The sequence below is a fragment of the Scyliorhinus canicula genome, chromosome 2 (genome assembly GCF_902713615.1).
Source record: "Scyliorhinus canicula chromosome 2, sScyCan1.1, whole genome shotgun sequence".
Classification (NCBI taxonomy): domain Eukaryota; kingdom Metazoa; phylum Chordata; class Chondrichthyes; order Carcharhiniformes; family Scyliorhinidae; genus Scyliorhinus; species Scyliorhinus canicula.
In genome coordinates this window covers 9108886-9180974 of record NC_052147.1, presented here as the reverse complement: position 1 = coordinate 9180974, position 72089 = coordinate 9108886, and the positions used below count along the sequence as shown (strand labels likewise).

The 72089-nt window shown below is 45.6% G+C and overlaps 2 protein-coding genes across 2 annotated transcripts in view; one reads left to right on the top strand and one right to left on the bottom strand.

Moving 5' to 3' along the window:
• The window catches only part of nrde2 (NRDE-2, necessary for RNA interference, domain containing), a 72632-nt gene extending 71550 nt beyond the window's left edge, over window positions 1-1082 (bottom strand). The window contains 1 exon segment of the mRNA XM_038773437.1: window positions 976-1082. Within this exon segment, the coding sequence (XP_038629365.1) occupies window positions 976-1048 (73 nt within the window). The 5' untranslated portion in view covers window positions 1049-1082.
• Window positions 1083-28622: 27540 nt separating this feature from the next.
• LOC119950735 (calmodulin-1) lies at window positions 28623-51152 on the top strand. Its single transcript, XM_038773424.1, has 6 exons — window positions 28623-28822; window positions 32536-32566; window positions 35105-35248; window positions 44562-44668; window positions 46076-46211; window positions 49892-51152. The coding sequence occupies exons 1-6, from the start codon at window positions 28820-28822 to the stop codon at window positions 49918-49920; spliced, it is 450 nt and encodes a 149-aa protein (XP_038629352.1). The 5' UTR covers window positions 28623-28819; the 3' UTR covers window positions 49921-51152.
• The last annotated feature ends 20937 nt before the right edge of the window (window positions 51153-72089 follow it).

Sequence of the window (72089 nt, the reverse complement as noted above, 5' to 3'; positions counted from 1 at the left end):
AGTGCGGCACTCCCTCAGTGCTGACCCTCTGACAGTGCGGCACTCCCTCAGTACTGACCCTCTGACAGTGTAGCACTCCCTCAGTACTGACCCTCTCACAGTGCGGCACTCCCTCAGTACTGACCCTCTCACAGTGCGGCGCTCCCTCAGTACTGACCCTCTGACAGTGCAGCACTCCCTCAGTACTGACCCTCTGACAGTGCAGCACTCCCTCAGTACTGACCCTCTGACAGTGAGGCACTCCCTCAGTACTGACCCTCTGACAGTGCGGCACTCCCTCAGTACTGACCCTCTGACAGTGCAGCGCTCCCTCAGTACTGACCCTCTGACAGTGCAGCACTCCCTCAGTACTGACCCTCTGACAGTGCGGCGCTCCCTCAGTACTGACCCTCTCACAGTGCGGCACTCCCTCAGTACTGACCCTCTGACAGTGCAGCACTCCCTCAGTACTGACCCTCTGACAGTGCAGCACTCCCTCAGTACTGACCCTCTGACAGTGCGGCACTCCCTCAGTACTGACCCTCTGACAGTGCGGCACTCCCTCAGTACTGACCCTCTCACAGTGCGGCGCTCCCTCAGTACTGACCCTCTGACAGTGCAGCACTCCCTCAGTACTGACCCTCTGACAGTGCAGCACTCCCTCAGTACTGACCCTCTGACAGTGCGGCACTCCCTCAGCACTGACCCTCTGACAGTGCGACACTCCCTCAGTACTGACCCTCTGACAGTGCGACACTCCCACAGTACTGACCCACTGACAGTGCAGCACTCCCTCAGTACTGACCCTCTGACAGTGCGGCACTCCCTCAGTACTGCAATGTCAGTCTGGATTGTTTGCTCAAACCAGGATCAGAGGGGGGGGGAAATCCCATCAAATTTCAGGGGGGGCAGTTTTTATTTTAAACGCACGAATCCTGGCTCAGCAAACAGGAAGCCGTGTCCCGGATTATCCAGCGTTTCATTCCAAGTATTTACCTTTAGATCTGCTTCCACAGAGAACGTTTCCCTCCGCAAAGGCCGGGAATAAGGAGCCTGAACCCGGCTCCATCCTGAGTAGGCCCGACGCTGTTCGTTGCGTCTCCGGAAGATGACGTCAGAGGTGACCGCCGGGGTGCATTGTGGGAGCTGTAGTTCTTTGAAGGGGCGGGGCCGCTTTGAAACACAGGCTGGAGCGCGGCTCCGGGGACTACAGCCGGGCGCGCTGCTGGCTCTCCTTGCTCAATGTGCTCCGAGTGTATTGAGATTGAACATTGCAAAATTCTGCAACAACATAACACGTTCAGTGTCAACTGATTCTTTAAAAAAACCTGGCATGACATTTTCTGCAGACATCAGGCACGATACATTCAATTCTCATGTGAGCAGAATGTTAAAAACATTTAGCAAACTATTTTAGACAAAGTTTTATTACATTTTTTAAGTTTTATTCATAGAATTTACAGTGCAGAAGGAGGCCATTCAGCCCATCAAGTCTGCACCAGCTCTTTGAAAGAGCACCCTACCCAAGCCCACACCTCCACCCTATCCCCATAACCCAGTTACCCTATCCCCATAACCCAGTTACCCCACCCAACACTAAGGGCAATTTTGGACACTAAGTAATTTGCATTGGCCAATCCACCTAACCTGCACATCTTTGGACTGTGGGAGGAATCCGGAGCACCCGGAGGAAACCCACGCACACACACACACAGGGAGAACGTGCAGACTCCACACAGACAGTGACACAAGCTGGGAATTGAAACTGGGGCCCTGGAGCTATGAAGCAATTGTGCTCACCACTATGCTACCGTGCTGCCCTATTTCAGAGGGAAAGGAGGGAATTAAAAGTATTGCATTCAGAAAGTACCTCTCACTGCCAACCAATACCAACCATTTAAGTACCATTGCAAAAAAAAACAGAAAATGGTGGGAAAACGCAGCAGGCCTGACAGCAGAGAGAAAACAGTGTTAATGTACTTCGTCGAAATGTGCTGTCATTTGAGCACAGCAAATGAACATAAGACGCACTGAGATAATGACCATATAATCATTTTTGTGATAATTGGGGTTTAAATAGACACCAGGAATATTTCCTGTGCTTTCTTTACAATAGTGCCATGCGATCTTTTATATGTACCAGAGAGAGCAGAAAGGATCTTGGTTTAGCAGTAATAGGACAGTGCTTTTTGGGCTCAAGCATAGGAGTGGAACTTTAATCCTAACCATCTGGTTCAGTGATAAGAGTGGGACCAACTGAGCCATGGCTGACACACCATTTAATATTGATCAAGAGGGCGTGATTTATTGGCTTCATTGCGCCCAAGGGACGCTTGGATTAACAAATTCTCGTGAGATTTCGCGATATGGATCTCCCCCTCGCTGGGCATGATTCAGAGTCACTTATGTAAATGAGCCATTAGGCTTATTTAAATATGTCGACACCGTATTTTCCCGAGGCCTGGGAACTAACGGCCTCACCTGGGAGACCTCGCTATGGCGCTCTTTCGCACTGGTCCGCACAAACGTGGACCAGGCGTAACGACACCGAGAGGGGTCTCCCAGACGTTTGGAGGCCCCCAGGGTGGTAGGGCTCTGGACAGGGGTCCAAGTTGGGCGTGACGAGGCCATTAAATCACGCCCTCTTGGTCAATATTAAATGGTGTGTCAGCCATGGCTCAGTTGATACTGTGGTGAATCATAATAGCATAATTCACACTGTTATCACACATGTTGTACCGTGCCTCTGTAAGCTCGGCACACGAGCAGTTGCGCGGCTCTGCCCCTAGGGGGAGGTGTACTGGGAATGTACAGAAGTTTGTACTGGGCTCCACCCTTGGCTCCGCCCATGACTCCTCCACCCCCCCCCCCTCCCCACCCCACTGGTTGTATACAGCTTGGCAGTCGGAGCCTGCCTGCCAGTTCATCTAGAGTTCATCTCATCACAGGCAGGCTCTGTTGTAAGACGATTAAAACCACTGTTCATTTCTAACCACGTGTCGCGTGAATTGATGGTCTCATCAGGTACCACTCTTATCACGGAACCAGATGGTTAGGATTAAAGTTCCACTCCTATGCTTGAGCCCAAAAAGCACTGTCCTATTGCTGCTAAACCAAGATCCTTTCTGCTCTCTCTGGTACATATAAAAGATCGCATGGCACTATTGTAAAGAAAGCACAGGAAATATTCCTGGTGTCTGTTTATACCCCAATTATCACAAAAACGATTATCTGGTAATAATAATAATTGCTTATTGTCACAAGTAGGCTTCAATTAAGTTATTGTGAAAAGCCCCTAGTCGCCATATTCCGGTACCCTGGCACTCCTGCTGAGCTCGACAGTGGAGGAAATGAGGTAAGTGCGGCCTCGATGGCATGTTCCCCACCGAGGGCAAAGAAAACACAGAGTCCCGTTTGATAGCGGGGTAATTCTCGGCGCTGCAGTCACTGAGAAACACCCAAAATGTACCCAAAATGGAACTCTTTTTTTTTTGCATTAAATCTCACCCACAGTTTCTCTGGGTGATACACATGTGGAAATAAACTCAGGTATTATTCACCTCTTCCTCAGTTCACGTATTCTAAACCTACATTACATCAATACTTCAGCACTTCTTAACATTGTCAATTATTTCACAGCACTTCACAGGAGCTGAATCAGCCAAAGAAGGGGCCACCAGGACAGGGGACAAAAGGTTTGGTCAAAGACATAGATTTTAAGAAGCATCTTAGAGGAGAGATAGGCATAGAGGTGGAGAGACCTAGGGGGGGAATTCAGGAATCATACAGTTGAAAGATCAGGGTGTGGGAAGTCAAAGATACACAGTGCTACAGTTGTAGGCATGCAGAGATCTCGGAGAGATGTTAGACTGGATGAAGTTATGAAGACAGGGAAGAGCAAAGCAATGGAGGGATTGGAGCACAAAGTTTAGAATTTTAACTTTGAGGATCTGATAAACTGGGAGCCGATGTCAGGGAGCTCAGACGCACACAGGAGAGAAAAGGAAGCAGATACAATGCAATAACATTTTTTTAAAATAATTTTTCCAGTCATTGCCATAAACAGAAAATCCACAGCTGCTCATTTAGCAGGTAAAAGGGAAATTAAGTTGACTTAATCAGTGGAACCGTGCCACATTGGTTCCTTTAAGAGCATTTAGAAGGTTCTTCAGGGAAACACTGCTGCGTGGGGAACTGTGGTGTCCCAAATTCCCATATGGCATGATGCCCCTGGGTGAGTTCCTTTATTAAAGATGACATTGTAAGGAGGAAGAACCCATTTTAAAGGACTGATCAAGACAAGGGAGAGGAAGTTAATTCATTCATAGGAAGTGAGCGTCATTGGCAACTTAATGCCCATTCCTAATTGCCCTTCGGAGGTGATGAGCTGCATTCTTCAACTGTGGCAATCCATGTGGTGTAGGGGGCAGCCACAGTGACCCAGCGACAGTGAAGGAATGGCAATATGTGGTGCGATCTACCTCTCGGAACCAGGGCCCGATCCTGGGAAAGGCTTCCATTGGGATGGCAGCACAGTTTTGTGAAGGGGAGGTCGTGTCTCACTAACTTGATGGAGTTTTACGAGAAGGTCACAAAGATGATTGATGCAGGTAGGGTAGTGGATATTGTCTATATGGACTTCAGTAAGACCTTTGACAAGGTCCCTCATGGCAAACTGGTACAAAAGGTGAAGACACACAGGATCAGAGGTGAGCTGGCAAGGTGGATACAGAATTGGCTGGATCATAGAAGGCAGAGAGTAGCAATAGAAGGGTGCTTTTCTGATTGGAGGGCTGTGACTAGTGGTGTTCCGCATAGATCAGTCCTGGGACCTTTGCTGTTCGTAGTATATATAAATGATTTGTAGGAAAATGTAACTGGTCTGATTAGTAAGTTTGCGGATGACACAAAGGTTGGTGGAATTGCGGATAGTGATGAGGACTGTTAGAGGATACAGCAGGATTTAGATCATTTGGAGACTTGGGCGGAGAGATGGCAGATGGAGTTTAATCTGGACAAATGTGAGGTAATACATTTTGGAAGGTCTAATACAGGTAGGGAATATACAGTGAATGGTAGAAACCCTCAAGAGTATTGACAGTCAGAGAGATCTAGGTGTACAGGTCCACACGTCACTAAAAGGGGCAACACAGGTGGAGAAGGTAGTCAAGAAGGCATATGGCATGCTTGACTTCATTGGCCGGAGCATTGAGTGTAAAAATTGGCAAGTCATGTTGCAGCTGTATAGAACCTTAATTCGGCCACACTTGGCGTATAGTGTTCAATTCTGGTCACCACACTAGGCTTTAGAGAGGGTGTAGAAGAGCTTTACCAGGATGTTGCCTGGTATGGAGGGCATTAGCTATGAAGAGTGGTTGAATAAACTCGGTTTGTTCTCACTGGAACGACGGAGGTTGAGGGGCGACCTGATAGAGGTCTACAAAATTATGAGGGGCATAGACAGAGTGCACAGTCAGAGACTTTTTCCCAGGGTAGAGGGGTCAATTACTAGGGGGCATAGGTTTAAGGTGCGAGCGGCAAGGTTTAGAAGAGATGTATGAGGGCAAGTTTTTTACACAGAGGGTAGTGGGTGCCTGGAACTCACTGCTGGAGGAGGTGGTGGAAGCAGGGACGATAGTGGCGTTTAAGGGGCATCTTGACAAATACATGAATAGGATGGGAATAGAGGGATACGGACCCCGGAAGTGCAGAAGATTTTAGTTTAGACGGCAGCATGGTTGGCGCAGGCTTGGAGGGCCGAAGGGCCTGTTCCTGTGCTGTACTTTGCTTTGTTCTTTGTTCTTGAGATTCCTGATGGTTGTTACGCCTCACGAGATCTTTTTCAAAAATGTTTTTAACTAAGAAGCAATTTAACGTGGTTAAATCCACCTGCACATCTTTGGGTTGTGGGGGTGAGACCCACACAGACAGAGGGAGAATGTGCAAACTCCACAAGCACAGTGACCTGGGGCTGGGATCGAACCCGGGTCCTCAGCGCCCTGAGGCAGCAGTACTAACCACTGCACCATCATGCCACCCTGCACCTCGCGAGATCTAACCCGATCTTGCAAGACATCACGAACGTAGGCGTGCTCACGCCGGATCTAACAGCCACCCAGCATCCATAAGCTTTGGCATAGAGACCCCAGCCGGAGGCCAATCAGGGGTGGGCCCCACAAATGGTGGCCAGGCGGAACGATACCGGTGAGGTCTCCCAGGTGATTGGAGGCCCCAGCTAGTCAGCCTCCAGGCAGGGTGGCACCCTGGCACTTCTGGTGCCAACCTAGCACCTTGGCACTGCCAGGGTACCGGTGTGGCACTGCTAGGCTAGCAGGTGCCAGCCTGGCATTCTTCCTACACCGTGATTGGGCTTGGGGTGTCCTGCCCATGTCAGGTGGGGTGCGGCAAGGCTAGAGGACCCACTTATAGGTGAGTTGGGGCATTGATGGGACCTGGGGGTTGGGTTGGGAGGTCAAGAGATCGGGGCGCCATTAAAAATGGCAACCCATCGCTTCTGGGCCTATTGGCTAAGATGAACGTGAGATCAGGTGTAATGCCTAGATCTGGAATGTCTCTCTTGTGGGGACCATGAATTGGATTCAATTTGAATTGATTTTTGGAGCAGGCAAGGAGCTGGATTAGGGGTTTGAACCCTGTCCACACTCTGAGCTCTGGCTTTGTAACTCTGATAAAGTAATAAAAAAATGTTGTTAAACGGCATAGCAATCTCTTCCTGCAAGGAGGGGCTCTGCTCATTGGAGCCCCTCAGGGCAGAAAATGATGCTGAGTGCCTCAGGGGGACGTTCCCCATGGGGCACTAGAAACAAACAGAGTGCTGTTCGGCAGCGAGATCGTTCCCGGCGCTTGTTGCTTGATCCCACCCAGAACAGACTATTGTTTTTTATTTACATCGCGCCCATAGTTCAAAGTCAGGATGGTGCATGGTTTGGAGGGGAACTTGAAGGTGGTGAAGTTCCCATGCATAAGTTGCCATTGGCCGGAGCGGCACAGTGGTCCAGGTTAGCACTGCTGCCACAGCGCTGAGGACCCGGGTTCGATCCCAGCCCTGGCTCACTCTCCGTTTGGAGTTTGCACATTCTCCCCGTGTCTGCGTGGGTCTCACCCCCACAACCCAAAGATGTGCAGGGTAGGTGGATTGGCCACGCTAAATTGCCTCTTACTTGGAAAAAAATAATTGGGCATCCTAAATTTATAAAACAAAGTTGGCCTTGTCCTTCTAGGTGATTGAGGTTGTGGGTTTGGAAGGTGCTGCATTGGAGTTTTGGTGACTTGCAATTAATTTTGCATATGCGCCATTGATGGAGGGTGTGAATGTTTTAGGTGCTGATCAAGCGGGCTGCTTTGTTCAGGATGGTGGCAAGGACAGAGTACCACAGTCTCTCACTCGGCTAAATCGCTGGCTTATAAAGCAGACCAAGCAGGCCAGCAGCACGGTTCGATTACCGTACCAGCCTCCCTGGACAGGCGCCGGAATGTGGCGACTAGGGGCTTTTCACAGTAACTTCATTGAAGCCTACTTGTGACAATAAGTGATTTTCATTTCAGCCGCTGTCTGGCCCACTTTGAATTTTTTAGTTTTTAATGATTTCCAGCGCTTTATCTTTTACAAGTTTCCTGTTTATTCCTGGTGAAAATAGGGCTTATTTTATTCAGCAGCGAAGGCTTGTAATGTAGGGAATCAAAATTTAGCAAATGCACAAAATACTCAGCGGTAATGGTAGCGGCTGGAGGGTTAACATTTCAGGTAATGACTTCTGATCATATTCTGGTTTTAGTTCAAGTTTTCAATATATGTGATATTTTGCTGTTGTGTCAGTGTAGATCAAATAGAGTTCACACACTGTAGTAATCCACGGGAGGCAGGAGTTCCGTCACCACACCAATATTTATTTACAATAACGATATTACAGGAGCAGCTACAAACAGTGCTGCTAGCAGTCCAGTCAACTTAAGACTGGCTCACAAAGCCTACACAGGTGCTTATATGGGCCCCCTCAATGAGCTATCATTGAGGGAGCTCATACTCCAATTGGCCAACCAATAAAGCCAATTGGAGTTCATTACACTTTTGGAATAAATTCCAGCAGGTTGTTACAATCTGAAATGCACTGCCTGGAAGGATGTTGAAAGTAGATTCAGTAACATTTTTAAAAAGGGAATTGATTAAATATCTGAAGAGGAAAAAGTTGCAGGTCTATGGAAAAAGAGCAGAGGGAGCGCGGCTAATTGTGAGCTCTTTGAAAGAGCTAGCATGAGTGTGATGGGCCAAATGGCCTCCTTCTGTGCTGTGCAACCCTAGTGTTCGACTGTTTAGGATTACAGCTTTTTAGATCATCAAGAGCTGCACTGTTGAAACAGGAAATCACACAACCAACACTAAGTGTGCAGTAACACAGACTATTAACTGTAAGTCCCTTGGTCATAACTGTTGCTGTGTAACCATTCTGTAAGTGCTCAAAGATTACTTTTTGTTTTTAACGTTCAGAGCACTTGCTTGACAGATTGCAGAGAATGACAGAATTTTTATATAAAGACAGGAGTATGAAAAATGATCCAATAACAATCCACACTCTACAGACTGGATCAGAGTCAAAATTGATCAAACAAGTGAGAAATTGGGTATGTTTTCTGCAATGCCTTTCCATCAGATTGATACCACACAAACTATGCTCCTCCCCTCACTGTCATAGACGATTCTCAGAAACTTGAAAAATAAAGATTGAATTTCCCTTTCTATCGTGAATTTCACAAGCTCAGGATTTCCCAAAAATGCAGCAAGTTAAGTGCTTCTAAATTGTAGTCACTGTTGTAAAGGTGGAACCCTTTAGAAAGGTTTTCTAATATTCCCTCCTGAAAATGGATAGTCAACTTGGTTCTACACAGGCCAGCACCAAACCGTTGCCTCACTTGAAATGAACATTCTTCACGTGTGAGCAGACAGTTAGCCTTGGCAGTCCTTCGGAATCAAGGGCAAGAAGGAACTGAAGGCCCTGTTGCTAAGTTTGCAGATGATACCTGTAGGGGGACATTGTAGTAACATGTATTGAGGAATCAAGGGGGCTGCAGAAGGATTTGGACAAGCTAGGAGAGTGGGCAATGAAATGGCAAATGAAATACAATGTGGAAAAGTGCGAGGTTATGCACTTTGGAAGGAAATGAAATGAAATGAAAATCGCTTATTGTCACAAGTAGGCTTCAAATGATGTGACTGTGAAAAGCCCCTAGTCGCCACATTCCGGTGCCTGTTCGGGGAGGCTGGTTTGGGAATTGAACCATGCTGCTGGTCTGCTTTCAAAGCCAGCGATTTAGCCCTGTGCTAAACCAACCCCTTCCTGAATGCCTTCCTGAATGAGCTTTCTTCATTTGGGTTGGTCACAAGACAGGGGGCTCCCATGAGTTGGAAGGAGGAATTTAGGCATAGACTATTTCCTAAATGGGAAAATGCTTAGGAAATCACACGCTCAAAGGGACTTGGGAGTCCTTGTTCACGATTCTCTTAAGGTTACTGTGCAGCTTCAGTCGGCAGTTAAGAAGGCAAATGCAATGTTAGCATTCATGTCAAGAGGGCTAGAATACAAGACCAGGGATGTTTTTCTGAGGTTGTATAAGGCTCTGGTCAGACCGCATTTGGAGTATTGTGAGCCATTTTGAACCCCGTATCTTAGGAAGGATGTGCTGGCCTTGGAAAGGGGCCAGAGGAGGTTTACAAGAATGAACCCTGGAATGAAGAACTTGCCGTATGAGGAACGTTTGAGGACTCTGAGTCTGTACTCGTTGGAGTTTAGAAGGATGAGGGGGGAATCTTATTGAAACTTACAAGATGCTGCGAGGCCTGGATTGAGTGGACATGGAGAGTATGTTTCCACTTGTAGGAAAAACTAGAAGCAGAGGACACAGTCTCAGACTAAAGGGACAATCCTTTAAACCAGATGAGGAGGAATTTTGTCAGCCAGAGGGTGGTGAATCTGTGGAACTCTTTGCCGCAGAAGGCTGTGAAGGCCAAATCACTGAGTGTCTTTAAGACAGAGATAGATAGGTTCCTGATTAATAAGGGTATCAGGTGTTATGAGGAGAAGGCAGGAGAATGGGGATGAGAAAGTATCAGCCATGATTGAATGGTGGAGCAGACTCGATGGGCCGAGTGGCCTAATTCTGCTGCTATGTCCTATGGTTTTATGGCAACTTGCTTCCACTCTGGTTTGATGGGTTCTGAGATGGCTGCTAAGTCCAGTGTGCATCTACGGACTTTGTTACCTGTGAGGCAGGTGGTGCCTGAAGAGACAGGCAGATGAGGTGATTGGAGGTTGGAGGACGCGCCAATTCTGCCTCTACATGCTCCTGATGAAGTCTCCCATGTGTTACATGCTTTCCTGAATGAGCCTTCTTCATTTGGGTTGGTCACAAGACAGGGGGCTCCCATGAGTTGGTGAGGTTGGGTGATCTCTTAAGGGATGCTTTGAGGACATCGCCAAAGCGGTTCTGTGGTCCTCCGGGGTGACTCCTACCATATTCTGAGTTCCTAGCAGAACAGTTACTTTGAGAATTTGATGTCAAGCATACAAACAACATGTCCTTCCAAGCGGAGCTGATTTTAAGCCGTTAATGCCTTGATGCTGGCAGACTGGCTTGGGAGTCTTGAGACAACTTTCTTATTATTAAATTTGGAAGGTCTGGCAAGGTATTTGCTGATAGTACTTCTCCAGTGCTTTGAAGTGCCTGCTGTAGATTAACCAAGTCTCTAAAGCATTTGGGACTGCAGACCAGATGATTGTAGAGAGCATCACAGCCAAGTGTGAACCTATCCTCATTGACATCCCTACTTACTTTAAAGAGTCAATCATGGATGAGTGTGTAAAATATTCCATAACCTTGTGTAAAGAAGAACAAAATCTCCTCACATATCTAATACAGCTTATCTGGACATTATCATATCAATATTTATGGCAGCTTGCTGTGAGCAAATTGACTGTTTCCTACATTACAAGAATGATTACATTTCAAAAGCTTTAAAGTGCTTGGGAAACCCCTGAGGTGATGGCATAGTGGTATTGTCACTGGATCAGTAATCCAGCAACCCAGGGCAGCACGTTAGCACAATGGTTAGAACAGTTGCTTCACAGCCCCATTTCCCAAGTTCTATTCCCGGCTTGGGCCACTGTCTGTGCGGAGTCTGCGTGTTCTCCCAGTGTCTGCGTGGGTTTCCTCCGGGTGCTCCGGTTTCCTCCAACAGACCAAAGATGTGCAGATTAGGTGGATTGGCCATACTAAATTGCCCTTAGTGTTAAAAAAAATGTTGGATGGGGTTACGGGGAGGGTGGGGTAGGGGTGTGGGCTTGGGTAGGGTCCTCTTTCTAAGAGTCGGTGCAGACTCGATGGGCCTAATGGCCTCCTTCTGCACTGTAAATTCTATGAAATTTGAGTACAAAAAATTCAATAAAAATGTGCAATTAAGGGCGGCACGGTGGCACAGTGGTTAGCACTGTGCCTCATGGCGTCAAGGACCCAGGTTTGATCCCGGCCCTGGGTCACTGTCCGTGTGAAGTTTGCACATTCTCCCCGTGTCTGCGTGGGTCTCACCCCCACAACCCAAAGATGTGCAAGGTAGGTGGATTGGCCACGTTAAATTGCCCTTTAATTGGAAAAAAAAGAATTGGGTACTCTAAAAGTATTTTAAAAATTAAATTAAATTAAAAATATGCAATTTTAAAAATGACTATTTTTGTAAAAATCAAACTTGTTCATTAATGCCCTTTGGGGCAATAAATCTGCCGTCTTTACCTGGCATGGCCTACATGTAAGTCCAAGCCCATAGCAATGCGGTTGATGGCCTTGCAAGCCACTCAGTTCAAAGGTCATTGGGGCCGGGCAATAAATGCCGGGTCCAGCCAGCGATGCGCCACATCTCATGAATGAATTTTTAAAAATCCTGAGCAATGTTTTCTCTCAGCCGTGCAGGATCACACTGCAATCAAAACATATTGTGCAGGGAACAAATATACAACCAATGTTTCCTTTAAGATGCGTGCAAGCACAGCCATGCATTAATCCTAAAGGGACCATGCAGTGCTGCAGGTCACATGCAGTAAAGAGAAATGCGAGGAAGTATTTGTCCTGAGGTCACTACATAAATGCAAGTTCTCTCTTCCTTCAGCTCACCGCATGTCCACCCACGTGCTCGACCGAGCAGGAACCCTGGGTAATTTATTATTGGCCACGTACTGCACTGTTGACATAATTTTGTTGCCAATAAAAAACTTTAAAGAGCTAATTAACCCAGAAGGATATTCAATTCAATTAGAAGGTCTGTCGCACAGCTAATCCGCAGGTCATTATTTTCAATCTGACCCAGTCTATATGCCTGTCTATTTTCATTAAATGTCATTTATTCCTATACACATTCAGAAGCATTCTACCAGGAAGAGATGGAGTCATTCACCATGCATTGATGTTTAAAGGAAAGAAAATCTTTTTACGCTGTTTTCTTCTCATTTGAGATGGTCAGCAAGATCCAACATTGCCCCATAAGAACTAACGCACTAGGAGATGTACGAGGCCTATTTCTTTTTTATTCTTTCACAGGGTGTGAGCAGGCGAGGCCAGCATTTGTTGGTCATCGTATTTAGGAACATAGAACATGAAATGAAAAAATGAAATGAAATGAAAATCGCTTATTGTCACAAGTCAGCTTCAAATGAAGTTACTGTGAAAAGCCCCTAGTCGCCACATTCCGGCGCCTGTTCGGGGAGGCTGGTACGGGAATTGAACCGTGCTGCTGTCCTGCCTTGGTCTGCTTTAAAAGCCAACGATTTAGCCCAGTGTGCTAAACCAGCCCCTGCAGCACCAGCACCATACAGTGCAGTGCAGAAGGATGCCATTCAGCCCATCAAGTCTGCACCAACCCACTTAAGCCCTCACTTCCACCCTATCCCTGTAACCCAATAACCCCTCCTAACATTTTTGGTCACTAAGGGCAATTTATCATGGCCAATCCAGCTAACCTGCACGTTTTTTGGACCGTGGGAGGAAACCGGAGCACTCGGAGGAAACCCACGCAGACAAGGGGAGAACGTGCAGACTCCGCACAGACAGTGCCCCAGCAGGGAATCGAACCTGGGACAGTGCTATCCACTTGTGCTACCGTGCTGCCCAGGAACATAGGAATTAGGAGCAGAAGGCAATTCAGCCCTTTGAGTCTGCTCCACCATTCAATCAGATCATGGCTGATTACTTCCTGGTCTCAAAACCACCTCCCCACCTGTTCCCCGTAACCCTTTAATCAATTTTTAAATCAGAAATATATCTACCTCGTCCTTGAAACCATTTAATGACTCAGATGCCCTTTGCCCTTGAGAAGGTGGTGTTTGCACATTCTTCCCTTGTCTGTGTGGGTTTCCTCCAGGTGCTCCAGTTTCCTCCCATAGTCCAAAGATGAGCAGGTTAGGTGGATTGGCCGTGCTAAATTGTCCCTAGGTGGGGTTACAGGGATAGGGTGAGGGATGGGGCCTGGTGCGGTGCTCTTTCGGAGGGTTGGTGCAGACTCGATGGGCTGAATGGCCTCGTTCTGTACTGTAGGGATTCTATGATTCTAAGGTGGTGGTGGTGAGCTGCCTTCTTGAACTTCTACGGTCCATGTGGCGTAGGTACACCCATAGTGCTGTTAGGGAGAGAGTTCCAGGTCTTTGACTCAGTGAAAGTGAAGGAACGACTTGGAGTGACCCACCTACCTCAACCTTCCATGAAGGGTAGTGCCGGACACAGTCTGTGTCTTCCCCTTGTTCAGAGTTTAGCAATGTCTCCATTTTAAAATTCCCCTCCTTTTCTTTAGATCAGTTTGTAGCCATATGGGATGGCCACTTGCAACCAGAAACAGGGAAGGTCGCAAAGCATAGCGGGAAAAATGGACAATGCGAGATTCAGGCAGGCTTAGAGCCTGGAAATGTATATTTGCGAGTGAGGACAGTATCGAAACCCCCAACCGATTAGCATTTTGATGGCCCATCTCCGCCAAAGGACTGATATTTGAGCGACCGGTACAGTCCCAGACATTTCGGCGCCACTCCCTGTACTCGGGAAGCGTAAACAACAGGGTCAATGACCACTTGGGACACGCCCAGCCATCCAGGCACCCGCCCCTTTATTGGTTCGAATCGAACATAGTGATCAGGAATTACCCAATTAGTGGGGTCCAAACTGAAGGACCGCCCAAAAGAGCGCGAAAACCCCCAAGCATAAGAAGAGAGTCCACCATGCGTTCGGCCTCTCTTGGACCTGGCGCCCCGGCAACGTCTACCTCCAATTGCAGCAGCACCAGAAGCAAGGTCAAGTTCAACGCCCGCTACCAGACGGATGAGCCCAGCTGAGCAGCAGTTACTTCTCCAGACTCGATAGATCCAGAATCGAACAACAGCCACTGTTCCTCTGACCTAAGCCGGGTGCCTGACGTTAAGTACAGGTTGTCATAGTTGATAGGTGTAGTTTAATTAGTAGTGTTTATGTTGCATGATAATTGTGTGTGTAAATAAAGTACCCTTGATCTTGAACTAACTAACTGGTGTTTAGCTCATTGATCGATAGCCGGTTGAACCTTGTGGTGGCATCATTCGATACCTGGCGACTCTGAGCAATATAATATTGATATCCAAAGGAAGGAGGGCAACCTCACTGACTGCCATATTTAGAGTAGGTAACAAAGGCAAGACGTTTCATGGTTTCAACCCTTCCTGTCTCTGTAACATCTTCCCACCTGAGAACTCAGCACTTCCTCAAAAGCCTGGAATTCTCTCTGTATCTCTTGGACCAGGCATCCTAATATTCTCTTATGTTGGTTGTCAGCTGAAGGCTGAGCTGGCACATTGGAGGCGATGACAAATGCCAACGTCTATGTTTGCCTTCGTCGAGAAGAGACTCCCAAGATACGGAAAATGTCCACAATTTGACAAAGAGTTGTGAAGTTCTTCCCAATGCCCAGTCAATATTTATCTCCTAACTAAATCAGATTATCTGGTTATTATTGTTCTGGGACCTTGCTGTAATATAAGAATGCATGTTTTACTTTCCTTCTCCAATGACTGGGTAGTAGTTTGGTGATGAACGGATGGTCATCAGACTCTCCCCCACCAGGTACTCTTTTCCCAATTCTCAATTTCCCAATTCCAGGGAGGGACAAAGAAAATACTTCAAAGACACTCTGAAAGTTTCCTTCAAATGCGGCAGCACTGACATTTATGACTGGGTGGAGCTTGCTAACAATTGTTCAAAATGGCGACAGGTCGTCCATTAATCTGCATCACGGCAACCCCCCCCCCCCTCTCCCCCCGGCCGGGTCGGAGAATCACCCGGTGGGAGGCGCGAATCCCGCCCCGCCGCCCCGATTCTCCGGTGACGTTTTTCGGGCGGCAGCAGGATTCCCACCACGCCGGTCGGGGGTCATTGGCAGCGCCCCCCCCCCCCCCGGCGATTCTCTGGGCCCCAATGGGCCGAGCGGCCATCCAGAACCTGTAGGGCTCCGCCATATTGCCCGGGGGCTGACGCGGAGAAGAGAACCCTCCACGTATGCGCGGAAATATGCCTGCCGATCTACGCATGCACGGAAATACGCCGGCCGGTCCGCACATGTGTGAGATCACGCCGGCCGTTCCGCACATGCGTGAACTCGCGCCGTCCCTTCGGCGCCGACTGGAGCGGCGCCAACCCCTCCGCCGTCCACCTAGCCCCCGAAAGTTCGGAGAATTCCTTACTTTCGGGAGCTGTTGACGCAGGTTTTCCCACCGGCGTGGGGGGATAATCCCGGCCAAGGAAGCAAATCCTGTATTCCAGATCCCACCACCTCACAGGACATCCTGCCCCATGTATCAAACGATCTGCGGTTCGTCAATCAGCCCGTTCAGCGACACGAAGACCCATGGCAGAAATTCACAACCCTGAGTTGACGTCGCCTTCAAATCAAGTGAAAGCCATGTTAACAGTCATCTGACCTAATGTAATTTGTTTTATAATATTCCTGGGAAGAATCTCGGGGTATTTTATTATATTAAAGGCGCTATATAAATAGGAGTTGATTTTGTTGTTGCTTTAGGGCCAAGAGGCATGATTGCTCTGCACTCTGTGAACAATTACTGATTACACTGAGATTGGAGTTGAATGGTTATAAAGTAAGCACAAGGATCAGCAGGCATCCTTGGTTTCATTGTCTTGTTCAGTGAAGGGCAACTAGGCTAGTGAGTGGGCCGCATGAGTGGCCCTCCTTCACCTCAGTGAGTCACAAGATTGAAATCGAGCTTGCTCACTGACCATGACCCCACGAATAAGATTAAATACATGTAAAACATGTTGAATATTTAATAACATATTTAATAACGGTGTTTAAGGAGGGGAAAATGCCTCAGTTCTCTTGCAGCTTTTTAATGTTATTTGAATCTCATAAAACCCAAGTGGCAACCCTGAATTAAGATGGCAACTTGAAGGTGCCAGCCTTAGGTCAGCCTCATCTCCCAGTCTCAAGTGTGTGAGTTTGAGTGCCACTCTTGAGATGTGAGTGCATTACACAGGCCGGTACTGAGGAAGCACTGAGCTCTCAGTCATGCCCTCTTCCAGCTGGCATATTAAACATGTCTACCCTCTCAGATAATATAAAAGTCCTCACAGCCACTATTTGGAAGAAGAGGAAGGGATGCTTCAGTTTCCTCCCACAGTCCAAAGATGTGCAGGTTAGATGGATTGGCCATGGTAGTGTCCAAAACAAAAATGTTAAGTGGGGCTGCTGGGTTACGGGGATGAGGTGGGCTTAAGTGGGGTGCTCTTTCCAAGGGCCGCTGCAGACTCAATGGGCCGAATGGCCTCCTTCAGCACTGTAAATTCTATGGTTCTATGATTATCGGTTGAAGATTGCATTGTTGTCTGTGGGGTCTTGCTGAATCCAAACCGGCTGCTGGGGTTACATGCTACTTTACAACAGTGAGTTTAAAAAAAAATGATTCTTCTATGAGATGTGGGTATTGCTGGCGAGGCCAGAGCTATTTCCTAGTACATTTCAAAAAGTGAGTGAAGGAACCATCAATTCACCAGACACATGTTTCCGATATGAATCTAGGCTTTAATCGACTTACTTCAGAGCCAGCCTGTTCCCCTTTGATGAACTTTTAGTGAACTCAGGCTGACTCTGAACAAGGGTATTTATACAGCTGCACTAGGGGGAGGAGTCATGGGCGGAGACAAAGGTGGAGCCCAGTACAAGTTCCTGAGTACTCCCAGAGCTACTCCCCCTAGTGGTAGGATAGCACTACTGCGCTTACAAAGACAGTGTGAATTATCATATATACATATATATTACATTCACCACAGTGAGTTTAAAGCGCTGGTGGATTTCCTGAAGTTGTGAAAGATGCAAAGGCTGTCTGTGAGAATTGTTTGTGTTTTGCAGGCGGTTATATCGTTGGAAGTCTTTCTTTGTAACCCATGGGCACGATTCTCCGCTGCCCACGACGAGTCGGAGAATAGTGGGAGGGCCTTCCCGACAATTTTCCCGGCCTCCCGCTATTCTCCCACCCACCCTCCGGCTGCCCCCGACACGAATCGCTGCTCGCCGTTTTTTACGGCGAACAACGATTCTCCGCAGGCCGAATACCGCGGAGTTTACGGCCGTTTTCACGGCCGCGATCACACCTGCTTTCAGCGTTCGTGAACACGGCCGCAAAGTGCCCGTCCCGGACAACCATGGCACCGATTGACACGGCCGCACCACAGCCGTGCCAAGGGTGGCATGGGCCTGCGATCGGTGGGCATCGATCGCGGGCAGCGGGTCCGATACCCGCGCACTATTTCTTCTTCCGCCGCCCCGCAGGATCAGTCCGCGGGGCGGCGGAGGGGCATGACGGGTTTTGACGTGTCTGCGTGATGACGTCATCCGCGCATGCGCGGGTTGGAGCCGTCCAACCCACGCATGCGCGGCTGACGTCATCATGCGCGTCAGCCGGCGTGACGCTTGGCGCGCGGACTTAGCGACGGTCGCTAAGCCCGCGATGCCGTGCTTCACGGGGCCCCGCTGCTAGCCCCGCCCGGGGGGGAGAATCGGGTCCCGGGAGGGGGCGCGGAGGCTGCCGTGAAACACGGCCAGTTTCACGGCAGCCTTTACGACTCGCCGCATTTGCGGAGAATCGCGCCCCATGTTCCTCCACCATCTTCTCACTGCTGTGATATTCAAGAAGTCAAGTAGTCAGTTGGAGCTGTTCCTCTCAAATCACACTGTTGGCTGTAGCTTCAGTGATACCATCAGGGGGCAGAGCTCAGCTTGCACAGTATCATATTGGTGGCTAAGCATATTTTATGAAAAGATGCGGTTACTTGTCCTCTGAAAGTTCTGTTTTCGTTTGAAGTCTATACACATCAATTGGCATCTGGCACGTCACTATACAGATCATAACTAACTAATATAGAAACATTTTTATTTATACAATCCTATCACACAGTTCATGAAACACTTATGAATGAAGGTGGGGGGCAGCACGGTGGCCTAGTGGTTAGCCCTGCAGCCTCACAGCGCCGAGGTCCCAGGTTCGATCCCGGCTCTGGGTCACTGTCCGTGTGGAGTTTGCACATTCTCCCCGTGTTTGCGTGGGTTTCGCCCCCACAACCCAAAGATGTGCAGTGTAGGCGGATTGGTCACGCTAAATTGCCCCTTAACTGGAAAACATTAATTGGGTACACTAAATTTTTTTTTAAATGAATGAAGGTGGGCATAACCTCAAAATGTATCCACCTATACTTCCTCTCATTCGTTAAATCATAGTATTGTGATACAGTTGTGCCTTGAAGCACTGGTGAAAGGAGAGGAGGGGGTTTGTGTCTTTAATATTGTGAGATTTTCACCAGGTTTCCATATTCTGTGAACACAGAGGGCAAGTGTTCTCCAATTATTCCCACAGGCAGATAGATAACAAGACTCTATTACAGCAATCTATCCTTGGTAATTCAGGAGGAGATTCCGAGCTTGGAAGCTAATTTGAGAAGGTTGATGAGGGAAATATCAAATCTTATTATTGACTGATACAAGGAATGATTTCTCCCAGTGGACTGTGTACAGCAGACGGTCTGAAAAAACACAAGAGGTTGTTTAGTCACTAACAAAATGGACAAGGCATTTCTGTCTCTCAGAGTATAGACCAGGGGTGGGCAAACTACGGCCCGCGGGCCGCATCTTTATGCGGCCCACCAAGATCAAGTCATTTTTTAAAAAAAAAAAATTTTTAATTTTTTTTTTAATTTTAAGGTTAATGGGGGGGGCTGTTGGGTTACTGGTATAGGGTGGATACGTTGACTTGAGTAGGGTGACCATTGCTCTGCACAGCATGTGTTTCATGTGAAGTTTCTACTTTAAAATATTAATTAATAAAAATTAATTGCTTTTTTTTTCTTTAAAAACCTTTTATTTTGGCTATTTTAAATATTAATTATTTTACTTAATATACTATGCGGCCCTTTAAAATTGTGAATTTCTGAATGTGGCCCTTGCACGGAAAAGTTTGCCCACCCCTGGTATAGACTCATAGAATATTACAACACAGGAAGAGGCCATTTGGCCCAGAGACTTCACCTGTTCTTTCAAAGAGCAATGCAGTCAGTCCCATGCCCCCACTCTAACCCCATATCCCTGCAATTTTTCATTCTTTCAGTATTTATCTAATTCCATCCCTAACAAACAACAGGTTCTGGTCAACCGTTCTCTCTCATGTTGCCCCTGATTCATTACCCAACTGCCTTAAACGTGTGTCCCTTCAACCAATGGAAATAGTTTCTTCTGAGAGCCTACAAAGTCTTTTGCTGTACAACTGCCTGAAAACATATGAGCAAGATCAGCGTGGGCTACATACGAATTATCATGAACAGAATAAAAGCTTCCGGACCTAACATTATTTTGACAGATTTCAACTCCACCTTACTATATCTCATAATTATTTCTTTTTTTAGATTCCTTCTGAGGTTGTGTACATTTCTTCCTCCTTCCCCCCCCCCATTTCTTTTTCTGGTGATTTATTCCATGACACTTTGCCCTGATATTTTCCCAACCTACTAATGACAGGCAGTTCAAATTTCAGAAGTTCAAACAAGGGGATCATGTCCCCAAACGGCCCAAATGAGCCAGTTTGCTTTTTAATGGAGGTGGGTTTTGTGATGTGCAGGTATCCCGCCCTCAAAGAGTGAGACACTTCATATTGGGCGCTCGTGGTGCAGTTGGGGGCCTGACGAATGAATTCGATGTAGTGGATTTCCCAGGGCTTGGGGAATCCAGCACAGCAAGGGAGGCAGGAAATGTCAGTTCAAGAAGCTAAAGGCCTTTTACAGCACTTCTTGTGGAATGCTCTCTAGCTCACCTCCAGGACTCCAGCCCCTCAAGAGAGCTTTTAGGATACTCACTGTCAATTGCTTGATTGGAAAGATGAAAAATCAACAATGTTAAATTGCCAAGAAAGACTGACTTTGTAATTTGCTTTTCCCTCCCCTCCTATGGTTAGCACTTGTCACTTAACCCTAGCAGCATATTCAGCACCACTTGAACTTTACATCATCATTTACATCATCCCATAGACATTTGAGCTGAAGATTTGCTCAAGTAGCTTTGAAATGTTTATGCTATTAAGACATTTAAATTAATTCTAATGAGCCATTTGGTCAGCCCATATTGTTCTTGATTTTGAGACACTTATTAGAACAAAGAACAAAGGAAATACAGCACAGGAATAGGCCCTTCGGCCCTCCAAGCCTTTACCGGTCATGATACCAACCTTTGCCAAAACCCTCAACACTTCCTTGTGCCTTATCCCTCTATACCCATCCTATCCATGTGTTTATCAAGATGCCTTTTGAACGGCATTAATGTATTTGCTTCCACAACCTCCCCTGGCAACGCGTTCCAGGCACTCACCATCCTCTGCCCCACTTTGCCCCACGAACCTTAAACCTATGTCCCCTGGAGACTGACCCCTCCACCTTGGGAAAGAGTGCCTGCCCATCCACTCTATCCATGCCCCTCATAATCTTTTAGACCTCTATCAGGTCACCTTCAATATCCGTCTTTCTAATGAAAACAGTCCGAGTCTATTCAGCCAGTCCACATAGCTTTTTAAAAATAAATTTAAAGAAGCCAATTATTTTTCTTTTCTAATTAAGGGGCAATTTAGCATGGCCAATCCACCTAACCTGCACATCTTTTGAGTTGTGGGGGTGAAACCCATGCAGACACGGGGAGAATGTGCAAACACCATACTGACAGTGACCCAGGGCCAGGATCGAACCTGGGACCTCGGCGCCGGAGTCCCTGCGCCACAGGCCCCCTTTGCCCCACATAGCTAACACCCTCCAGACCAGGCCACATCCTGGTAAACCTCCTCTGCACCCTCTCCAAGGCCTCCACATGCTTCTGGTAGTGTGGCGACCAGAATTGTGCTCAATATTCCAAGTGCGGCCGTACAAAGGTTCGATACAACTGTAGCATGACTTGCCAGTTTTATACGCGATGCCCCGTCCAATGAAGGCAAGCATTCCGTATGCTTTCTTGACTACATTGACCACTTGTGTTGTCACCTTCAAAGATCTGTGGATATGCACGGCAGATCTCTCTGACTTTTTATATTCCTAAGAGTTTTGCCATTTACAGTATATTTCCCCTCTATGCTAGACCTACCAAAATGCATTATTGAAGACTTTGTGTTGTCTCATTTTAGGCAGGTGACAGATTGTATAATGCAATGCTGTTTCTAGTTATTATAATGGCATCATCTGCTAGGTGAACATGCTGCCAGGGATGTTTTAGTCGCGAATATAATCAATGACGTAAATGCTCAATAATGAAATCATTATATACACTGGCTACTGTCACCCGTCTCTTGCTTTCATTGTTAACTCAATGTGACACTAAAGAAATGAAGATACAAGGGTCAATAATTGTTCCACCTATGTCTTATGTCGTTTAGAAAAGGATTATTTTCTTCTTCCATAGTTTTTTTGCGAGCATGTCTTTAAACTACAAGTTGCTATTGGTTGGAGTTGTTAAGCTGAAGGCCATTCATGGCACTATGCAAGGTTTTCCTGCTTCCAACATTCCTCTGTTACCCAGCACCATTGAAACAGATTAACTGGTCATTAATCTTCTTGTGGCTGTGTTTGCCTTCATAACAAGTCGCTGCACTTCAGAAAGCAATTCACCATGTGAAGTGCTTCAAGATGTTTCAATGACAGGCACTAAAACGGCAAGAATTTCTTTAAAAATGTTATAAACAAATATCTCAAAGAGTAATTTAATAGTAAGGGTAGTGCAGATCTGGGGTATTATTTAGGAATTCTCCAATGTCAAGCGATAGTTATCCTCATTGGCAGCTTTTATTAGTTCTTACTAATAACAATACTGGTATAAGAGTTATATTAGTAATAATATACAGTCATTATAATAATAATGAATAAATAGTCATTATTAATAATTTATTCGCATTGATTTGGGAGTAAATTATTAATATTTAGTCATATGTGGCACGGTGGATGTCCCTGCCTCTGAGACAGACGTATTGGGTCTATGTATTTACATTGAGTATTTATCATATGTCCTATGTTTTTTTTTCATGTATGGAATGGTCTGCGTGGGCTGTGCGCAGAACAATACTTTTCACTGTACCTCGGTACACGTCACAATAAATCTAAAGCTAAACCCCACACCAGGACGTGATGGTCAAGATGTGTTCATGATCTGGCCAAACAGGTTGAGCATCAACTTGTAAATCCTTCCAACACAAGCCAATGGCAGATGGTAAGAGCAGGAGAGGTTCCTGCACAGCCGTGTGATAGAAGGAAAATTGGAACCTCTACTTACACTGTCCACAGCTCCAGATTACAGCATGCATGTAAAAAGTGTTTATTTCCCCAGCTACTCAAACCCCTCGGGAGGGGGTTGGCGATGGTTCAATTGGTTGCACGGCCGGTGTGGAGCAAATTGTGCCAAAAGTGTGGAGTTTGATCCCCATTCCAGCTGGGGTCGATTCAGGACTTGCCTCCTTGCCCTACCTGTGGTGAAGGTTGTGGCACTTGTTGGTCGGACCTGCCTTCAGACAGAGAACTCAAGAAGAAAAATAATATTTAACTGTTGCTATTTAAGATGTAATATTTTAAAATAGATTTAATCCATTCAATTCAAGGTGTTTTCTTCTATTGCTATGGTATTTTGACATGTTGGGCAAGCTTCCAGACGTGTGTCTCCCACCAGTAGTCCTGAAGGTGAAAGACAAGCCTTTTGAAAGCTTAATGACAAGAGAAAGAATAAGTGTCTATATTTGAGTTGCTAATTCCTTGTTGTGAATCATTTTGTTGGCGTAGGTTGTTATATCTCAAGAGGGTTGAAGGAAACAAACATGTCCTGCCTGGCAGCCCATTTGTTACCAAATCATTAATCAACTGTGATTATGGGTCATGATAAAGTCTAGACCTTTGATTAAAGTTGGTGGGAGGTGGCATTAGCGGGATTGCAACAGGGGAGAAAGAAAGTGGGTGAACATTCTCAAAAGTTACGTTTTCTAGAGGCCATGCATATTTCACCTATAAAGTAAAACTGAACAGAAAAAGGTAAAGGCATCCATTATTCATTGTAGTCATAATTGGTCACAGGCACAGGAAGATTGTCAGAAAAACTCAACTGCTTCACTCATGCCTGTAAGGAAAGGGAATCTGCTTCCCGCACCCCCTGATCCGGCCCACATCTGACTCCAGTTCCACACAATATGGTTGACTCTTCATATCCTTCAAAACGGCCCAGCAAGCCAAATCAGTCAAACAAACAATTCCTGTGGCCATGTTTTCAGGGCAACCAGGGTTGGTCAATAAATGTGGGCTTACACCATTGCTTACATCCCTCGAGCAAGTAGAAAAATAGCCTTGTAGGTACTTATGGAAAAACTGTGATGTCATGTAAGAGCGAGTCCTTATCAACAACAAGTTGTGTCGAACATAGCAAGAAACGTCCCAAGGCACTTCACAAGTGGGAGTTGAGAGCATGCACGGAACAGGAATTTGGAGAAGAGTTGGTAAAGTGATCAAAAATGTTATTGCAGAGATCAGTTTTTTGAGCAGTCCCTACCTGGGGTGGAGGAGATGTGGGAAGGTAGTGGGGGTCAGAAGAGGGAACGGGTAGGGCATGATCGTTGAAAACGCTTGCAAATGATAGAAAGACCTTGCATTTTTACAGAGCCTTTCACATCCTCAGGACGTTTCAAGATGCTTTGTAACCAACAAAATACTTTTGAGGTGTAGTCCCTGTTGCTACGTAGGGAAATCAGACAAACCATTTTGCATACAGCAAGCTACTGGGAACAATGTGGAAATGTTCCGATGATCTGGTTTTGGTGATGCTGGTTCAGGGATAAGTGTTAGCTCATTAGAATGGGAGAAAACTTTCCAGCACTTCTTCATGTCGTGGGATCTTTTACGTCTGCCTGAAAGGGAAAACTCAATTCAACATCTCATCGGGAAGAGTGCAACTCCAACTTGCAGCACCCACTTAGGAGAGGCTGGCCGGGGCAGCTCGGTGGCACAGTGGGTTAGCTCTGTTGTTTCACGGCGCCAAGGATCCAGATTCAATCCCGGCTCTGGGTCACTGGGAGTTTGCACATTCTCCCTGTGTCTGCGTGGGTTTCGCCCCCACAATCCAAAAAATGTGCAATCTCGGTGGATTGGCCGCGCTAAATTGCCCCTTAATTGGAAAAAGTGATTGGGTACTCTAAATTTGAAAAAAAAAGGAAGGGCTGGCGGCCCAGATTGCATGCTCACATCTGCAGAGTAATTTCCCCGTCCTCAACAAAGATGCCAATTATAATGTTTCTCCTGGCACCCTGATTAAGACCAATTAACTAATCGGAAGCTGGCGATTGAATGTAGACCCTTCACAATCATAATGTTTGAACTACTTTCTTGTGCAAACTCTGAGACATTGAGAGGACCTTGAATCACAGAACGTGTAACAAATGATTCATTTGTAGTGGATTGGAATCAAGACCCCAAATCAAGTTCAAATTTCAAATTTATCTTTGCCCTACTTCTTGATTTCTGAATTCTTACGGCCGAGTGGTTAAGGCGTTGGACTTGAAATCTAAGGGGGTTTCCCCGCGCACATTCAAGCCCTCCTTGCAGCGACCGTGATTCAAAACATTACGGGCAGCATGGCCGCACAGTGGTTAGCACTGTTGCTTCACAGCTCCAGGGTCTCAGGTTTGATTCCCGGCTTGGGTCACTGTCTGTGCAGAGTCTGCACATTCTCCCCGTGTCTGCATGGGTTTCCTCCGGGTGCTCCAGTTTCCTCCCACAGTTCAAAGATGTGTCGGTTAGGTGGATTGGCCATGCTAAATTGTCCTTAGCATCCAAAAAGGTTTAGGTGAGGTTACTGGGTTACGGGAATGGGGTAGAGGTGTGGGCTTAAGTAGGGTGCTCTTTCCAAGGGATGGTGCAGACTCGATAGGCCGAATGGTCTCCTTCTGCACTGTAAAATCTCCGATTCTTTTTTAAAAAATCTTTTTATTGGCTTTTGTCATATTTATAAACAGTTGTTGTGTATGTACATTACATTTTTCTTGCCCGCACTACTTTACTTTATTTTACAGAGATGAAATTCTATGATTCGATAGTGGATAAGCTGCTTTGCGATATCTAATGTATTATTTTGCTGCAAAGTTGGAACGGAATCGAAGGCCTGTCCCTTTAATAGTACAAAGTCTTGTTGCTGTGATCATCTTGATACCAATTATAGGTTATCTGCGTTCGTGACTGGGTTTTGCAGGCTGACAAATGATTGTAAATTTTCATGTCAGAATAAACTGCTTGAAATTATGGGCTTCCTCTCTCCTTTAATATTTTTTGGTTTGAAGCTGGGCAAGTATAATAATCTTTGTTGTCACAAGTAGGCTTACATTAACACTGCCAAGAAGTTACTGTGAAAAGTCCCCAGTTGCCACGTTCCAGTGCCGGGATTGGGTACACATAGGGAGAAATCAGAATGTCCAAATTATCTAAGAGCACATCTTTCGAGACTTGTGGGAGGAAACCGGAGCACCCGGAGGAAACCCACGCAGACATAAGGAGAATGTGCAGACTCCACACAGACAGTGACCCAAGCCGGGAATCGAACCTGGGACCCTGGAGCTGTGAAGCAAAGGTGCTAATCACTGTGCTACTGTGCCACCCCCTCAAGAAATAGTGTTTTCATTACATACCCAGGAAATCAGTCTTTAAATGTTTTCTACCAGGTAAAGTTTAATCTTTGCTGCATGTACCCGAGGATTGTTGAATCTGCTGCTCAATTCTGCACAAACCAGTCAACTTGCCATAACGATGGTCTCACTGTCAACGTAATCATATAATAGTGATTCTGTATTTCAGATCGTTAAGGTAATAATAATAACTCGCTTTTTCTCACAAGTAGGCTTCAATGAAGTTACCGTGAAAAGTCCCCAGTCACCACATTCTGACACGTGTTCGGGGAGGCCGGTACATGCATTCTGCTATCATATGCCTCAATGAAATAAAGTTATTATGTTGTCTCACTGTGTAAGAGGAAGCTTAAAAAATAACTCAGAAAATCGATGTGAGCACAAACAACATGGAGTTTTTGATTTGTGGGTATTCATAGGCATGCATAGGGTTTCGAGAAACATCAGTATCCGTTGCATTGATTCAGTGCAAGTCAACCAGTTTCAGTGCTTGCAGCTGTGTTTCTACAGTTCCCCGACTACCATCTATACTTCTCATCCAATTATCAGCTGGATCATTACTTTTCAGACCAAATTTACTTTTCAGACTAAATTTTCCCCCAAATTCCATCCCCCTACTCTATCTTCCAGCACCTCCAGCAATTGATGACAGTACAAGACTCATCACTGAAGTTAACTAGTGTTGCATGGCTGTTTCATCCACTGCTATCGCTCCATTTCCTACTTTGTGGAGGTCTTTTGGCTCAGTGTCCTTACATCTGAGTCAGGTCCTCCCGCTTCAAGTCCCACCTCAGGACTTGAAGACGATGGAAGGTGTGTTTGTGGTGTGGCCAAGCAGGTTGATTGTCAGCTTGTAAATCCTTCTAATGTGCCCAGGGCGTCAAGAGCAGGATAGTTTGCAGGTCAGCCAGATCTGTGTGATAGCTGCAGTGCAACAGCCGCCCCCATCTTAAACCACACCGCTCACATGTTGTTGCCATGGGTTGAATGACCAGTGCCCTTCCCACTTTGAGGGACTGCTAGAGATTGAGTTTCTTGAATTGTGCCAAAAAACAAGGCAATTACAGGAAGCTTGTAAAGCTGCAGTATAAATAACACAAGACTAGGCTGATTTATGTTTAGCCTCTTAAACGTGTCAATTTATATGACCAACCTAAATCAGCCTTTGCTTCAACAAAAATATTCATTCACTTTATAACTCCAGAACCCATCTAGACTAAAAAATATTCAATCCCGAAAAGCCAAAAGGTCTTGCAGAAGTACTGGCCTTTCTGCCCCTCCCCCCGCCCGGACAGCCCTTCAGCCCCTCCCCCCCGCCCGGACAGCCCTTCAGCCCCTCCCCCCCGCCCGGACAGCCCTTCCCCCCGCCCAGACAGCCCATCTGCCCCTCCTCCCGCCCGGACAGACCTTCAGCCCCTCCCCCCGCCCGGACAGCCCATCTGCCCCTCCCCCCGCCCGGACAGCCCATCTGCCCCTCCCCCCGCCCGGACAGCCCATCTGCCCCTCCCCCCGCCCGGACAGCCCATCTGCCCCTCCCCCCGCCCGGACAGCCCATCTGCCCCTCCCCCCGCCCGGACAGCCCTTCTGCCCCTCCCCCCGCCCGGACAGCCCATCAGCCCCTCCCCCCCGGACAGCCCTTCTGCCCCTCCCCCCCCGACAGACCCTTCGCCCCCCCCAGACAGCCCCGCCCCTCCCCCCGCTCGGACAGCCCCGCCCCTCCCCCCGCTCGGACAGCCCCGCCCCTCCCCCCGCTCGGACAGCCCCGCCCCACCCCACGGACAGCCCCGCCTCACCCCCCGCCCGGAGAGCCATGCAGCCCCTCCCCCGCTCGGACAGCCCCGCCCGGACAGCCACTCCCTGCCCCGCCCGGACAGCCCCTCCCTTCCCGCGCGGCCCCCATCGCGCGGCAGCCCTGACTTGACGCATTGCAGGTGCGCGGCGGCCAATGGCAGAGCGCGGCTCATCCGCTCCCCCATTGCAGGTACGCGCCAGCCAATGGCGGCGGGCGAGACAAATCCAAAGGCCCCTCCCCTTCTTCCCCTCCCCCCCCCTATCCTTGGCCGCCATTCGCTCACTCACTGAGTGAGAGCGAGACTGATGAGGCGCAGGCGCGTTCCTCCTCCCCTTTCTCACCCCACCCGCCCTGCCCCGCGCCAACTAGGCAACCGAGCCCTCACACCCCCTCCCAACCAAACTGTAACCTGCCGCCCGCGCGATGTAGATCCGGGCTGGCTACACACAATGCATTAAAATAGACTGGCGGTGAGCTTATATATTCCGTGTAGTTGGATGAGGGGGTGTTTGGAAGGGATGAGGGAGGGAGGGAGGGGGGTATGCTGTAAATGAGAGGGGTTTGGCCGCAGACTCTTTACCCCACCCCCTCCCCCCCCCGCGCGCAGTGCGGGCCGGCCGGCTGGCGGAGGGATACACAGTATATAAGTAGTGGGCAGTGGGGCGGCAGCGCGGTAATCGGCGCCAGTGGGATCGCGGCGATTGGAGAAGCTGCTGCCTGAGTCTGCGGTCCGTCAGTGCCTCTCCCAGCCACTACCCACACCGCCTGCCTGCTTCCTCTCAACAAACTCGACATGGTGCGTCTGACCGGCCGGACCGCCTCTCTTCCCCGCGCCTCGGTGCCAGCCTGGCCGCTGGTTGCTTTTCCCCAAAATGCGGTGGTTTGTTAGAGCGCGTGTGTGGCGGAGCAAAAGGGGAAAACCATCAAAATGGCGGCGGTTGTCATGCGGCGGCAGCCCGCTTAAATATTCCGTCAGCCTGAGGAAGGCATCTCCCTTTCCCTGCCCGGTCTGAGTGCTGGCAGGGAGGGGTGGGTTTGTGTCCGGGGTGCTCGGCGGTTGCTACTGAGGGAGCAGAGAGTGGGATCGCTTCTCGCGGGAGCTCCGTCCTGCCTCCCGGTCCGCGGGGTGGGGGCGGCTGAACCCCTCCTCTCTTCCTCCCCGGGTTACACCCCCTTTACCCCCCACCCTGGGCTACAGACCCCCTTTACCCCCCCCCCCCCGCCCTGGGCTACAGACCCCCTTTACCCCCCACCCTGGGCTACAGACCCCCTTTACCCCCCGCCCTGGGCTACAGACCCCCTTTACCCCCCCCCCCCCCCCCCCCTGGGCTGCAACACCTCCACCCCGGGCTGCAGCCCCCACCCTGCCTGCAGCCTCCTCATTACCCCCCACCCTGGCTACAGCCTCCTCAATACGGGCTACAGCCTCCCCTTTACCCCCACCCTGGCCTGCACCCCTCCTTTACCTCTGCAGCCCCACTATTCTGGGGGTGATGAAGCTGCATCTTCATCACCCAACCCTGGCGAGGGGCTGTGGCGGCATCTCTTCCCTCGTCTGTGCAGAGCTACCTGGTGGGATGGAGGGGAAGCTGCTAGGAGAGGATACTGCATTAAACTCTCTTTGCCTTAATCCCCCCCCCCCCCCCCCCAATACCACTACTTATTTAAGATTAAAGTAGGTTCAGTCAACCTCTTTGGGGGGGGGGGGGGTGCTTTTATTACCTCCGCCTCTGTTTTCTGCAGACATCTCTGTCTGAACTGCAGAATCGTTAACTGTATGGTTGCCTACCAAAAGGCTGGAGCGACCTTGTTTTCTTGGGCTGGATTTTGTTCTTTCGTATTATGTTTTGTAGGAGACAGTTGTGTTTTAATTCAAAGGTTGTGGCTAAAAGTGCATGAGGGTGTTGAATTTCTTTTTGCTTGTTGAGCCTGCAAGGGGTCCATCTGGTTCGATCCTAATTGTTTGATATTGGAGCTCCTTGCATTTTGTTTTGTGGTATTGGTCCAATGTGCCAGATGAGGTGAACTAACTTTTTTAAGTATCTTTGCACATAACTGTCTTTTGTGGCAAGTACATTACGTAATTGCAGACTTTTCCGCTTCAAGTGGTGAATCATTGTTTTGCTGCTGGAATGTAGTTGAAGTCTCTTGTCTTTAACCTGTAATTCTCTTGTATATGCTGTACTGTTCGTGTCATGTGTGAGTGACACCTGTGCCAGCATGTAAATTACTAATGTAAAACCATTTTTTTAAAGAGGCCTCCTGGTAATACATTTGCTTTTTGACCTAACAAGCTTGTATTTCACGTGGCTGTGCTTGGATTTTGGGTGTGTTGGTAGAATTGAATGCTGCAAGTGTGACTAAATGTTGCAAATTTAACCTGTTGTGTGTGACCTACTGAAGTGGCTGTTTTCTGTTTAGAAAATTGCAACTATTTACTTGCTGGTTACATAACACACTGGGTATGACTACCAAATTATGTAATTGGCTTTTGTTGTCAGCTGGAGTATCATTTTTAGTGTAAAATGTAAGTGATTGCAGGGTTTGGTGTAAGATGTGTGTGATTGTAGGGTTTGAAGTTTAATTTAATGAACAATTTTTCATGGTCCTGTATTGAAACTATTTGCACATTGAGGTATTGACTTAAAGAGCCATTAAGCTATATATAGTTTTAAGTTAATTAGATAACTTCAATTGTTGTGGGAATTGGTATTAACTGGATCGGAAGTTAATAAAGGTCGCGCATGGCAGTGATTTTTTTTACAGCACAGATAGCAATTCAGCCCACTGTCCCTATATACTTTATTGAGGAAGTAGATGAATCATAGCAGTTTATGAATTCCAAGAATGTGTTCTGTCCCCTTCCTTACAACACATCTTTTTTTCCTGGATGATTGCCAGTGCTTTGCTGTGTGATACACCCAACATTTTCCACCTTTTCCAAGCCAGTTAAAACACACTTTCCCATCTTAATGGGTGGGCCCCAAACCTTACAGAACTTTCACTGTTAATGCTCTGTGCAGACTGGTGAATATTGCTGCCCCCTCCTGGAGAACAAATACAAGAGATTGACTGACTTGTGTCTCGTCATAATAAACCATTTTGTTTAGTTTTTCCCAAATTTAAAAGCCAGTTCTCCTGCCCGACACCCAGCCATGTTTCCTTGAACCTTTTTAATGTCACTATGACCTTGCGTGTCTAATCTGGAAGATGAACTTGAAACTGGTGTACAAAAACCTACTTTTCTGCCATCAACTCGGGTATGGCAGAGAAGAGGGCAGCATGGTGGCACAGCGGTTAGCATTGCTGCCTATGGTGCTGAGGACCTGGGAGTTTGCATGTTCTCCCAGTGTCTGCGTGGGTTTCACCCCACAGTCCAAAGATGTGCATGATAGGTGGACTGGCCATGCTAAATTGCCCCTTTAATGGGGGAAAAAATAATTGTTTACTCTATTTTAAAATAAAGTATGGCAGAGAAAATGGGATGCACGTGTTCTGAGAAAGTATTCTTTGGGCACTTCAGCTTGAAAGATTACCGTAATTTTGAGCTGTTTGAAAATGACATGTAGGCACTTTGTAGCTGAATTTTTTTTTGCATTACCTATTTTTGGCTTGTATGAGTTGAATTAGCCCATTGTAGTCTAATGTGGATGGGCACAGGTTCATTCTTGTACATGGCAAAATGGGCCCAATGTAGTTCCAATTTGAAACCCATTTAGATATTTCCACCATGTCACTATTGCACATAGACACCCTCCAGTGGGAACTGAAACATGAAATAGTTGTTTTTGAAACAGTTTTCAGCCACAATGGTACTCTGTCTCTTCTGACCACAAATAGCTCCATGCCACCACTGAACTTTTACAGTGGAATGGATCCTTGTTAACATGTGCAATTGTGGCTCTGTTCATAATCTTCAGACAGAATTTCACGAAGGTGTTTATGGCAGTTTGTCAGCAAATGTGACTAGGGAGGGTGCCATTGCTCAAACACTATACAGATGCTTTAAACACATCAGGAATACCATGTCCCAATCATCTCTCTCTGGCTGTGGTAATTTCAACAAAAACCTCAGTCTTCAGTTATCAAACCTGAATTTGCTGTTTCCTGCAACATCCCCTCCAATCATTAGACCCTAGCAACTCAATGTTCTGTTGTCTTTGCCCTTTGACTTTATCATAGACAGTTCAGATTTACCGTTAAAAATTATGCTGTTTAAAACTTGGGCCTAGAAAATGCGGTCTAACCTGTCACTTTTTTAATACTGGTGCAAATTCTTCCTCTGCCCATTTAAAAAATATTGAGTGAATATTCAAATTCAAGTTTGATTTGAAATTTGTCTGCACTCTTTATTGCTTGTGTTCCTTTTGAAATTGTTGTTTCCAGTGATAGTGAAGTTAAGGAATTGTGGATACATTTCAGACTATTGCTTTCATAAGTCTAGAACTTAAATATGTTTCCCCCTGTCAAAACTCCCAGATGCATTTAATGGTTTAACTTGTCTTGCAGGCTGACCAACTTACTGAAGAGCAGATTGCTGGTAAGTGAGTAAATATTCCCTTACATAAATAGTACTTATTGAATTCGGGCTAGACTAGTACAAATCCAAGAGAGCAAGGTAGATGGCAGGTCGATTAGTGTTCAATTGTGATCTGCTTTTTTGATGCATCTGTGGAGAAGGACTTTCTGAAATTGAGGGGCTAAGCAAGCCCCTGACCCTGAAGAAACGGGTCCATCAGATTTGTCAGCTAACACTAGCCTGTTCCTTCTAAAGATTCAACTTTAATCTTTTGCTGCAGGCTGCTGTGATATGAAATGTATCGGGGAAAGTATGGTCTAATGGTTGAGGCACTATGGAGTCCTCCTATGGTAGTGAATACATTTATGGAAGTAGGCTGAATCTTAATGAATCATATCCTGTTCTTCAGGATCGATTTGCAATGGTGCTGCCAAGTAGTCAGGGTTGTTCCAGAACCAGGGATCACAGTCTCAGGACACTGGGTTGACCATTTAGGACAGATGAAGAGAAATTTCTTCAGACAATGGTCAGCCTGTGGAATTCGTTATCACCGGAAGTAGCTGAGGCCAAAACATTTCAAGCAGCTAGATATAGCACTTGGGCTGAAGGGGATTGAATGATATGGAGGGAAAACAGGATTAGGCTATTGAGTTGAATGAACATAATGAATGGTGGAGCAGGGACAGAGTGCTAAATGGCTTCCTCCTGAACCTTTTTTCTATGTTTATGCTTCTAGGTCATTGCCAAACGAATTACAGGATTTTTTGGGGGGAGGGGGTGGTGTTGTTGCTGCCCCACACTTGCTACATTGATGTATGATGAAAAATATTGAAATTTTTTTTAAAAATTAAGAGTACCCAATTATTATTTTTTTCCAATGAAGGGGCAATTTAGCGTGGCCGATCCACCTACCCTGCACATCTTTGGGTGTGGGGGCGAAACCCACACAAACACAGGGAGAATGTGCAAACTCCACATGGACTGTGACCCAGGGCCAGGATTCGAGCTCAGGTCCTCAGCACCGCAGTCCCAGTTCTATCCACTGTGCCACCGTGCTGCCCTTAAATACTGAACATTATGAAGTGTACATGCAGTTAGTTGTATTTTGCCTGGCAGACCTGTTTAACCAGATGGCAATTTTTGAATAACTAAAATTGTACCAGCAGTAAACATCAGAGCAATTCTAAAAAGGCAGAGACAAGTGGTGAATATTGCCCTAGTATTGAAACCTAGAATAGTGTGAATATTGCCAAGTTTGAAGTCTGGAATAGTGCCAAACAGTCACCTAGTTTCGCTCATGTGGATTTCTTGGGGCAATACTTAGGTTACAAGGTGGAGGAGCTCAAAGCAGAAAATGTGGATTCTGCTTCAGTGCTATCCTGTCCTCTCAGATTGGCAGGGCCTACTTATCTTCCTGAATGGAATTGTTGCAGTTTACCTGTAATTTTTAGATTTATTGTCATGTGTACAGTGAAAAGTGTTGTGTACAGTCCAGGCAGATTGTTCCATACATGAAAATCATAGGACATATGATAAATATGCAATTAAATACATGGACATCGGGTGTAGCATAGAGTATAGTGCTACAACAGTAGAGAAGATGTGTAGAGAGATCGGTTCAGTCCATTCAGGTCTAGTAACAACGGGGAAGAAGCTGTTTATGAATCTTGGTGTGAGAGGAGGAGATCGAAAGTAAAAGCAAACTTGTTTCAGGCACAAAGCAACTTGACATGTCCATTTCTGTAATTTTCTTTTGAATACCCTCGTTCACAAAAAAAGGAATAATTTTGTAATGCTTAAGAATTGCATTTCAGGCTAGCTTTAGCAAAACCGTGAATCCATGATGCGGCTTCAGCAACTGCACCATTTGTGTAGCAAAGTCAGCACTGTTTGGTCCATCGGTGTACTTTTGAATTGAAGTTCATTTAAAGGTGGTTGGAGATTTCACTAAAATAAGCCAGGAATATTCCTACAGCATGAAAATATTGTCCATCTTTCAAATACCAGGTCACCTGCATAAGTTTTTTTTTAAATCCTTGGGCTCTTATGCCAAGTTGATAACTCCTACCAGTAACTACTCTAGCTAGATGGTGTCTTCAGTTGCTAAGAAACAATATACATCAGTTCCACCTGCTTTTGGTTGCAAGCCTGAACATGCTGGCACTGTGACTAACTGCTCTGACCAGTTGATTAGGGCATTGTCACAAATTTATGAGCTAGCCAGTGGGGTAAAACAGGCGTCAGTGAATTTAAGCATTAGTGGGATGTGGCAGGATTACCACAATCTAAATTATTTCACCCTGTAATAGAAACAGAATGTGCTTGCTTTCAATGGCAAATTTTAATCTGCAAACATTTGTCCACGTTTTTACGGTAATTTCCCAGTGACTGTGAAATTAACTGCTGCTGTAATGTCAGGCTGTCGTTTGTTAAATCTGTAGCCTGTTACCATAACACTACTTTGTGCAACTTCAATTTATTTTTAAGTGTATTTTAATTTTAGTGCATAGTTGTTCCAGATTGTGTAACCAGTCCTTTCTCATGTCAACTTTTTTCTAGAATTCAAAGAGGCATTCTCCCTCTTTGATAAAGATGGTGATGGCACCATCACAACGAAAGAGTTGGGAACTGTAATGCGATCTTTGGGACAGAATCCTACTGAAGCAGAGTTGCAGGACATGATCAATGAAGTTGATGCAGATGGTAAGTTTGATGTTTTTCCCCCCACTTTGGCTTCATGAAGGCAACTAGATTGAGTCATTTGGCTCCTCCCCTTTCCCCCTCGCTCCCACCCTCCCTCCATCTCTCTTTCCCCCCCCTCCCCCAAAGAAAACCTGGGTCACAACTGATCACACAAGACTGTTTTGAATGCCAGAGCTAGAATTTGCTGAGTTAATAATTGAAACCTGTTTGAGATGTCGGTGTGATAACACACCGGTTTTTCCAGTGGTGACTTCTTGCTGTGAGTAAATACAATACTGTTTTTTGGAGAAATGGCTTTACACGACCAGGTGGTTTTTGACTATATGCCAAATCATAGTGTAAATCGAATATTGAGAAAAACTTTTCATAGCAAGCTGCGAGGTTTGGATCGTTCATTTAATCTCACTAGGACAATGATTGGGAAGTCTTGAGTATTTGTGGTATTGGAGTAACTGGCTCAATGCATAATTCTCTCGCTGCCGGATAGTTCTAAATATAATTGTTCAGTAAGGCAACGTTGAACATCCTGGAGTTTTACGATGTGGAATGATTAGGCATTCTAAAGCGAGAATGCAGCATTGAGTATTTGTCACTGATGCTGAATGTCAGTTGTTGTGAATAGTGAAGGTGGAAGTTTTTAAAAAAGATTTGGTACTTGTTTTTGTTTATCATCTGATACTTGCAGCTGAGCACAATGTTCTGAACTTCTAGGACTCATGGGACCTTTCTTTCCCACAGTAAACACTATCCCTTTATGTTTTTTTTAGGTAAAAGCCCATCAGAAAATGCTTGCTCGAGAGTTTTTTGTTCATTCTTTGGTGTGAGCATTGTTGGCAAAGCCTATGATGCCCATCCTGAATTGCTCTTGAACTGAGCGGCTTGACCATTTTGGAGGGCAGTTAAGAGTCAACCCTATTATTGGATCTGGAGTCCCATGTAGGCCAGACCAGGATGGCCAACGGATTTCCTTGCCTAGAGGTGATGTAGTGAACCAAAGATTGTTTTTTTTTTACAATAATCAATAGTCTCAAGGTCATAATTATTGAGACTAGCTTTCAATTCCCAGATTTTTTGAACTTGGGAAGGGAATGTAGTGTAACCTGGGCCTCTAGATTCCCAGTCCAGTGACATTACCAACTCTTTCCCAGTCATATTAAGCTGCTAAATTTACAGAATTGCAAAGCTCTGCTCCTAGAAAAGTACTTCACCACAATTCAGTATTTTGGTAAATCACCGCTAAAAATATTGGGAAGGACGAGATGAGGCTGAATTCTGGGATCTCTGATCCTTGCTGGTTAAATGGTTCTCATTCTCTGCAGTGACATACATTGTGACCAACCAGTTGGGTAAGCTGTTAGAACTTCTGATCCTCTGGACTAGCTCATAGGGCTGAGTGGTGTGCAAAAGGGACAATTCAACTATGGGAAGTGATATTAAATAAATTTAGCAGGAGCATCTTTTAAATCCCAAAATGGAATTCATGTTAAGTCTTCTACAATAACTATTATAATACTAACCACAGAGGGTCATTTTGTTAATTATTTTGATTTGGGTGGTGCAGCGGTTAGCACTGCTGTCTCTCGGTGCTGAGCACCTGGGTTCGATCCCAGGTCGCTGTTTATGTGGAGCTTGTGCATTCTCCCCATGCTTGCCTTCCTCCCATGGATTCTGTCTACACCTCCCACTGCCTCAGGTTGGCAGACAGCATTGTCAGAGACTTTTCCTACCCAGGCTTTGCCCTCTTCCAGACCCTTCCATCAGGCAGAATACAAAAGTCTGAAGACCCGCACATCCAGAAATAGGAACAGCTTCTTTCCCACAGCTATTAGTCTCCTCAATGACGCTCCCTTGGACTGGTCTGTTCCCTGTGTGAACACTCTTCACTACGCCCTATGCTGCTCTTGTTTGACCTTTGTTCCGCACTGTAACTAATCACTATTGATTGGTGTGCCATTTGTTAATGTACTCTGTTGATTATTCTTTTGTCTACTGTGTACGTTCCCTTGGCCGCAGAAAAACACTTTTCACTGTATTTTGGTACATGTGACAATAATCAATCAATGTCTGCGTGAGTCTCACCCCCACAATCCAAAGATGTGCAGGGTAGGTGGAATGGCCATGCTAAATTCCCGCCTTAATTGGGGAGGGGGGGAAGAGAATTGGGTACACCCAATTGGCATCTAAAGTTAGTACTTTTTTTTGTAGGAAGAAGCCATTTTTGCAGTTCTAAGTGGATCTTGCAGGTTGATTGACTGTAAAGTGACATTCAACTGTACATTAAAGTGCTCTGATCTGAGTTGCTGATCTTGACCGTGCAGCCTCAGCTTTTGAGTTCTGTGGCGAAGGTAGTGTATTTGATATTGGGTTTGAACTGCTGGGTGTAGTACAACAAATGCATCGTTTAGGGAGTGTTGTGTGAGGAGTTGCCTGAAAATCGCATCCAGTGTACAATAGGAGGCGGGAATGTGACTGTTCTTTCTCTGTGTGTGTGTCTCTCTCTCTCTCTCTCTCTCTCTCTTCCCCTCCCCCCCTGACAATTTGTGCCAAGTAATCAGCAGAGTCTCTCCTCTTCTCCCCCACCCCCCCACAGCATAGAATGCTGCCCTCCAGCACTAGGAATGCATAGCAAATGACTGCCCTTGACATCAAGGCAACATTTCACTCTATCTCATCAAGGAGCCCTAGCTAAACTGGATCAATGGGAATTTGGGGGGGGGGGTTACTCTCTGCTCATTACTTGGCACAAATTGTGGTGGTTGGGAGGTCAATCATCTCTGCTCCAGGACATCACTGCAGGAGTTCCTCAGAGTAGTGTCCTAGGCCCAAACATCTTCAACCTGCTTCATCAATAACCTCCCTTCCATCATAAGGGGAGAATTGGGGATGTTCACACATGACTGCACAATGTTGAGCACCATTCGTGACGACTCAGATAATGGAAGCAGTCCATGTCCAAATGCTGCAAGACCTGGAAAATATCCAAGCTTGGGCTGATAAGCGGCAAGTTACGTTGCTGACCATCTACTATAAGAGAGGACCTAACATTCGATGCATAAGTCATGAATGTAATGGAATACTCCACTTACTTGGATGAGTACAGCTCCAACACTCGAGAAGCTCAACATCATCCAGGACAAAGCAGTCCGTTTGATTGCTCCACCTTCCACAAACAGTCAAACCCTCCACCACCAACTAACAGAGCAGCACGGTAGCATAGTCTTTAGCACAGTTTCTCCAGGGTCCCAGGTTCGATTCCTGGCTTGGGGCACTGTGGAGTCTGCATGCTCTCCTCGTGGGTTTCCTCCCACAGTCCAAAGATGTGCAGGTTACGTGGATTGGCCCTGATAAATTGCCCTCGGTGTCCAAAACGGTTGGGTGGGGTTACAGGGGTAGGGTGCTCTTTCCAAGGGCTGGTGCAGACTCGATGGACGAATGGCCTTCTGTTCTGTCGATTCTACAAAGATGCACTACAGTAACCTGGGAAGGTTCCTTAAACAGCACAATCCAGACCCACTACCACCTAGAAGGTCAAGAGCAGCAGATACCTGGGAACCCCACCAGCTGGAGGCTGCCCTCCAAGTCACTCACCTGACTTGGAAATATATCGCCATTCCTTCACTGCCTGTTGCAAAATCCTGGCATATCCTCCCTAACAGCAAAGTGGGTGTACCTAAACCCTCGGGCTGCAGTGGTTTAAGAAGATGGCTCACCACCTTATGAATTGCACTGGGGATAATGAGTGACACCTACACCCTGTCAATTAATTTTTTTAAATTACCATTTTGATTCTATCTTTGAGTCACCTTGCACCAATACTGTGTTGACTATACCGTTGGTTCATTCCATTTACTGCACTTGCTTGACCATAATACATGGGAGCAAAATTAGGCCAGTCCATCGAATTAAGGGCAGCAGGGTAGCATGGTGGTTAGCATAAATGCTTCACAACTCCAGGGTCCCAGGTTCGATTCCCGGCTGGGTCACTGTCTGTGTGGAGTCTGCACGTCCTCCCCCTGTGTGTGTGGGTTTCCTCCGGGTGCTCCGGTTTCCTCCCACAGTCCAAAGATGTGCGGGTTAGGTGGATTGGCCATGCTAAATTGCCCGTAGTGTCCTAATAAAAAAGTACGGTTAAGTGGGGGTGTGGGGGGTTTTTTGGGTTACGGGTATAGGGTGGAAATGTGGGTTTGAGTAGGGTGATCATGGCTCGGCACAACATTGAGGGCCGAAGGGCCTGTTCTGTGCTGCACTGTTCTATGTTCTATGAATCTTTTCTGCCATTCAATCATCATTGATATGGTTCTCATTCTCCTGCCGTCTCCCCATAACCCCTGATCCCTTTCTTTTTTTTTTATAAATTTAGAGTACCCAATTATTTTTTCCAATTAAGGGGCAATTTAGAGTGGCCAATCTACCTATCTTGCACATCTTTGGGTTGTGGGGGTGAAACCCACGCATACACGGGGAGAATGTGCAAACTCCACACGGACAGTGACCCAGGGCCGGGATTCGAACCCGGGTCCTCAGCGCCGTAGGCAGCAATGCTAACCACTGTGCCACCGTGCTGCCCATGCCACCGTGCTGCCCATCCTGATCCCTTTCTTAATCAAGAACCTATCAATCTGTCTTTTTTTTAAATAAATTTAAGAGCGCCCAATTCATTTTTTCAAATTAAGGGGCCATTTAGTGTGGCCAATCCACCTACCCAGCACATCTTTGGGTTGTGGGATGAACCCCACACAAACACAAGGAGAATGTGCAAACTCCACACGGACGGTGACCCAGAGCCAGGATCGAACCTGAGACTTCGGTGTCGTGATGCAGCAGTGCTATCCACTGCACCGTGCTGCCCGATCTATCTCCGTCTTAAAGACACTCAGTGATTTGGTCTCCACAACCTTCTGCAGCAATAAGTTCCATAGATTCACCACCCTCTGGTGAAGAAATTCCTGCTCATTTCCATTTTAAAGGATTGTCCCTTTAGTCTGAGACTGTGGCCTCCGGTTCTAGTCTATCCTACTAGTGCAAACATCCTCTCCACATCCATTCAAAATAATAAGCTTTTTATCATTGTCACAAGTACGCTTACATTAACACTGTATTGAAGTTACTGTGAAAATCCCCTAGTCGTCATGCCTGTGAAGGTACACTGAGGGGGAATTCAGAATGTCCAAGTCACCTAACATCACATCTTTTGGGGCTTGTGGGAAGAAACCGAAGTACCCGGAGGAAACCCACGCAGGCACAGGGAGAAGGTGACCCAAGCTGGGAATCAAACCTGGGACCCTGGTGCTGTGAAGCAACAGTGCTAACCATTGCGACCGTGCCACCCATTCTATCTAGGCCTCGGTATCATATGTTTCAATAAGATCCCCATATCCGTTACTCTTAACGAGTACTCTTTTTAAAATAAATGTAGAGTACCCAAGGTCAACGCCTCCCCCTAACCCAGTAACCCCACCCAACACTAAGGCCAATTTTGGACACTAAGGGCAACGAGAAACCGGAGCACCCGGAGGAAACCCACGCGCACACAGGGAGGATGTGCAGACTCCGCACAGACAGTGACCCAAGCCGGAATCGAACCTGGGACCCTGGAGCTGTGAAGCCATTGTGCTATCCACAATGCTACCGTGCTGCCCGGTTGTGGGGGTGAAACCCTGCAAGCGGGGGTGGGGGGATATATGCAAACTCCACATGAACAGTGACCCTGGGCCTGGATCCTCAGCGCTGTAGACAGCAGTGCTGTAACCACTGCGCCACCGTGTCGCCTCTTACTGAGTACTGTTGACTAGTACAGACCCGCAGTCCTGAACCGCTCCTCGTATGACTAGCGATTTGTGAACCTCCACTGGACCCTTTCCAAGGCCAGAGCATCCTTCCTTAAACACGGGGCCCAAAACTGCTCTTTGTATTCTAGCCCTAATCATGAATGCTAACATTGCATTTGTCTTTCTGACTGAACCTGCACGTTAACCTTAAGAGAATCTTGAATGTTCAAGCGCAAGTCCCTTTGTGCTTCTGATTTCCGAAGCTTTTTCCATTTAGAAAATGGTCTATGTCTCTGTTCTTCTACCCAAGTGCATAACCTCACGTTTTTCCACATTGTATTCCATCTGCCACTTTGCCCACTCTCCCAGCCAGTCTAAGTCCTTATGTCACCCCCTGCTTTTTCAATACTACCTGTCCCTCTGCATATTTTTGTATCATCTGCAAGCTTAGCAACAGTGCCATCAGTTCCTCCTTCCAGATCGTTGATGTACATTGTGTAAAGCTGTCGTTCCAACACCGACCCCTGAGGCACATGACTAGTCAGCGGCTGCCATCCTGAAAAAGATCCCTTTATCCCCATCTTCTGCCAGTCAGCCAAACCTCCATCCATGCCAGGATCCTATCCTTAACACATAGGCTCTTGACTTATTTAACAGCCTCCTATATGGCACCTTGTCAAAGGCCTTCTGGAAACCTAAATAGATCATGTCCACTGGTTCTCGTTTGTCTAACTTTTGTTACCACCTCAAAGAATTCTAACAAATTTGTAAGACATGACCTCCACTTGACGAAGTCTGCCATTCCAGCCTCCATTCATCAGATCATCCTTCTGTAACCTCCAGTATGACCGTATGATGCTCCCACTAAACAGCTTTCCATCCTAACACCCTGGTCCACTCCTCAGCTCACTCCATTTACTGCGATACCGTTGTATTTATTCATAGGGGGTGCAGCACTTGCTCCTTTTTACCATTCCCTCCATTAGCATCACCTGGGCGAAACAGCAATTTAGTGCACTGGTTCCTATTCACCGTTGCTTTGTGGGTGAATATAGAACAGTTCTAGAGCAAGGGAATCTCCCATTTAAAGATGAGGAATCTCTAATCATATGTTTGGAATTCTCTATCCTAAGGAGTAGTGGGTACTGAGGCCATTGAACATATTATAGGGAGGCTGAGTTAAGTGGTATTCTCTCGCTCTCTCTCTCTGTCTCTTCCTCCTCTCTCTTTCTCCCCCCCCCCCCCCCCAAATTCAGATGAAAGGTCACCAACCGAAAATGTTTTGACGGTTTATCCACAGATGCTGCCTGACCTGAATTTCCAGTGGTTTGTACTTATTTCAGTCTATTTCTAACTTGGCTGAATGAGGGCATTAATAATGACCTTGGATTCTGTTGAATCCCTAGCTAATTGACTAATTGCAGACTTCTGTAATGCTTGAAAGAGAGAAGGTATTAGAATTTATTCCTGCCTCCTGGCAGCAGTGAAAAACGCTTAGCTGACCAACTGTTATGGGAGCCAGATGGTCCAAGGGAATTAAGTGGGTAAATGACACCCCTGAAGCCATCCATGTTCAGGAATTTAGTGACTTCATAACCTGACAAAGATGCAAATTAGTGGTTTTCAGGCTTGTCGTGTTGCTTGTTGGGACCATTTTCTGTCATTGTTTCACATCAGTCGTCGTTCTTTCCTAAGTAATCCAATCACTGGAGTAACGATGAGGGTAGAGCAATATCTGGTACATAGAATGCCTCAATAACAAAGGCCAGTATTGAAAATATAAATGACCGTTGGACCATTAAAAAAAACATGCTGGCTCTTTGAGTCTGGTGCTGATGTTCAGGTGCTGTTTACTGTCTTGTTGGACTGACACTTGGCACAAGTGGAGGCAATGGTTATGATTTCTGCTAAATGCTGTAGTGTAAATTTTCAAATAGGATTTCCCAACATGAGGGAATCCCAAGAGTGCTGAGACAGTTATGTATTTTGACTTGCTAATGCATTATTTCTGTTGTAAACAATGTATTAGTATACAGGATTGGGGCTGTTTCTCTTTGGGTAATCGGTAATTGTCTTGAGCATCTATCGAAATCCTTAGGCTTGTGCTTGTGCATAAATATGAAGACTGTTGACTTGTGTGGTGCATTTTCACCAAAATGTTTGCTTGCAAAGTGAGTCAACAGCAGACGGATTGGTTGAAATAGCAATAGTGCCTGTGCATAGATTTCTGCCAAAACACATGGCTGCAGTCTTGTTTGGTGCCTAGCATGGGCACAACAGGCTGAATATCCTCCTGTGCTGTAACTTCTGTGATTTGTGTGGTCAAGTCGTATCCCAGAGCTCAACTTGGCAGGGAATCAATTCAGAAATTCTCCACTAGGGCAAATCTGGTTTCAATCAGCTTTGGTTCTATTCCCAGGGTGTGCCAAACCACAATGTGGAAGCCTTTTTTTTTGCATATGTTGCTAATGGTGATATACTTTCTGCATTGTGTTCAGCAAAATGTAGGAATATTGTATAGGAAGCTAGGCACTACTGACTTGTTCTTTTTAAATTCTATCTTAAAGCATAATTGAGATAATACACTGGAACCTTTGATTCAAGGCCCCTACCCTGATCCACTAAATAATTATCCCCAAACTTGGCATCGGCAGTCCATGATTAGAAGGTGTATTATTTAATTTCCTGAACTGTGTGGTTGATTCCTGTTGGATTGGTTTGATGTTTTCAGGCCAATGCAGAGCAAAAGCTCAAGCCTTTTGTTTGCAAAAACTGACAAAATATCAGGAAGATGGACAATTAGAACACTCAATACTGCTGGCTCCTCTGTATCATGTAGTTAATTACAAGGTGAAAATTGTGCTGCAAGGTATTATTGAAATGAGAACAATGAAATCTATTATAGAGCATAATTAACTATAAACATGAAGTTTCTCATTAACTTGGTGTCACCATGAGCCTGCTTAGCTGGATAATTTCGGGAAGATCTATTTATGGTTTGATAAGATTGGATCTCCGCTTTAATTGGGTCAGAACCTGTATGGGGTCGCATCCTGATTTAGAAGTTTAAGTTGGCTCTTGAGCAGCTTTTAATTGTAGCTTTGACCAGTATTAACTCACTGCAATTTAGATCTCTCATAGTTGCATGTAAACATTGGCTAAGTTCTTTAGCTGAAGTATACAAAACAAGATTACCAAATTGGGAGATGCGCTTTGCTGCAGTGCGTTTGCTGTCAGGTCTAGCTCTATAAAACTGGGTGCAACAGTAAGTTCTGTTGGACTTTTTGATGCTTTTGTGTTCATTTGTTGTGGAGATTGGTTGGTTGGTTAGCTCAGTTGGCTCGTGTAATGCAGGTTCACTCCCTGTACCAGTTGGGGTAGTTCCTGGAGGCCTGCCTCTTTACACTTGAGCTATATCTAACCAAGTTCTATTTCTTCCACTGAAGAATGTCTATGGCCTTTGAACTATGACTAATTACCATGCTTGTGTTCCTTTTGTCATGTGTCCTAATTGTTCTTTTTCTTGTTGCTTTTCTATTTTCTAGGTAATGGCACTATTGACTTTCCTGAGTTCTTGACCATGATGGCCAGGAAAATGAAGGACACAGATAGTGAAGAGGAAATTCGTGAGGCATTCCGTGTATTTGACAAGGTGGGCATTTTAAATACTGCTAGGTGTCCAAATAACCCTTTTGGTTTGCTTTAGAATCTGTACAGTGTTTCCAGTAGATAAAACTGTGCTACTGCAGAGGGTGTGGCCCCTCTTTGACACTGAGCCTGTTGTGGGAAATCATAGCTCAATACCATTTCAGCTTGCAGATCATTAGTATTAAAGATATTTCAGTGATTTTGAAAGGATGTCTAACTAGATTGTGGATTGCTCTGAGTGTATATTAGTGTGGCAGTACAAGTTACATTTCCTGTTAATACTTCTGCCTAATTCACTTCATTAGCCCTAAGCCAACAAAATCCCTTTTACTTTCCAGTTAAGTTTATTTTTATTTTTTTTATGGGGCCAGCATTTGTTGCCCTTTAACTGAGTAATTTCCAAGTTGCATGCAGACCAGATAAGGAAACAATCAACAAGGTTTCATAGAAATTTAATTCCAATTTCACCATCTGCTGTGGTGGGATTTGAACTCTGGTCCTCCAGAGCATTGCCCTGAATCTCTGTATTACAAATCCAGGGAGGATAATACTAATCTAGAGTCTCCCTGAAGTATTCTGTTTCAGACAGGATCCAATTGGTCTCTAGAGAAAATTACCTAATGTTAATTGCCTTTCCTGTCCATTCATTTGTTCTGGTTCAAAAGAAATCCAATGAAGAAACGGGTGACAGTAATGCCTGTCCCTGCTTACCATGTGATCTTATCTGATTAATAGTAAGATGTGTTTAAGGGAAAGTTATAACAATACCAGAGAGAATGGAATAGTGATGGGGCTGATGAAGTAAGAGTGCAAGGAGACTCTGAAGCATATGCCAGCATCAACCTGTCAGACTGAGTGCTATTCTTTTGCCAAAAGCAGGAGACTTTCATGTTTACAGTGGTGAACAAAATGCTTTTAGGTCAAAGCGAGTATTTCTGGAAGATGGCGGTGCTTGTAAACTCGGGGAGGTGAATTGGCTCCTGGTAATGTTAAATATGTTGCATTGATCAAAATAAGGTTACAGGAATTTAAATGATGTAGTGAATTTTAATGTGCCGATCCCAGAGTGACTGGACTGGATTATGCGCAATCTGTTATCTGATGCTTTTTTACACAAATTCCTTTGAACATCACGAGTATTATCAGTATTGTGTAGTATTTTAACACACTGGGAAGGCTAACATTATCTTCCCTTGTTTCCTGGAGTGGTGATGGGTTGCTTTAACAGGTACAGTCTGTGGCGAAGATACTGTTGGGTAGGGAGCTCCAGGAGATTTGACCCAATGAGTGAATGCGTAGTGGACTCCGAATGGTGTATATTGATAGTTCCTCTGTGCCTGTTGCCATCTCCATTCTAGGGTAGATACTGTTGAAGAAATAAATTACTATTCATTTTCACTTTTGCTCTCAGGATGGTAATGGTTACATCAGTGCGGCAGAGTTGCGTCACGTTATGACAAACCTAGGTGAGAAATTGACAGATGAAGAAGTAGATGAAATGATTAGAGAAGCAGATATTGATGGTGATGGCCAAGTCAACTATGAAGGTACGTTTATTTTCTGCTTTTGTCTCTGGTATAAATGGAAAGTACTTGGGGAGGGGGGTTGCTTTTAGTTGCCACTGGTGCCAAAGCTGTAAGTTGCAAAAGCAGACTTCCAAGTAAGTGAGAAACGTTTTCACACGGTGAGAGGTGAAGGTATGGAATGTGCTGCTTGTGTGGTGGAACTGGATTCAACTGAAATAGTTGAATTGGACTGTTATCTGAAAAGGTAAAAAGGGCATGGTTGTGGGGAGAAGGTGGAAGAATGGAAGTAAGACAATTGCTCATTTGGAGACCACGTACAGATACAGTGGGCTGAATGGCTCTGTGCTAAAAAATTCATTATGATCCAATGAAGAATTATATTTGATATTATAGTCCTGATTCAGCAGAAAATCAAAAGAATCATCCCATAGAAAGAGGAAAAGGGAACTTTTAAAATTTTGTTATGCAAATGAAAACTTGGAGCAACGGTCAGGAATTTAATCCCCCAATGGCCAATCAACCCCTCGCATGAAGCTTGCTTTGTGTGTTGCTATATGAAATCCATGTATCAGTAACATCTTGGCAATATTGTATTTATTCTCAATCTTGCATCCTTGAAGGTGGTGTTCATTCGACTGGCAGTCTTCTGGTAGTTTCCTTGTGACATTCTCATAATTTTTACTCTTTTGTTGCACAGCCATCGCTGATTGTTCTTGAGATGGAAAGTTGGATATTAAGGCCATACAATTATGGGGTGGCTCAACACCATAATTGGGGCAGCGCGGTAGCACAGTGGTTAGCACAGTTACTTCACAGCTCCAGGGTCCCAGGTTTGATTCCCGGCTTGGGTCACTGTCTGTGCGGAGTCTGCACATCCTCCCCGTGTGTGGGTGGGTTTCCTCCCACAGTCCAAAGATGGATTGGCTGTGATAAATTGCCCTTGGTGTCCAAAAAGGTTACGTGGGGTTACGGGGATAGGGTGGAAGAATGGGCTTGAGTGCGGTGCTCTTTCCAAGAGCTGGTGCAGATTCGATGGGTCTGAATGGCCTCCTTCTGCACTGTAGAACCTGGTCCTGTCCACAGGTGCACTTTAAACAAGAATTGGTGAGAGCAGAACACTCGAGCCCAAGATGTGTTGATCCTATAGATTTAACTGCCTATCCTACTACTGCACTGTCTGAGATCATTTGTTTCAGAAGGATTAAATTTGAAACTTTTTTTTTTTGCGAGTGCTCACAGAGATTTAAACTGACCTGTACTGTTGCAATTCACAGTTAAAACCATAGTAGAACTGAACCTTTCCAGTCTTGAGCTTAATAAGCTTAAAGTAGATCCTTTTGTTTGGGTTCTAGTTCATTTAACACATGTTTTGCAGCATCTGTATTGTTAGGTGATTTTCCCCTTCCTCCTGTGCATTAAAACCCCTAGGTAGTCCATTGACCTGTTAACAGCCAGCTACATAGATCACAAGATTCTAGGTTTGCTTTCTGATCGGATGGGGCATTCTCCGTAGAGACTATTGCAAATCATGGGGATGATTATGGGGATAGGGTGGAGTGTTGACCTTGGGTAGGGTGCTCTTTCCAGGAGCCAGTGCAGACCCGATGGGCCGAATGGCCTCCTGCACTAAATTCTATGATAGTATAAATAATTCCCACTTTCCAAGTCTTTCAGCTTTGACAAAGGGTCAACTGGACTCTCAACGTTAGGTCTTTTCTCTCCTTACAGATGCTGCCAGACCTGCTGCGATTTTCCAGCATTTGCTTTGTTTCCAAAGCAATACATGATTGCTCCAAAGGGGTATCTGGCCCATGGCATGGATTCACCAACTTTCAGCTCCTTGCATATCTTTTCTGTTTTGGAGCCTATTTCTTGAGTTAACTGAACTGGAACCTTTCCTGTGCCTGGCTCCCTCTTTGGAGCTCCTTTTTGAACCTCTGCCTGAGACTCCTCTAAATTGGGCTCTGCTACCAGTCACCTGACCTGGGTTTTCAGTTCCTTTATTCACTCGGCCTATCGGTCCAACCCCGTTTGGACATGCACAAGCTCCAAGGCCCATTGGGAGTTGAAATTCCTGACCATTGCTCTAAGCTTCACCTTTCATAACCAGGTTTAAAAGTTCCCTTTTTATATAAAGAAGCCAGTGAGTTTCTTTTCTCTTTCTATGGAATGGTTTTTTGCCCTTCATCTCTAAACTGTTATAAAACCAACCTCCAGATTGTACTGTTGGAGCTAATTAACGTCAATGAAGTCCATGCAGATCACTAAAGGGGTCGGTTTTGTCACCAGGGCTTCCCAAACTGTTGTGGCCTCCCTAGTGGGAGGAGCTCATCACAATTTGAGGTCATGAACTCCCAAGGCTGCAATAGCTGCCATGAAGCTCAGACTGAAAGCTGCAAAGCATGTGAGCTTACCCACTCCTTGGTCAGGTTCTTATTCCATGCCCACCTCGTCTCCCCTTAAGCCACTAGTCTGAGGCATTAAATCCAGGCCACGCTGCTCTGCATGCTGGAATTCCTCCTTGTCAGGGCTGTATGCCTTGTAAGCAGTGGTGTACTGCTAATTCATTGCTCTGATTTGCATTCTGCCCAGCATGATGAAACCAAATACAAGTTTGTCAAATTTGCAAACTAAAATAGGTGCTAGGAAAAACAGGATAAGTTAGATTGTCAAATTTATGACCAGCTGGTTTGTTCCCCATTTGATCTGCTCTGCCGAGTTGGATAATCTCAGTTGTGGAGTTATTTGCCTTTGGAACATTTCTGGCTAGTATCTGAACATTCCTCTCCCCTCTATAGGGGGTTCTGTCACGGGTTTCCTTCTTCCCTTCCATCTTTTTTTAGAATGTTCTGAACACCGCTGATCTCCCAGCGTTCTGAACACCGCTGATCTCCGTTGTCTGGCACAATCTTGTGCTATGAAAATAGAGTTGGAATAGAAGATCTCCCACCAATGTATTCCCCATGGGTGAATTATTGGTGAAATGGTTAATTGAACACATAGTATTCAAGTGGTACATAGTTTATAGAAAGTTAGAAAGTGATTTTATGCAAGTTTGTCTTTTTACATTATGTCTTGCATAGCCATTAGATTGTTTTTCAGCCAGTGAAAATTTTTTTTTGAAGTGCAGTCAGTAGATGTGCCAGCCACAGCAAAGTTATAATGATCAGGTTGGTTTTGTCCTGTCTTTGGGCCAGAATCTCTGGATTAAGTCCATTGTCAGCAATGCTGTCTTAGCTCCTCCTTTGGGTACCAGGCCCTAAGTCTGGATGTGTATTGCTGTCATGTTGCACAATTGCTGAGTAATGGATCTGTGATAAGCTAGTGAGACGTGACAAATGCTGTTATTTCCATCTCCTGCCTTGTCCCATGCTAAATGGCATAGGGAACTGTGCATGTTTTTGTAGTGTTGAAATGCATGGGCTCACTTTAGGAACATTTCTGTCTGAAATGTTAGTCTTCAGCTGTCCCTTTTTTACCAGCAGTGCTTTGATTCAAAACAGTTATGTCCTGGCTCCTATTTGAAAGCAGGTTACTCAACTGTGCCTGTTGATTGAAATGTGGCACTGACGTGGACCTGGTCGTTGTGTTCAGAAGAAACCACCTTTCCTGTGCAAGGAGCTTGTTCTGAACTATTGCTGATATCTAAATTACTGTCTGAAAACAAATCAATTAAATTCTCACCTTGTTTCTCTTCACAGAATTCGTACAGATGATGACTGCAAAATGAAGAATTTTACCTTTCCCCTTCCTAGAAAAAGTTGAAATCTTTTACTTACCTCTTGCAAAATGTTCATTTATTCATTCTGTTTCTGTATAGCAAAAGTTACTGAATGTCAAAAGAAAAAAAAAAAACCTGTCCACAAACTCTGCATGTAAATGATCAGTGGTCCTGTCCCCAAAGATCTTCAAGCCATGCATCAGTAAAACTTGTACTACCTTAAAAACAAAGGCAATTGGACTCTGTGAAGTTCCATGCTAATAAACACACTGTTTGGGCTGGCCAGTTTTTCATGCATGCAGCTTGACAGTTGAGCACAGCCTGGCTCTGTTAATTCCACTTTATGTTCTTCGTGGGAATAGTTTAGTTTTTCCAGTTTGTATATTGTACCAGGATGATCATTCCTGAAAAGTTGGTTAATTTTTGAGTGCTAAGGCAAGAAAAAAAAAAAATCTACGATAGAAGGTTGTAATTGTATGACAGTCCCTGGAGTGGAATTGTTTTCATACTTAATGTGTGCTCACAAAACAATTACCAGGATTGAAGATCTTGATTTTAAAAAAAATTAAAGGATGGCATGTCTGTATAAAACTTAACGTGTCTGCATTGCACTAATAGTGAAACGGATGTCAGGCAATTTACCGTTCACTGAATTTTTAAAAAAAAGTTACCTATGATGAGGGAGTGTCTTGGGCTCTCGTGTTTATCTTCTGTTCTGTACCATAACTTGGATCCGTCAGAGTATATATCTACATAGGACTTCAGCACAATGACGACATGGCTGTTCAGCAAATTACAATTATGTCCATTCCAAGTTGTAAATGCTAGTCTTTTTTTTCCAATAAAAGACCATTAACTTAAGTCTCTTGGGTGCCAAATTTATTTATCCACTATTTATCAGTTATTCACATGATTTGTAAGTGACCTCAAATTGTTTTCTGGTTGGTTTTTCACATCAGCCAATGATCGCTGTGCTTCAGCTTATGTAAGACTATAACCGCTAATAAGTGGGAGTTTGCAAGAAATACTTTTTTTTTTAAAAGAGGCCTATTAAGTGGTTTCTGTTAAGTCAGAAGTTGAATGCACCAAAGCCACAGTTCCAGATCACTTACCATGGCATGTATTTAACTTGGGTATATCCTGATTATTTATTTTTGCAGTTAAATAATTTGCTTACTATAAAACTTGACTTTCATGTTAAACTTGTTGCTGCAATCTACAATAAATTCTTATCAAACCAAGCAATTTCTGACCAACTTTTGTATTTAAAACCAGTATTCCTCTGCTGTATGTAGAATTCCAAAGTTCTGAAAGCTGAAGTAATTGAAATATTAAACTACATATTGGCCCTTTAGCAAATGTCCTTTTTTGCCAATATTTTCACTGCTGTTTGCTTTAACCGTTCTAGTTACAGCTAACTCGAGGCTGATTTCCTTTGGGCCTGGAGAGTTTGAGCTGGTAGTGTTTATGCAAGTAGACTGCATATGATTATACAACATGCAAGTCTTCATATGCACCAAAGAAAGACCCGCCCCATCCCCACTCCCCCCTATCCTCTACTTGGAGCCCCTGAAGCCTAGCTCTTTTTCTCTCCACTTACTTTCAACCTGGACAGGCTTGGAGGATTGAAAGTTCCACTCTTGCTTGAGAGCAGAATCCAGACCCAAGAACATTCTGTGGCTTGTAGGTGCTGAAGGTTTAATGCACCAACTCTGATTTTAGGAAGTGTTCCTGGATGTACAGAAGCTGCAAGTCCCAGTGGAAATTTTTGAATCTGAAATTGTGACCAAGACTGGCACTTAACTCTTGTTTAACTAAATGAACTATAATCCTTTTGGGAATTGCTGTGATTGGTTTATAATACTGGTAGCTTGTATGATACGTTGCAATTTCTTTTGATGCTGTGTTTCGATGTGGGAGATACCAGTTTCTCGTGTGCATCAGATAAACAAAAGTTTAAACTTAATGTTACTGTGTTGTAAGTATAAAGACCAGACTTTAATGCTTTATGTATTACCAAGTTTTAGCAAAAGCTACCAATAAATGGATCAAAAAGTGCTATTTGTGAATAGCATTGTGCATTTGTCACATTTTCCGAGGAAAGGTTACTACTGCAAATCAGTATATTAAACTTGAAGGTTGTGCTTTTCACTGATCGCTGCATTGTTCATTAAACCCTCTCATTCAGTATCAATTGGGTTTCACTAATTTGTAGATTGTTAAATTGGAAAATATTCTGGTAGATCGAAGACTTGAGGGTGGGACTAAAAGCAGACTTAGACTTCAACATTCATTTTGCATGGTCACCATAGTACAAAGTTAAAGTATTACAGATGCTGCAAAGAAAGTGTTAGACACTTGACTACTGTAGCAGCACCTGTGGAGAGAATATTTCAGACCTGTTCAATGTTTCCAGGTACAGCTCTTATCTGGTATATAAAATATTCTAATTGCACAGCATTACTCTTTTTCTCTTTCTAGGAGGTAGATGGGGAAAATTGGAAAGTTGACTCTTGCAAAGTTTAACAATGTGTGTGGTGTAGTCATTAAGCAGTAGGAGCTTATACACAGTGCAGTAGATCATAATTCAACCCTTTTTTTTGAGAGAATAACTTGTTTTGAAGTGAGTTTAGCAAGATGCCAGGGAGCTGATCTGATTTCCTATTGAAAGCCTCCAAATTATTTGGTTCAGCCAGTTTGTGGGAGCAGGCATAGTGGGTCACTCTCCAAAAGGCTTGTTGATAAATTGCACTGTAAATTTCCCTGATTTAGAAGCATTTGCTGCCACATTGTGTCCAGTGTTGGTGGACTTTACATGGGCTCAATCCTTTTCATGGTGTTTGGGTATCACTGGTAAAACCAGCATTTATTGACATCCTAAATTGTGCTTGAAAGTGCCAAAACTGGGAACTGGAGGTGGCCCCTCCACCCTGTCCATTAATTAGATCATGGTTGACCAGTATCATGGACTCTTTAAAAATGTATAAATCTCAAGTTTGGAAACTTTCAATTGATGGTCCTCTGCAACCTCCAGTCTCAACTTTCTAGTGGTTAGTTCTAGACTTCTATTACCCCTTTTTATGTGCCGGAGTGCTTCCTGAGATCATCCCTAGCTATTCCCCTTTGCTCTGGACTGTCCCACCAGAGGAAATTGTTCAATCAGTCAATGTGGACTATAAGCTAACACTTTAGCCCCAGTAACATTCCTGTCAAGTTGCAATTTCAGGGCTAGATTCTCAGATTTTGAGGCTATGTCCCCATGCTGGTGGGGACAGTGGTGTTTTATGACAGAAAAATGGTGGAAAAAGGCCACTGATCCTCTCTTTGGCTGGGGGCTGGCATTAAGGCAATGTAAAGCATCCAGCTGTAGCTGCTAATATGGCCCAGAGAATTGCCGGTGCTGTGCACAGGGCGGGGGCTTGTGCGCCCGGCTGGCGAAACAGTGCCCCCTGACAAAAATTCCCCCCTGCCTGCGGATCGGCCCTCACCTGACTGGACTGAGTCTGCAGCCGGCATCCCGATGGGTGAGACCATCCGTGACCGACGCTGTCGGCAACTCGGCCGATTGGGGGGGGGGGTGCACCTCGGGCAATGTCCTGAGCCCATTGATACGGAAGGCCCCCAATTCAGTCGTGAATGGGGATTCTCTGACTGAACACTTTTGCTGTCGGCTACTGGAGCATCCCACCCAACATCTGTTTTTTTTAAATTCCCAATTAAAGGCAATTTAGTAAAATGGAGCATCCCGATGGTGGAGAATCTAGCCCAATGTGTAGCAAAAAGTAGCTATATAGAAAGTAATTGTTACCCTCCATCACCCCCGTGTGGGGTTATGTTTGCACTTGCTCAGAGCTTTTTTGTGGACTTCCACGCTGGAAGTTGCGGTCAACCAACTATCAAAAAAGCACAGACTGGGCAGCATGGTGCAGTGGTTAGCACTGCTGGCTCACGGCGCCGAGGATCCGGGTTCGATCCTGGACCACTGTCCGTGTGGAGTTTTCACATTCTCCCCGTGTTTGCGTGGGTCTTGCCCCCACAAACCCAAAGATGTGCAGGTTAGGTAGATTGGCCATGCTATATTGCCCCTTAATTGGAAAACAAGAATTGGGTACTAAATAACAAAAGAAGCACAGAGACCTCTGCGGAGCATCTGGGACTGTGTGAAGAGGGCAAGCAACCATGAGCAGCGCAGGCTCTGGACCAAGGATTTTCAGAAGAGTGGATTGGATATTAAAACTGGCACAAAGCAAAATAAACCAAATATAACTGGTTAGATTAGGTAGGAGATAAAACTTACTGTGCTGCCTTTTCAAAGTATCAGTAGTGACAACAGTTTCATGCTATTCCATGTGGTTCAGTGGAAAGTCTGATACCATTCTCACACAACTTGGTAATTTTCTAATTTGTGTGTGCTGTCGCCGGGAGTTATTGTTTACAAAGGTGAGCTCAACAGCTAAATCTGGGCCATTCTGACTTTGCAGTACAAGTCAGTAGATCCTAGCAATATCAGAACAAGCACTGCAGTTCTAGACGCATGTGTATAACAAACAAGCTATTCAACCCTATTGAATCACAAGGAGTCCTATCTGCTCTTCTACGGATCTGGGAGCTAGAGTATAATAGAAACTACAGTGCAGAAGGAGACCATTCGGCCCATCGAGTCTGCACTGGCCCATGTTCCAATAGAGAACCCCACCTAGTCACGATTACCCTACCCTATCCCTGTAACCCCACCTAACATTTGGACACTTTAAGGGTGTGGCCATCTCGCCTAACCTGCATAACTTTAGACTATGAGAGGAAACCGGAGGCAACCCATGCAGAAATGGGGAGAACATGCAAACTCCACAGTCACCCGAGATCAGAATCAAACCGGAGCCCCTGGAGCTGAGGCAGCAGTGTTAACCACTGCCACCGTGCCGCCCGTATCTTGGATCAATCTTACATGGTCTTTCACTGATGTGAGAACTTGGAGTAGGCCATCTAGCCCCTCGAGCCTGCTCCGCCATTCAATGAGATCATGGCTGATCTTTTGTGGACTCAGCTCCACTTTCCCGCCCGAACACCATAACCCTTAATCCCTTTATTCTTCAAAAAAAATCTATCTTTATCTTGTAATGCAGAGCCTGCTTTAAATATTTTACTAGTGTGACCAGAGCATCTACCAACTCACAATTTCAGTGAAACTACTGGGAAATGTGTAGTATTTTAACAGAAACACAATCATTTGGCCCAACAGTTCCATGCTGATGTTTAAACTCCTCGTGAACATATTTTCTATCTCTGCTTCAATTCTTTTTTTCCTCGTGCTTATTTTACTCCCCTTTTAAGCCTCTACACCATTCGCCTAATTACTCGTGGTACAAAGTTCCACACTTTCATCACCCCTTGGGCAAAGGTATTTCTCCTGAATTCCCAGCTGGATTTTTTTTGGTGATCGAGTGACCCAAATTGGTGATCAGTTCTCCCAGGATTGTCTCTAACTTTCCTGCTTTCCAATTCCATCTTTGTGGAAATGAGCCTCAGTCGTTTATTAGCTTTTTAAAATAGCCTTATTAATCTGCGCTGCTACTTTTCGTGATTTGAATATTTGTACTCTTGTTTCAATTTTATTAGAAGAAACGAGGGTAGCGCTATAAATGCCTGCTGCTGAGAAAACAATTGGTCGACTTCCGGTGCTTTCTGATGTGGGTTCAAACGTGTATAAATTATAAACTAAGGTCAGGGATGCAGCCCTTGTCCCTTCCTGGTCTGTGTGACTTGCCTCAGCGTTGAACAATGCCTATCTAAGCTCGATTTTTAAAATAGAAAACAGAACTTACAAGGAGGAAAGAGTGTTGAGCGAGGAATGGGACAGAGTGCGACCATGGCCGGGGGGGGGGGGGGGGGGGGGGGGGGGGGTTGGGCTATCAGGAGGCAATTAGGAGTGTGGGGGGGGGGGGGGGGGATGGGTTGCAGAGGTAAGTGAGATGCAGAGATGGGAGGCAGTGTGGAGCCAGAGAGATGGAGGAATGGGGTGAGAGAAAGCAGAGGGCTGTGCGGAGTGGGAGGGAGTGGAGGACAGGGTGGGTGATGGGTGAGTCGAGGATGAGGGTAGTGGGAAGATTAAAGGGGTGGGGAAGAGGAAACGGCTGCGGGGAGTTGAGATGTGCAAGGCTATGGACCAAGTTTTGGAAAATGGGATGAGAATAGATAGGTCCTCGATGGCTGGCACAAACATAGATCATAGATCATAGAATTTACAGTGCAGAAGGAGGCCATTCGGCCCATCGAGTCTGCACCGGCTCTTGGAAAGAGCACCCGACCCAAGTTCAACACCTCCACCCTATCCCAATAACCCAGTAACCCCACCCAACACTAAGGGCAATTTTGGACACTAAGGGCAATTTATCATGTCCAATCCACCTAACCTGCACATCTTTGGACTGTGGGAGGAAACCGGAGCACCCGGAGGAAACCCACGCACACACGGGGAGGATGTGCAGACTCCGCACAGACAGTGACCCAAGCCGGAATCGAACCTGGGATCCTGGAGCTGTGAAGCCATTGTGCTATCCACAATGCTACCGTGCTGCCCGTGATGGGCTGAAGGACCTCTTGTGCTGTAAAACTCTGAATCTAAATGGTGGAGTGTGCAGAGGGAGAAATGGTGGGGAAGGTGAGGAGCGACGTGGGGGGTAAGGGAAGGGTAAGAGTGCGACCATGTGTTGAACACATGAAGCACAGTGGCACGGTGGTTAGCACTGATGTCTCACAGTGCTAGGTACCCAGGGAAGCACAGTGGCTAGCACTGATGTCTCACAGTGCCTGAGATCCCGGTTTAATTCTGGCCTTTGGTGTCTGTGGAGTTTGCACGTTCTCCCCGCGTCTGCCATGGATTTCCTCCGCTTGCTACGGTTTCCTCCCATAGGCCAAAGATGAGCAGGTTCGGTGGATTGGCCATGATAAATTGCCTCTTAATGTCCAAAGATGTGCAGATTAGGCAGGGTTATTCGGATAGGGCGGAGTGGGCCTACGTAAAGTGATCTTTCAGAGGGTTGGTACAGACTCAATGAGACAAATGGTCTCCGCCTGCAGGGGAGGGATTCTAATCAGTTGTTCACTGGAGCTGCAAACCAAACAAATCTATCGTTTAAGATTGAGGCCAGCAATGAAATGAACAGCTGGCTGACCTCTGCTGGCCTATCTTTCTGGTAATCTAAAGCTAGCTAAAATTTCAGGTTTATTAGATTTTATTGCCTAATGCGCAAATCCGCTGGCAGGAATCGAGTCACTCAAACTGTGCTTACATTGCAGATAAATAAATCATGGAAATTGGAATGGTGTGTTTATTGTGTAGGAAACACAAGAGGGAGGAGAAAGAGAGACAAGCTGGGTTGGTAGATTATGAACAGCTGTCCCAGATTTCCGAGGGATGTTCCGGTTACTCAGAATGGAGTTCCGTCAGAAAAGGGTCAGACCAGAGCAAATCTGGCTGACTCCCCACCATATATCTCCATTCTGTCTTCGCAACAACAACTTACATTTATTTGACACCTTCAATGTATAAGAATGTATATGAATGTCCCAACATCCTTTGGGGGAGGAGGGGGTCGGTACTGGGACGAAAAAAGTAACATTGAACCAAAACAGAGATAGGTCTTAAAGGGACAGGTAGAGAGGCAGAGGATTTAGAGAATTTCAGTGGGTCAAACCAAGTCCGCTGAACGCACGGCTCTCAAGGATTGAGTGAAGGAAATTAAGGCTACTCGAGAGGCCATAATTAAAGGAATACAGGGCTGGAAACCGTGTAAACCACGCCCCCCCCCCCCCCCAAAGGCTGTGGGTACCAGAGAATGTTTGACATGGAATTTACATGTACAGTGGTTATCACTGCAGCCTCACAGCTCCAGGGACCTTGGTTCAATTCCGGCCTCAGGTGACTGTGTGGAGTTTCCCCTCTCCCCCCGTGTCTGCGCGGATTTCCTCCGGGTGCTCCGGTTTTCTCCCACAGTCCAAAGATGAGCAGGTTAGATGGATTGGCCATGATAAATTGCCCCCGAGTGTCCAAAGGTGTGGGGTTACGGGGATAGTGCGGCGAATTAGGCCCAGGTAGGGTGCTTTTTCAGAGAGTGGGTGCAGACTCGATGGGCCAAATGGCCTCCTTCTGCACTGTAGGGATTCTATGGACCCATTTAATGGTGAGTTGAGTGAGGCACTTCATGTTTTGTGTTGATACGGATTGAACAGTATTATACTTTACATAATGTAAAATTCAAACTATTACATAATGTACATGAATAAATTTTATGAATGGAGTGTATGTGTATGGACACAATACAAACATAGAACATAGAACACACACAATGCAGAAGGGGTGAGCACAGTAAGAAGTCTTACAACGCCAGGTTAAAGTCCAACAGGTTTGTTTCAAACACTAGCTTTCGGAGCGCGGCTCCTTCCTCAGGTGAATGGAGAGGTATGTTCCAGAAACATATATGTAGACAAAGTCAGAGATGCCAGACAATGCTTGGAATGCGAGCATTTGTGGGTAATCAAATCTTTACAGATCCAGAGATAGGGGTAACCCCAGGTTAAAGAGGTGTGAATTGTCTCAAGCCAGGATTTTACAAGTCCAGGCCAGATGGTGGGGGGTGAATGTAATGCGACACGAATCCAAGATCCCAGTTGAGGCCAGAAGGGTGTAATGTACCTAATCAGAAGATAAGGTGACGCACCTCCACCTTCACTGGGGCATTGCAGCAGGCCAAAGACGGACATGTGGACACAGGAGCAGGACGATGAGGTGAAATGGAAAGCCACCAGAAGGTTGGGGATCATGCTTGCAGACTGAGTGAAGGTGTTCCGCAAAGCGGTCACCCGGTCTGTGTTTAATCGCCCCAATGGAGTCTTACTGTCATAGAGTCATGGAATACAGAAAGAGGCCATTCAGTCCACCTTGCTTGTGCTGGTCCCTGGAAAGGGCGATCCAATTGGTCTCCACTCCCCTGCTCTTTCCCCAGAGCCCTGGAAAGGTTTTCCTTGTCAAGTATTTATCCAATTCCCTTTTCAAAGTTACTGTTGAACCTGCTTCCACCGTCCTTGCAGACAGCACATTCCACAACCCGCGTGGAAAATATATGTCCCCCTCAGCTCTGCCTGTCTTTCGCTATTATTTGAGTGGTGATTGAAATGAGTCACCCCTGCTCCCCAATCCCCAACCCTGATGGGGTTCTGTTTGATACACACACTTGTAGCCATCTGGGATGGCCACTTACAACTAGGTACAGAGAAATTTGCAAAGCCTAGTGGGTAAAATGGACAAGCCAAGACTCAGACAGGCTCGGAGCCTGAAATGCATGTTTGCAAGCAAGAAGTCCAGACGATATCGAAACTCCGACCAATTAGCATTTTAATGGGGCAGATTAGCATTTGATGGCCCATCTTCACTAAAACAAAGGGCTGGTACTCAAGCAACCGGTACAATCCTAGACATTTTGGCGGCACTCCCTGTTCAAACAACGGGGTCAGTGACTGCTTTGGACACGCCCAGCCATCCAGATCCCTGCCCACTTATTGGCTAAGTAATCGAACGGAGTGATCAGGGATCACCCAATTAGTGGGGCCCAAACTGAAGGACCGCCCAAAAGAGCGCAAAAACCCCCAAGTATAAGAAGAAGAGTTCGCTACATGTTCGTCCTCTCTTGGACCTGGTACCCTGGTCACGGCCGTCTCCAAGTGCAGCAACACCAGAAGCAAGTCCAAGTTCAACGCTCGCTACCAGACGGATGAGCCTAGCTGAGCAGCAGTTACTCCTTCGGGCTCGATAGATCCAGAATCGAACAGCGGCCACTGTTTCTCTGGCCTAAGCCGGGTGCCCGAAGTTAAGTACAGGTTGTTTTAGTCGATAGGTGTGGTTAACTAGTAGTGTTTATATTGCATGACTAATTATGTGTAAATAAAGTCCCTTGATCTTGAACTAACTAACTGGCGTTTGGCTCTTTGATTGATAGCCGGTTGAAACTTGTGGTGGTATCATTCGATACCTGGCGACTCTAAGTATTCGGACATAGACAATGTAGAAAGAAGGCAAATTCACTGATTGCCCTAATTGGAACAGAGCCACAGAAAGGACAGACTAAAAGGAAAAAAAGGCAACACACACTGTTCCTGGATCAAGTCACTCATGCGTTTGGTCTGTGTTCGGTGACATTTTGTTAGGATTCTGGTGAGCTGACAGTCAGCTGCCGGCGAGACTGGCGGCGCGGGCGGGCGCCGGGGTCCTGGGGGGGGGGGGGGGGGGCGAGGCGATCTGGCCCCGGGGGGGTGGTGCCCCCACGGTGGCCTGGCCCGCGATCAGGGCCCACCGATCGGCGGGCGGGCCTGTGCCGTGTGGGGAAGAGACCCCTCGCCCCGCCGGGTAGGGGAGAATCACGGCCAATGTCTTTTAGTTGGAGGAGGAGGAGTTGGGGGGGAGGAGATTAAAAAATACAACATTGCCAATTTTATGACCGTTACATTGAATATAACAGTTTATATCTATCTATATATCTAGCACACTATCAATAACAGATAGTCTGCAGGGAAACTTCATTTTTTAAACTTTTAAGCGTCCGTACTAGTTATTTCTAGTCTAAGTACAAAACATAACTAACCTGGTTCAAAATGTATATTTTAAATTCCTCCAAGGCAATACAAAACAATGTTTGTTTAAAGAATTGCAAACAAGAACAACCCATATAAATATTATTTTTGCACCTATTTCTCATTTCTTCTAAAACCCTACTGTAATGATGTCTGGAATAGTACAACTCCTCTGTTCCTCATCTGTAGCATTCACACTTAAGTAACAGCAAGCAGCAGAGGCCTCACTGTAACATTGACAGCAAATTATGGCTTTAGTCTCTGGCCTTGTCTTGATCATTCAGTCCAGAGCAAGGTGGATAAACCGTAAAATCAGAGTCATGATGTGGAGATGCCGGACTAGGTTGGGCACAGGAGGCAGTCTTACAACAGCAGGTTAAAGTCCAACAGGTTTGTTTGGAATCACTAGCTTTCGGTGTGTAGCTCCTTCACTCACCTGATGAAGGAGCTGCGCTCCGAAAGCTAGTGATTCCAAACAAACCTGTTGGACTTGAACCTGCTGTTGTAAGACTTCTTACTTAAAATTAGAACCATAGTTGAACCATAGAATCTGAGAATTGTTACAGCGCAGAAGGAGGCCATTTGGCCCATTGACTCTGCACTGACCCACTGAAAGAGCACCCTATGTAGGCCCAGCCAGTCCCCCGTCCGAACCCCTGTAACCCCACCTAACCTACAATCCTTGGACACTCAGGGGCAATTTATCATGGCCAATCCACCTAATCTGCACATCTTTGGACTGTGGCAGGAAACCGGAGCCCCCAGAAGAGCCAGGCTCTTTTTCAGGGGTCATGTCGAGAAACATGGGCAGAATTCTCTGATAATGGGGCTATGCCCCCCCACGCCCGGGAGAAAACAGGCGCAAATCACTCTGGACTTTCTTGGCCCGCTGTGTTGGTCCACGCAACATGGCAGACCCACACAGCGGGCCGTCCCCGACAATATAGGCCCCTCCCCAGATTGCACGCCCGCTGATCGGCGGATCCCGATCGCGAATCTGGCTGTCCTGGAGGCCTCCCCCCACCCCCGGTGACGGATCACCCCCCCCCCCCCCCCCCCCCCCACCAGGACGGCCCTATGTCCGCAGCCGCCACTCCAAGTGCCCCGCCGGGTGGAACCATGAGTGAACCCCACCGGCGGGAACTCGGCCAGTTGCCGGCGGAGAATCTTTCAATGGCCCCCGATCGGCGCCGCGCCGACTGCGTGCGGTCCCCGGAGAATCACGGGAAGACGTCGGACCCTCTCGCGGGTCTGACGCCCCATTCTCTGCCCGCGCACCGAGCGCGATTGCGCCCCCTTTCTTCATACAAAGGGAGGTGGAAATTTGGAACTCTCTCTCTCTCTCTCTGTTTAGATTGAAGGCCAATTGAAAATGTCAACAACAGAATATGTGTCAGGTAAGGGTATTAAGAGCTACGGAACAAGGACAGGTCGATAGTGTAAGATAGAGATCAAGGGCAGCACAGTGGAACAGTGGTTAGCACTGCTGCCTCACGGCGGCGAGGTCCCAGGTTCGATCCCGGCTCTGGGTCACTGTCCGTGTGGAGTTTGCACATTCTCCCCGTGTCTGCATGGGTTTCACCCCCACAACCCAAAGATGTGCAGGGTAGGTGGATTGGCCATGCTAAATTGCCCCTTAATTGGAAAAAATGAATTGGGTACTCTAATTTTAAAAAAAAAGATAAAGATCAATCGTGATCCAGCTGAACAGCAGATGGGCTTGAGGCATTTGAACGCCCTATTTTCAGCTCCCGAACTCTGTCTGCCCTAATTGAGGGAGGGAAGCAATTGCGGAATTCCTGAGCATTCCGCAATGATTCAGACTGGAGAGTCCGTGCAGAGAAATATCCCAAGGTGCTTCTTGGGAGTTTTATCAAACATGATACCACGACACACAAGGGCAGGTGACCAAAACTTGGTCAATTACGAAGGTTTTAAGGAACTTCTAAAAAGAGGCAAGAGAGGCAGAACAGCAGAGAGGCTGCGAGGAAATGACAGGTTTCAGAGCCCAGGTAGCTGAAGGCACAGCCATCAACAGTGGAGCACAGATATCTTGGTGGAAGGGTTGTAGGTCTGAAGGGGATTACAGAGACATAGCTAGGTAAGATAGTGACTGCTGCGGGCACCTACATGGAGTTAAATCTCTGCCCTTTCAGCACAGGTTAGCACCTGAACGTGAGACTAAGACATTGGGGTCATTGCTGTGTTTGCCGTACCAGGAATGCTCTCCGCCAGCCGTTCTGGAATGTGAGAGTTGTTCGCCACACAAATCCCTTTAAAATCATTCCCACAGTCCACATGGACTTCAGTAAAGCGTTTGACAAGGTTCTGCATGGGAGACTGGTCAAGGAAGTAATAGACCATTGGGATCCAGGGCAATTTGGCAACGTGGATCCAAAATTGGCTGAGTGGCAGGAGGCAGAGAGAGGGGAATGGCCGAAGGTTGTTTTTGTGACTGGGAGCCTATGTCCAGTGGTGTACCGCAGGGATCGGTGCTGGCTCCCTTGTTGTTTGTAGTGTACATTAATGATCTGGACATGAATGTTGGGGGGGGGAGGGGTATGATCAGCAGGTTTGCAGATAACACACAAATTGGTGATGTGATAAATAGCGGGTTAGCTTACAGGGCGATTTAGACAGGCTGGTCAGATGGCAGAACAGTGGCAAATGGAAATTAACCCTGAAAAGCATGAGGTATTTTGGAATGACTAACAAGGAAAGGGAATATACGATGCACGGAAGGATGTTAGGAAGTACAGAGGACCAAAGGGATATTGGGGTGCACATCCAAGGCAGCAGGACAGGTAGATCAGGTGGTTAAGAAGCACATGGGATACTTGCCTTTATTAACCGAGACGTAGACTATAAGAGCCGGGAGGTTAGAATGGAGCTGTATAAAATGCTCATTAGGCCACAACTAGAGCACTGTGTGCATTTCTGGCTAACACATTATAGGAGGGATGCGATTGCCCTAGAGAGGGTGCAGAGGAGATTCACCCTGGGCTGGAGCTTTTCAGCTGTGAAGAGAGGCTGGTTAGGCTGGGGTTGTTTTCCTTCGAGCAGAGAAGACTGAGGGGGGACCTGATTGATGTGTACAGAATTATGAGGGACATAGCTAGGGTAGATAGGAAGAAACATTTCCCCTGAGTAGAGGATGTAATGATATGTCTATATGTAGATAACTAAAGGGTTAATTATTACATCTCAGTGTAACACAACCACTAGAGGGCACCAGTGGATCCCACTATAAACAAGAACACCAAGAGGATCTTTTTCTCTCTCTCTCTTCCAACCAGGAGTGACTAGAGTGTAAGATAGATAGATCACAAAATAGTTTGGTAGTGTAGTTTGAATTAGTTAATATTTTAATCTGAATTACTTGATTACTAGTTATAATTCTGTGGCGTGTACAAACTCAATATTAATCAATCGTTCCTCAAAAAATGAGTTGGCTTTAAGTTGAAGACTCGTGGTTTCTTCAGGATCACACCATCAGACCCTTCTGGATAAGAAGCAAAGAGTAATGAGATATATTACCAAAATAATAATATAGCAGAGGGGGGTCAATAACCAGGGGGCATAGATTTAAGGTAAGGGGTAGGAAATTTAGAGGGTATTTGAGGAAAAGCTTTTTCACCCAGAGTCTGGAACTCACTGCCTGAAAGGGTGGAGGAGACAGAGACCCTCACAACATTTAAGAAGTGTTTGGACAAGTACCTGAAACACCACAACATCCAGCCTCGTACCAAGTGCTGAAAGATAGGATGAGAATAGTTAGTTGACACAATGGGCTGAAGGGCCTTTTTCTGTGCTGTATAACTCTACGACCATGACTAATCAGGTGAAGGCACCATCTCAACAGCAGAGATGGCAGGCAAAACATAAGCTGAGACCAGGAGGGCAAGCGAGACTCTCGAGATCGTGAAGTATCCACTCGAAAAGGATAAGATTTGACATGAGAGAGTGTCCCAAATGTTGACAGCACAAGAGATGACAAGAGGCCAGCATCATAATCTGTACAGACGGCAGCAAATGCCAGCGAAAGATCTGGATAGATTCCAACCACATGGGATGATTTCAAAGCATTTGCTCTTCTGGTTTTATTGAGACCACATCAACAGACAGAATATTGCATTTCTATCAAGTTCAGGCACCAGGGATGCTGGAATGAAATAGGACCAAGATTCATCTTGTTCACCTTCTATCATCCTGGTGGTCACATATAATGATAATCTCTATTGTCACAAGTAGGCTTACATTAACACTGCAATGAAGTTACTGTGAAAAGCCCCTAGTTGCCACATTCCGGCGCCTGTTTGGGTACACTGAGGGAAAATTCAGAATATCCAAATGACCTAACAGCACGTCCTTTGGGACTGTGGGAGGAAACCGGAGCACCCGGAGGAAACCCACGCAGACACGGGGAGAACATGCAGACTCCGCACAGACCCAAGCTGGGACCCCGGAGCTGTGAAGCAACAGTGCTAGCCACTGTGCTACCGTGCTGCCCATGGTGCAGCAATAACGGGGTTATTGATGAATCACCATGATCAATCATTGTCAATCAGTCGAGAACAGAGGTGAGGAAATCTCCCAGTGGTAGAGACCTTTAGCAAGGTCCAAAATTCCTTCTGAGCCACATGTTAACCTAGTTTTAGTTACTTTGCGGCAGTTTAATCAACAAAATGAAAACTCATCCCAACAGGTGCCCAGGCTCCCATAGGCACACTTTAAAAGTTTCTAAACATTAAAAATATATACACTATATACCTTAATATGGTCAGACTATTTACATTGCCTGACTCCAGAATATAGCATAACCTGACCCCATTATATACCCTAATGTGCCACCTTCATAGGCCATAACATGACAGTGCCATGTACCCCAACATGGTCAACTATGTACCACAAAGCACACAGTGCAACATTTAAGTCTGAAAATACCTTCATCTGCAAAGTAAAAACTTGCAACCCAGCATAAGCAATGAACACCTTTGTATATAGTAACATCCCATAGACAGAAATGAGACGATTGTCTTGTGAATCAGTTTTAGGTTAAGTGAAGAGCCTGCAGTGGGAAAGACGGCTTACTGACAAAGTAAAGAATCCTTTACATCCCCTGGGTATCAGCCTTACACCTGATCCAGAGGAGGACACCTCCAGTGAAATGGCACTTTCCCAGCACTATACAGGAATGCCAGGCAACATTAATATCACAACACAATAAAACTGACAATAATATCACCCCAAATATCACCCCAAAATCCACAATAATATCACCAAAACTTACAGTAATATCACCCCAAAATCCACAATAATATCACCCCAAATATCACCCCAAATATCACCCCAAATCCACAATAATATCACCGAAAACTTACAGTAATATCACCCGCAAAACTGACAGCAATATCACCCCCAAAACTGACAGTAATATCACCCCCAAAACTGACAGCAATATCACCCCCAAAACTCACAGTAATATCACCCCCAAAACTGACAGTAATATCACCCCCAAAACTGACAGTAATATCACCCCCAAAACTGACAGTAATATCAGCCCCAAAACTGACAGTAATATCACTCCCAAAATTGACAGTAATATCACCCCCAAAACTGACAGTAATATCACCCCCAAAACTGACAGTAATATCACCCCCAAAACTGACAGTAATATCACCCCCAAAACTGACAGTAATATCACTCCCAAAATTGACAGTAATATCACCCCCCAAAACTGACAGTAATATCACCCCCAAAACTCACAGTAATATCACCCCCAAAACTGACAGTAATATCACCCCCAAAACTCACAGTAATATCACCCCCCCCAAAACTGACAGTAATATCACCCCCAAAATCACAGTAATATCACCCCCAAAACTGACAGTAATATCAGCCCCAAAACTGACAGTAATATCACTCCCAAAATTGACAGTAATATCACCCCCAAAACTGACAGTAATATCACCCCCAAAACTGACAGTAATATCACTCCCAAAATTGACAGTAATATCACCCCCCCAAAACTGACAGTAATATCACTCCCAAAACTGACAGTAATGTCACCCCCCAAAACTCACAGTAATATCACCCCAAAACTGACAGTAATATTGCCCCCAAAACTCACAGGCATATCACCCCCAAAACGCACAGTAATATCACCCCCAAAACTCACAGTAATATCACCCTTAATACTGGCAGTAATATCACCCCCAAAACTGACAGTAATATTGCCCCCAAAACTCACAGTAATATCATCCCCAAAACTGACAGTAATATCACCCCCAAAATTGACAGTAATATCACCCCCAAAACTGACAGTAATATCACCCCCAAAACTGACAGTAATATCACTCCCAAAATTGACAGTAATATCACCCCCCAAAACTGACAGTAATATCACTCCCAAAACTGACAGTAATGTCACCCCCAAAACTCACAGTAATATCACCCCAAAACTGACAGTAATATTGCCCCCAAAACTCACAGGCATATCACCCCCAAAACGCACAGTAATATCACCCCCAAAACTCACAGTAATATCACCCTTAATACTGGCAGTAAAATCACCCCCAAAACTGACAGTAATATTGCCCCCAAAACTCACAGGCATATCACCCCCAAAACTCACAGTAATATCACCCCCAAAACTCACAGTAATATCACCCCTAATACTGGCAGTAATATCACCCCCAAAACTGACAGTAATATCACCCCCAAAACTGACAGTAATATCACTCCCAAAACGGAGTAATATCACCCCAAAACTGACAGTAATACCACCCCCCAAAACTGACAGTAATATCACCCCCAAAACTGACAGTAATATCACCCCCAAAATCACAGTAATATCACCCCCAAAACTGACAGTAATGACACCCCCAAAACTCACAGTAATATCACCCCCAAAACTCACAGTAATATCACCCCAAAACTGACAGTAATATCACCCCCAAAACTCACAGTAATATCACCCCCAAAACTGACAGTAATATCACCCCCAAAACTGACAGTAATATCACTCCCAAAACGGAGTAATATCACCCCCAAAATTGACAGTAATATCACCCCCAAAACTGACAGTAATATCACTCCCAAAACGGAGTAATATCACCCCAAAACTGACAGTAATATCACCCCCCAAAACTGACAGTAATATCACCCCAAAAACTGACAGTAATATCACCCCCAAAATCACAGTAATATCACCCCCAAAACTGACAGTAATGACACCCCCAAAACTCACAGTAATATCACCCCCAAAACTCACAGTAATATCACCCCAAAACTCACAGTAATATCACCCCCAAAATCACAGTAATATCACCCCCAAAACTGACAGTAATAACACCCCCAAAACTCACAGTAATATCACCCCCAAAACTGACAGTAATATCACCCCCAAACTCACAGTAATATCACCCCCAAAACTCACAGTAATATCACCCCCAAAACTGACAGTAATATCACCCCCAAAACTGACAGTAATATCATCCCCAAAACTCACAGTAATATCACCCCCAAAACTCACAGTAATATCACCCCCAAACTCACAGTAATATCATCCCCAAAACTCACAGTAATATCATCCCCAAAACTGACAGTAATAACACCCCCAAAACTGACAGTAATATCACTCCCACAACTGACAGTAATATCACCCCAAAACTCACAGTAACATCACCCCCAAAACTGACAGTAATATCACCCCCAAAACTGACAGTAATATCACCCCCAAAACTGACAGTAATATCACCCCAAAACTCACAGTAATATCACCCCCAAAACTCACAGTAATATCACCCCCAAAACTCACAGTAATATCACCCCCAAAACTGACAGCAATATCACCCCCAAAACTGACAGTAATATCACCCCCTAAACTGACAGTAATATCACCCCCAAAACTGACAGTAATATCACCCCCAAAACTCACAGTAATATCACCCCCAAAACTGACAGTAATATCACCCCCAAAATCACAGTAATATCACCCCCAAAACTCACAGTAATATCACCCCCAAAACTGACAGTAATATCACCCCCAAAACTGACAGTAATATCACCCCCAAAATCACAGTATTATCACCCCCAAAACTCACAGTAATATCACCCCCAAAACTGACAGTAATATCACCCCCCAAAAATGACACCAATATCACCCCCAAAACTGACAGTAATATCACTCCCAAAACTGACAGTAATATCACCCCTAATACTGGCAGTAATATCACCCCCAAAACTGACAGTAATATCACCCCCCAAAACTGACAGCAATATCACCCCCAAAACTGACAGTAATATCACCCCTAATACTGGCAGTAATATCACCCCCAAAACTGACAGTAATATCACCCCCCAAAACTGACAGCAATATCACCCCCAAAACTGACAGTAATATCACCCCCAAAACTGACAGTAATATCACCCCCAAAACTGGCAGTAATATCACCCCCAAAACTGACAGTAATATCACCCCCAAAACTCACAGTAATATCACCCCCAAAACTGACAGCAATATCACCCCCAAAACTGACAGTAATATCACTCCCAAAATTGACAGTAATATCACCCCCAAAACTGACAGTAATATCACCCCCAAAACTGACAGTAATATCACTCCCAAAATTGACAGTAATATCACCCCCCAAAACTGACAGTAATATCACTCCCAAAACTGACAGTAATATCACCCCCAAAACTCACAGTAATATCACCCCCCAAAACTGACAGTAATATCACCCCCAAAACTGACAGTAATATCACCCCCAAAACTCACAGTAATATCACCCCCCCCCCCAAAACTGACAGTAATATCACCCCCAAAATCACAGTAATATCGCCCCCAAAACCGACAGTAATATCACCCCCAAAACTGACAGTAATATCACCCCCAAAACTGACAGTAATATCACTCCCAAAACTGACAGTAATATTGCCCCCAAAACTCACAGGCATATCACCCCCAAAACGCACAGTAATATCACCCCCAAAACTCACAGTAATATCACCCCCAATACTGGCAGTAATATCACCCCCAATACTGACAGTAATATTGCCCCCAAAACTCACAGGTATATCACCCCCAAAACTCACAGTAATATCACCCCCAAAACTCACAGTAATATCACCCCTAATACTGGCAGTAATATCACCCCCAAAACTGACAGTAATATCACCCCCAAAACTGACAGTAATATCACTCCCAAAACGGAGTAATATCACCCCAAAACTGACAGTAATATCACCCCCCAAAACTGACAGTAATATCACCCCCAAAACTGACAGTAATATCACCCCCAAAATCACAGTAATATCACCCCCAAAACTGACAGTAATATCACCCCCAAAACTCACAGTAATATCACCCCAAAACTGACAGTAATATCACCCCCAAAACTCACAGTAATATCACCCCCAAAACTGACAGTAATATCACCCCCAAAACTGACAGTAATATCACCCCCAAAACTGACAGTAATATCACTCCCAAAACGGAGTAATATCACCCCCAAAATTGACAGTAATATCACCCCCAAAACTGACAGTAATATCACCCCCAAAACTGACAGTAATATCACCCCCAAAACTGACAGTAATAACACCCCCAAAACTCACAGTAATATCACCCCCAAAACTGACAGTAATATCACCCCCAAACTCACAGTAATATCATCCCCAAAACTCACAGTAATAACACCCCCACAACTGACAGTAATATCCCTCCCAAAACTCACAGTAATATCACCCCCAAAACTGACAGTAATATCACCCCCAAAACTGACAGTAATATCACCCCCAAAACTCACAGTAACATCACCCCAAAACTGACAGTAATATCACCCCCAAAACTGACAGTAATATCACTCCCAAAACTGACAGTAATATCACCCCCAAAACTGACAGTAATATCACCCCCAAAACTGACAGTAATATCACCCCCAAAACTCACAGTAATATCACCCCCAAAACTCACAGTAATATCACCCCCAAAACTCACAGTAATATCACCCCCAAAACTCACAGTAATATCACCCCCAAAACTCACAGTAATATCACCCCCAAAACTCACAGTAATATCACCCCCAAAACTGACAGTAATATCACCCCCAAAACTGACAGTAATATCACCCCCAAAACTCAGTGATATCACCCCAAAACTGACAGTAATATCACCCCAAAACTGACAGTAATATCACCCCCAAAACTGACAGTAATATCACCCCCAAAACTCACAGTAATATCACCCCCAAAACTGACAGCAATATCACCCCCAAAACTGACAGTAATATCACCCCCAAAACTGACAGTAATATCACCCCCAAAACTGACAGTAATATCACCCCCAAAACTGACAGCAATATCACCCCCAAAACTGACAGTAATATCACCCCCAAAACTGACAGTAATATTGCCCCCAAAACTGACAGTAATATCACCCCCAAAACTGACAGTAATATTGCCCCCAAAACTGACAGTAATATCACCCCCAAAACTGACAGTAATATCATCCCCAAAACTGACAGTAATATCACCCCCAAAACTGACAGTAATATCACCCCTAATACTGGCAGTAACATTGCCTCTATACAAACAGCAATGTCACCTCCTTACTCACCATGGGATGTTAATGGTCTAGTGCTTTTGACAGATAAGAAAGTGGATCAATTAATGTTTTTGAGTCTAGTAATTTATCTGTTTTTGGATTGTCTGAGGTGGCAGAATGTAGGGTCAGCCAGCTCGCCTACTAATGCTAATGAAACACTCTGTGAAGGGGTTGCAAGTGATATGTTTATTTCCTACCATTAGTGTTAAACGATCTTACATATTAATTTAAATCACTGGTTGGTCGAAAGCAGGAATGAACAAACTGACATTTCAGGACATCCCAAGATGTTTTATAGCCAATGAAGTACTTTTGAAGTGTAATCGCTATTGGAAGGCAGCAGTCAATTTCTACACAGCAAGACCCCACAAACAACAACGTGATAATAGTCTAGAAACCTGTCTGCCCATATATTTTTTTTAAATTATTTACGGGATGTGGGCGTCGATGGTTAGGCCAGCATTAATTGCCCATCCCTAGTTGCCCTTCAAAAGGTGATGGTGAGTTGCCTTCTTGAACCGTCGGAGTCCTTGAGGTGTAGGTACACCCACTGTGCTGTTGGGGAGGGAGTTCCAGGATTTTGCCCCAGCGACAGTGAAGGAACGGCAATATATTTCCCAGTCAGGGTGGTGAGTGACTTGGAGGGGATCCTCCAGGTGGTGGGGTTCCCAGGTATCTGCTGCTCTTGTCCTTCTAGATGGTAGTGGTCATGGGTTTGGAAGGTGCTGCCTAAGGAACCTTGATGAGTTACTGCAGTGCATCTTGTAGATGGTACACACGGCTGCCACTGTTTGTCGGTGGGGGCTGAGGTGCCAATCAAGTGGCTGCTTTGTCCTGGATGGTGTCGAGCTTCTTGAGTGTTGTTGGAGCTGCACTCACCCAGGCAAGTGGAGAGTATTCCACTTGTGCCTTGTAGATGGTGGACAGGCTTTGGAAGGGTCAGAAA

Excerpts from the sequence above, each read along its gene's own strand:
- LOC119950735 (XM_038773424.1), top strand. Across the intron at positions 32,567-35,104 it reads TACTGAAGAGCAGATTGCTG|AATTCAAAGAGGCATTCTCC; the intron begins GTAAGTGAGTAA and ends ACTTTTTTCTAG. Across the intron at positions 35,249-44,561 it reads CAATGAAGTTGATGCAGATG|GTAATGGCACTATTGACTTT; the intron begins GTAAGTTTGATG and ends TCTATTTTCTAG.